This window comes from Trachurus trachurus, assembly GCF_905171665.1.
Source record: "Trachurus trachurus genome assembly, chromosome: 21".
Taxonomy (NCBI): domain Eukaryota; kingdom Metazoa; phylum Chordata; class Actinopteri; order Carangiformes; family Carangidae; genus Trachurus; species Trachurus trachurus.
Window position 1 is genome coordinate 13,730,270 of NC_139899.1, and position 59,630 is coordinate 13,789,899.

Consider the following 59,630-nt stretch of genomic DNA (forward strand, 5'->3'; position numbering starts at 1 on the left):
TGCTCACTCAGGCCCACAGCTCAGCTTTACTGCCAGTCACTGAGTGAAACATCTATTTCTGACACAGAGAGCTGCTGCTCCACGAGGGCACAGAGGCAGCACTCTCTTTAATCTGGGACATCGATCAAACACATTTAATATGCATTGACGTGCGTTAGAATAAAGGAAGGTAGAGGACAAAACAAACGCAACTTTGTCGTCGAGTTTGTCCCTACAATCAGTAGCCTACAATGAACGACACTAACCATTGTAGTTTGTTGGTAGAATGTCCTTCAGGAGAAAAACAGCGGGTGGTGGAAGTTTCCTGTAGCCTCTCACAGCGGCCGTCAATGTGGTCCGGGTGAGTAAGTAATGCCAGGTGGGCGAGGAGCTGTCACGCTATATTCAACTGCAAACCACTCCCACCTGTCTCTCTGACGGGGACGCGCATTGTGAGCGCGCAGACTGGCGTTGCAGGGTTGATTGTGATTGCAACACAGTAGCTATTTCATGTTTGTGTGGCTTTATTTTCTGGCAAAGTGCCAGTGTTTGTTATTAGCGTTTAGGCTACCTACTCAAGTAAACACAGCTCTAGCACTGTAGAGTAATGGCGAAAGTCTGTTTTAGGGTAGGTTAGTCTGTGTGATGTGTAGCAGAAGGAACTATCAGTTACAATGTAGTTTAATTTAATTTAAGGAGCGTTGTCCCCTCTGCTATAACAGAGCTAAACAGATCATTGAGTCGCTAAATGTGTGTTTTGTCTATATGTGGGTATAGCTATAGCCTACTCTGTATGTTGCATCTTGAGGAGTTTCCTGCAAAGGACAAATATCTGAATCTGAATCTTATCAGCTGCATTAGGCCCACTCTAGACTGAGTGAAGAAAATGATTTGATATTTGTATTTAAAATGATATTTGTTGTGATATCCGATGAGAGTGCATTTCTAATGACGTACTGAGAATGCTCAGAAGATCTATGTGTGGCGCAGTTGGTTGGGCGGGTGCCCCATATGTAGAGGCTACAGTCCTGCATCCACCTTTTCTGCATGTCATTCCCCCTCTGCCTCCCTGTTTCCTGTCTCTCTCAACTGTGCTATAAAATAAAGACATAAAAAGCACAATAATATACTTAAAAAATAAATTAAATTAAAATAAATGATACATGTCTTGTGTAAAATTGATCCAATATTCCTAAAGGGACGGGAAGGTGGAGAAACCTACATGACAGAATTCCAAGAAGTAGCCTAATTCAGAGTGCACTGTCTGGATCTTTCTACCTGTTTCACTGGACAGGCTGTCACTGACACTTAATGAACACTAGAGGTGGTAGTTGCTTCACCACAAGGAAGTAAAACAGGCTGAGAGTGATGTAGGCTATCATGTCTCCATGCCAGTAACAGCCTGAGGGCCTGATGACTCAAAACTAACGACCTATTTGAACCCCGACAGAATTGACATCTGATTATCTGATGATAAGGCCTATTTGGAATTTGTCATCATGCCATCATAGAGCTATGCTCTGGCTCTGAGTCACCAGTGCACTATGTATTTATATCAATATTATTTGTCTGATATTGTAAATATTTGGGTTTGTTCCTGTCTTGCTTGTTTGTTGAATGTTCTTTGCCATTTTCACTTCAGGTGGGTGTCCCTATGGTTACTGTAATAATGTCAACCTTGTGTTTAACATCATAACACTATTGGGTAACACTTTCTATGAGGCCCCTCCTTATAACGCATTATGATGCGATCATAATGCAGTTATAATGAGGTTATAATGATTTATAACTAGTGTTATAATGACTTATACATGTTCATGATGTGTTATAATAACAATTATAAGCAGATTATAATGTTTTATAAGGGCTCAAGCATCATAATGTATCATGAAGTGTAACTATTCTCTCATGAAGCATTATAATCACAGTTATTATACATTATAACATTATAATAATTTATTATAAGTGTTATGTCAAATAATGGCTGTATGAGATGGTATAATGCTTAAACAGTGATTATAAACCATTATAAGCGGTCAGTGGATGTGCTACGTAAAGTGAGGACACTCTGGTGGGTTATAGAAAGTCATGATACATTATAAGTTGTTTATAAGCTGTCATTGGATGCTTTAAGTAAAGTGAGGACACTCTGGTGGGTTATAGAAAGTCATGATACATTATTAGCTAGTTAAAAATTCAATACAAGTGGTACGTTGCCTAAGGTCCATGTCCCTCTGGCACCCTTCTTTTTTTTTTTTAAAGGCCCCATGCTGTGCACTTTTCTCTGGGTTTATTTACCTGCTGATATCCCTAACAAAATGTATCATTGGTTTTGAATACCTGTGATCTGCTTAATATCGTTTATATTGCCCCTTTCTGTTGCCTCTTTCTGGAGTTCTAACAGGCACAGGTCATTTGGCCAATCAGAAGAGAGAATGAGAACCTCTCCTCTGATTGGCTGACTGTTTTAGAGTGGCATGTGGTCGGGGCCAATCACAGGCAAGTAACTGAAACCTAAGCTGCATTCATACAAATTGAAAAAAAACAACTGGTCACGGTGGGCGGAGTTACCTTGTGTGTGACATCACAGAAAGGAGGAAGTGCTATCTGCTTGTCTCAAAGAGAATGTTCCTACAAATGGGCGGTGTGTGTTTCTCCGTTTATGACCAGTTTGATGCTTGGGACAGTATATACGTGGCCCAGAGACCTCCCCAAGCACGAAAAAATAACCAAAATCACATTTTTCATGCCATGGGGCCTTTAAGATTAAAAGTTGTCTGTAGTTAAAATTTAACAGATGTTATATTAGTAGGGAGGTTAAGCGGCTTTTGACTTCAAGTCATGATGCAAAGGTCCCCTTTGGCATGGAAGTACCTTGGGGTCATACAAATAAATCTATCCAAAGACACAAGTGAGATCACACTTTGTATCCGAAATAAACACGTTTTTAAAATGCCTTTTTTAAATTGAGAAAACGCATGTTAAAAGCACATTCCATTTAGAATGTCCATTGCAATATTTCAGGATTGTTTCTCAATTTGAATGATGAACAGGGATCTAATGCCTTTCAATCTATCCACCTTTTTCCGAACGTCAAAAACGTAGCCTGTTTTGCCGGTTTTGCTCTTCCGGTGGAATGTTATGTTTACGTTTCCATGGTTTCGGTAGTCGCGGTAAATGCATGGATTTTTTTTTTTTTCCCCCCAATGAAAATCTGTAAAACGCATGGATCATCACACCAGCTTTTAACAGTGGATATCACACAAATTGACATCTGTGTTAAAAGCCAGCGTTAATAGATCCATGCGTTTACCGCAACTATGACAACGCCTGAAAACCATGGAAACGTAAACGTACAATTCCACCAAACCGGCAAAACTGACTTCCGGTTTTGCCCATAGATGACGTCGGAAACTTGTGGATAGGGTGGACTGACATAGGCCTAAAGTCCAGTCAAGACATTCCATTATGGCTAATTTGAAATAAGAAATAAAGATACTGTAACATCATGAGATAGATAAGATGAGCATTAACAAGCATTCGCAAAAGTAAAAAATCTACCAAAATAATGTAGCTTAGTTTATCAACATTACTCTAAGAGAGGATCTTAGCCAGCTATACTGTGCAGGTGAAATAAGTCAGTCCTAATCATATGCTTTATGTGAGAGCTGCGAACCTAAACTTCCCTATATGTATGTAAAAGCTGAACATTGCTTATTAAATCCGCTCTACACTAAAATTTGTTAGTTTACTTTAGGAGCACAATGTAAAATGTATTCAGTATCAAGTTATATAAGCCTTAAATAATGTAGAGGGTCCAATGTGACCCATTTTTACATTTGAGAACAGTAAAAACATTTTTCCTTTGACCTTAAGTTGACTTCTAATATGACCCAGAATGGGTCATACATGTAAATTCAACTTTTTGAAATCAACATACACAAGCAGTAACTTGTTATAGGTAGGCCTATATTTTGACCAACACAATATTTGGCTAATTGGTCTTTCCTGTGATATGAATTACATCTTATTATTTAACTATTTGTAGGCTATATTTGTTGCACTCCGTCTGATGTTCAACAAATCAGTATCAGTATAGTTTTATTAATGTTTTTACATTAATAAAACCCAATATCCTGTCACACAAGCAGCTCCATGTTGTCTCAGAAGCTGTAGATCTCATCCAGGAGCTGAAGGCATCAGGGGATCTGCATGAGTTTATATGGACATTCTAAATGGAATGTGCTTTTAACATGCGTTTTCTCAATTAAAAAAAGGCATTTTAAAAACGTGTTTGTTTCGGATACAAAGTGTGATCTCACTTTAGTCTTAGGATAGATTTATTTGTATGACCCTAAGGTACTTCCATGCCAAAGGGGACCTTTGCATCATGACTTGAAGTCAAAGGCCTATTTTGTTGGCTTAACCTCCCTACTATATCCCCACTTTCTGTTTTTGACCAGGCACTTAATAATTCTGTTTTCTTGTTGACCCTATAAGGAATCTTGAAGTGCTCTGGTTTAAGGGTGGGGCGGGGTCTATGGTTTTCTTTAAACATCTCACCACTTAAACATGTGGCTGACTGACAATATTTTGTTACAAAATTTGATCTTTTTTTGACCAAGTTTACAGTTGTGAAAAATAAAACTATTTAATTTTAAACAATGGGTTGTCTGTTTTTCTGCACAGTGGCTATCCACCACTTTCCGGAGAACGACGCTGGGTGTCGCCATGACACTCCATTCATTACATTTTAGAACAAGCCAACATTAGACTGAGCTGGGGTGACTTTAGCTTGCTACCATCACTTTGTTAGCGCTAATGAGCTAAAGTGATTCCAAACAAGCTAGTTTTACTCTAAACAAGCTATCATTAGCATAGCAGTAAAAGCTTCTTCTAAAGGGATGTCAATACAACAGATAGCAGATGTGGAAGTTGGTATGAAATTTCACAATTGATAAAACAAAAGCTGCTGCTAACACAGTAAGCTAATACACATGAACAAACCTACCATCACTTTGTTAGCGTTAACGAGCTAAAGTGATTCCAAACAAGCTAGTTTTACTCTAAACAAGCTAGCATTAGCATCAACAAGCCAACTTGTGTTAGCCTAAACTGGCTAGAGTTAGCCTACACAAGCTAATGTTATTCTGAACAAGCTGATGTTAGCAGAGTAAGCTAGCTTTAGCTTAAACAAGCCAACATTAGACTGAGCTGGGGTGACTTAAGCTCGTTAATGCAAACAACGTGATGGTAGCAAGCTAAAGTTATTCCAGACAAGCTAGTTTTACTCTAAACAAGCTAGCATTAGCATAGCAGTAAAAGCTTCTTCTAAAGGGATGTCAATACACCAGATAGCCTATGTGGAAGTTGGTATGAAATTTCACAACTGATAAAACAAAAGCTGCTGCTAACACACATGCACAAACCTACCATCACTCCGTTAGCGTTAACGAGCTAAAGTTATTCCAAACAAGCTAGTTTTACTCTAAACAAGCTAGCATTAGCATCAACAAGCCAACTCGTGTTAGCCTAAACTGGCTAGAGTTAGCCTACACAAGCTAATGTTATTCTGAACAAGCTGATGTTAGCCAAGTAAGATAGCTTTAGCTTAAACAAGCCAACATAAGACTGAGCTGGGGTGACTTTAGCTTGCTACCATCACTTTGTTAGCGCTAATGAGCTAAAGTGATTCCAAACAAGCTAGTTTTACTCTAAACAAGCTATCATTAGCATAGCAGTAAAAGCTTCTTCTAAAGGGATGTCAATACAACAGATAGCAGATGTGGAAGTTGGTATGAAATTTCACAACTGATAAAACAAAAGCTGCTGCTAACACAGTAAGCTAATACACATGAACAAACCTACCACACTTTGTTAGCGTTAACGAGCTAAAGTGATTCCAAACAAGCTAGTTTTACTCTAAACAAGCTAGCATTAGCATCAACAAGCCAACTTGTGTTAGCCTAAACTGGCTAGAGTTAGCCTACACAAGCTAATGTTATTCTGAACAAGCTGATGTTAGCAGAGTAAGCTAGCTTTAGCTTAAACAAGCCAACATTAGACTGAGCTGGGGTGACTTTAGCTTGCTACCATCACGTTGTTAGCATTAACGAGCTTAAGTTATTCCAGACAAGCTAGTTTTACTCTAAACAAGCTAGCATTAGCATAGCAGTAAAAGCTTCTTCTAAAGGGATGTCAATACACCAGATAGCCTATGTGGAAGTTGGTATGAAATTTCACAACTGATAAAACAAAAGCTGCTGCTAACACACATGCACAAACCTACCATCACTCCGTTAGCGTTAACGAGCTAAAGTTATTCCAAACAAGCTAGTTTTACTCTAAACAAGCTAGCATTAGCATCAACAAGCCAACTCGTGTTAGCCTAAACTGGCTAGAGTTAGCCTACACAAGCTAATGTTATTCTGAACAAGCTGATGTTAGCCAAGTAAGCTAGCTTTAGCTTAAACAAGCCAACATTAGACTGAGCTGGGGTGACTTTAGCTTGCTACCATCACTTTGTTAGCGCTAATGAGCTAAAGTGATTCCAAACAAGCTAGTTTTACTCTAAACAAGCTATCATTAGCATAGCAGTAAAAGCTTCTTCTAAAGGGATGTCAATACACCAGATAGCAGATGTGGAAGTTGGTATGAAATTCCACAATTGATCAAACAAAAGCTGCTGCTAACACAGTAAGCTAATACACATGAACAAACCTACCATCACTTTGTTAGCGTTAACGAGCTAAAGTGATTCCAAACAAGCTAGTTTTACTCTAAACAAGCTAGCATTAGCATCAACAAGCCAACTTGTGTTAGCCTAAACTGGCTAGAGTTAGCCTACACAAGCTAATGTTATTCTGAACAAGCTGATGTTAGCAGAGTAAGCTAGCTTTAGCTTAAACAAGCCAACATTAGACTGAGCTGGGGTGACTTAAGCTCGTTAATGCTAACAACGTGATGGTAGCAAGCTAAAGTTATTCCAGACAAGCTAGTTTTACTCTAAACAAGCTAGCATTAGCATAGCAGTAAAAGCTTCTTCTAAAGGGATGTCAATACACCAGATAGCCTATGTGGAAGTTGGTATGAAATTTCACAACTGATAAAACAAAAGCTGCTGCTAACACACATGCACAAACCTACCATCACTCCGTTAGCGTTAACGAGCTAAAGTTATTCCAAACAAGCTAGTTTTACTCTAAACAAGCTAGCATTAGCATCAACAAGCCAACTCGTGTTAGCCTAAACTGGCTAGAGTTAGCCTACACAAGCTAATGTTATTCTGAACAAGCTGATGTTAGCAGAGTAAGCTAGCTTTAGCTTAAACAAGCCAACATTAGACTGAGCTGGGGTGACTTTAGCTTGCTACCATCACGTTGTTAGCATTAACGAGCTTAAGTTATTCCAGACAAGCTAGTTTTACTCTAAACAAGCTAGCATTAGCATAGCAGTAAAAGCTTCTTCTAAAGGGATGTCAATACACCAGATAGCCTATGTGGAAGTTGGTATGAAATTTCACAACTGATAAAACAAAAGCTGCTGCTAACACACATGCACAAACCTACCATCACTCCGTTAGCGTTAACGAGCTAAAGTTATTCCAAACAAGCTAGTTTTACTCTAAACAAGCTAGCATTAGCATAGCAGTAAAAGCTTCTTCTAAAGGGATGTCAATACACCAGATAGCCTATGTGGAAGTTGGTATGAAATTTCACAACTGATAAAACAAAAGCTGCTGCTAACACACATGCACAAACCTACCATCACTCCGTTAGCGTTAACGAGCTAAAGTTATTCCAAACAAGCTAGTTTTACTCTAAACAAGCTAGCATTAGCATCAACAAGCCAACTCGTGTTAGCCTAAACTGGCTAGAGTTAGCCTACACAAGCTAATGTTATTCTGAACAAGCTGATGTTAGCAGAGTAAGCTAGCTTTAGCTTAAACAAGCCAACATTAGACTGAGCTGGGGTGACTTTAGCTTGCTACCATCACTTTGTTAGCGCTAATGAGCTAAAGTGATTCCAAACAAGCTAGTTTTACTCTAAACAAGCTATTATTAGCATCAACAAGCCAACTTGTGTTAGCCTAAACTGGCTAGAGTTAGCCTACACAAGCTAATGTTATTCTGAACAAGCTGATGTTAGCAGAGTAAGCTAGCTTTAGCTTAAACAAGCCAACATTAGACTGAGCTGGGGTGACTTTAGCTTGCTACCATCACGTTGTTAGCATTAACGAGCTTAAGTTATTCCAGACAAGCTAGTTTTACTCTAAACAAGCTAGCATTAGCATAGCAGTAAAAGCTTCTTCTAAAGGGATATCAATACACCAGATAGCCTATGTGGAAGTTGGTATGAAATTTCACAACTGATAAAACAAAAGCTGCTGCTAACACACATGCACAAACCTACCATCACTCCATTAGCGTTAACGAGCTAAAGTTATTCCAAACAAGCTAGTTTTACTCTAAACAAGCTAGCATTAGCATCAACAAGCCAACTCGTGTTAGCCTAAACTGGCTAGAGTTAGCCTACACAAGCTAATGTTATTCTGAACAAGCTGATGTTAGCAGAGTAAGCTAGCTTTAGCTTAAACAAGCCAACATTAGACTGAGCTGGGGTGACTTTAGCTTGCTACCATCACTTTGTTAGCGCTAATGAGCTAAAGTGATTCCAAACAAGCTAGTTTTACTCTAAACAAGCTAGCATTAGCATAGCAGTAAAAGCTTCTTCTAAAGGGATGTCAATACACCAGATAGCCTATGTGGAAGTTGGTATGAAATTTCACAACTGATAAAACAAAAGCTGCTGCTAACACACATGCACAAACCTACCATCACTCCGTTAGCGTTAACGAGCTAAAGTTATTCCAAACAAGCTAGTTTTACTCTAAACAAGCTAGCATTAGCATCAACAAGCCAACTCGTGTTAGCCTAAACTGGCTAGAGTTAGCCTAATGTTATTCTGAACAAGCTGATGTTAGCCAAGTAAGATAGCTTTAGCTTAACGTTAGCTGGGCTAACCGTTAGCCGTTAGCATTGTCTTAAATAACTCAATAAACAGCCCATGAAAAAAATATTTTCCAGCGGATATCTTTGTTACAACATGACTGAGCTAACTGGAGTAGTTTCATGTTGTGTCCGACAACGGGAGGGTTTTAACAGCTGACGTTCTGATGTTAGTTTGCTGCTGCCGTTAGCTGTCAGCAGCAGCAAAGCTAACAGCTACGATAGCCATGACTAGTTGCAGAGGCGTGCACACAGAAGCGGTGGTGTTTGTTCGGTAATTCGTTTTGTAGACTTGACAAAACATCAGATTAGTCAGGGCGGTTTTGGCAGCCCGGAGCCCCCACATTTGGTGCCTACACCGTTGGCTAACGCTACCAGTTAGCCGCTCGCTAGAATGCTACTACCGCCCTCTAGAGCAGGCACGTGCACACATAGGGCCCAAAAGGTGCTTGAGCCCCTGCCCTTTTTGCCTCGTATTAAAAAGTGCCCTTTTTTTTAATGTTTTTTTTTTTTTTCAATAAATGCATTCCTGTTGTGCATGAGGATGTAAACAACCGCGCTGTAAAAATGCCACGGTTATCTACCGTACGCATTTCCTTGTAATACACACGGTAGTTGGTGTGTGTGTTGTCCGCTGCTGCTCTGCTCTGTCCCTCACTGAGGGGCGGGGGGTTGGGCTGCCCCGCGGTGCGCGCTCCCTCACATGCACGTCCAGAGAGAGAGAGAGAGAGGTAGAAGCTGCTGCCTCATCGATAACTCTGTGTGTGCCGCATGTAGATGAGACGTGACAGTGGAGTATAAATCCACCAACATAACTTCCTTGTCGGTTCTGACAAGTCGCCTTCCACTTATTCAACGAGCTTAATATGAGTCATATTTCATAAAAGCGCCCATTTGTGTTTGTTTAGCTAACTGCTTGTTAAGAGTTAAGCCCCACCCCGTCCTCTGTCTAACATCACCTGAATGCAGTGAACAACAACAGCAACAGGAGGAATCACTCACTCAGCTTGATTTCACTGACTATTTGAATTTGTTTCCAGATATTGAGTTACTGCTAATTGTGACTTTGCTGTTGTAAATATTGCTGCTGTTCTGAAATATGCACAGTAGCAGTCACAGTAGTCATTTCTTGGTTTTGTGTGTGTAGCCTGTAGGTAGCCTACTTCTATTTTGCACTCACATGATTTTTTTTTCTGCAAGCCATGTTAATGTGCACCCAATACCATATTAGCCTTAGCCTACCAGTTCAGAGGTCATGACTGAAATTGGTCCAGCGTGTTGACTGCAGTCCTGAAGGCGTGCAGGCTTTCTCTACCAACTAAATAGTAACTGTAATTTATTTTTATTTATTTATTTTGATATTAAAGCCCGAAAAAATTGTACATACTGCCCTTTTCTGATTTTGAGCCCCTGCCCCACTATAGTTATGTGCACGGGCTGCTCTAGAGGGTGCCAGAGGGACATGGACCTTAGGCAAAGTATGACCACTTGTATTGATTTTTTAACTAGCTAATAATGTATCATGACTTTCTATAACCCACCAGAGTGTCCTCACTTTACTTAAAGCATCCAATGACAGCTTATAAACAACTTATAATGTATCATGACTTTCTATAACCCACCAGAGTGTCCTCACTTTACGTAACACATCCACTGACCGCTTATAATGGTTTATAATCACTGTTTAAGCATTATACCATCTCATACAGCCATTATTTGACATAACACTTATAATAAATTATTATAATGTTATAATGTATAATAACTGTGATTATAATGCGTTCATGAGAGAATAGTTATAATACTTTATGATACATTATGATGCTTAAGCCCTTATAAAACATTATAAAAAAACATTATAATCTACTTATAATTGTTATTATAACACATCATGAACATGTATAAGTCATTATAACACTAGTTATAAATCATTATAACCTCCTTATAACTGCATTATGATCGCATCATAATGCGTTATAAGGAGGGGCCTCATAGAAAGTGTTACCCACTATTGTGCATGATTTTCCTCAAGGAAAGGCTGAAGAAATGTGTGGTATGGACAGTGTGCATAAAGGTCCCGAAATGCACTTATTGATTTAAGCTGTCATGGACATACTGGGAATGTGGCTCCTAGTCTGTCATTTGGTGAGGGTCAACAAACATTAGGACTGGGCCAGTGTTTTCGGGTAGTCAGTGCGTCCTCCCAATAACTTATTTATAAGTTCAGATGATTCATAAGATTTTGGCACTCTTAAAACACTTATCATGAAATCATGGCAATTTATATCTAAATGGTCAAAGCTTCTCCTCACTGTGACACAATGATATTTTGCAAAACCACTTTTGGCCTGTATCTAAGGGTGAAGGAAATATGGTTGTTCCATTTTGCCATATGCAGCTAATTAGCTGAGTTTAGCTAACCAGCTCTTATACAATACAGGTATTCCGGTTTACTCTTGCAATTTCTTTCTTTCTTTCTTTCTTTCTTTCTTTCTTTCTTTCTTTCTTTCTTTCTTTCTTTCTTTCTTTCTTTCTTTCTTTCTTTTTGTCAGAACTACCATTATTAATGACTCTATAGTGAGAGAACTTAATTGTAGGGCAGTGGAGATCTATACCCTCAGACAATGGAAGTGGGTCAGAGCTTTTTGACTCAGACAACACCTATGAGGGCAAAACACATTGAGACAAGACAACAGCAAATAAGGTGTGTGTGTTCCCCATTGACCTCTCAGCATGAACCAAACCTATACACTTGGTAAAAAACAGGTGTTCATATTTGCTATATTTTGTTTGTTTGGGGGCGGGTGGGTTACAGTTTAAAAAACAAAAACAAACAATCTAACTTTATATTATAATAATCCAGTTGTTTCTTTAAAGTAATTGATATCAAGATAAGTACTAGTGTAAAGCACCAATATGAATACCAAATTTGCCACAGCATTGCATTTTGGGTGTACACAATACTGCTTTGTGTCACTGCGTTAATAGATGCTGACTTTCTTTCTCTTTTTTTTCTTTTTTTTTTTTTTACAGATGAGTCTCACAGCCTCAGGAGGGAAACCAGCCATATAATGAATAGCTGTGTAGTTGACACTGTGGTATCACTCTTACCTTCTAGGCTACCACATATTTTTCATATTCACCAAGTATGGTTTCCAAGGAGGGAGAGTGTTGTCTTAATGCTGACTTGGTCATTAATTCTCACTTTCCCATATGGTTTGGACTGCAGTGTTACTGCAGTGTTTATGTGCTGTTCTTGAAAGTGGTTTGACTTGTTTTAAATATCACAGAGCCCTGAACGTTCTGCCTTTGAGCTGTGGCATTGTATTAACAGTTTAGGTTATTCCTGCCAACTACCGTAGGCAGATACAACACTGATATCCAAATGAATGGCATGTTGACCAGAACTGTAAACATATGAACTATACAATCTATTGGACATGAATGGCTTTGTGCTGTAGGCTTAGAGATCTGAATGGAACGACAAGGAATTAGATGGATATATTGTGCCTTTTGAACTCTCTCTATGAACTGATTATGTGGCTGCCTCTGATGTCACATAGTCAAACCACTCCAGCAAGCAGTTGCGGTTTAATCCATTCAGTCAGCTGACACCTAATGAGGCAATTCACATGTATTCAGTTTCTCTCCTCTCCCAAAGGAACTGAGACCGAGTTCATATAAACTGTGTGGGAAAATGGCAAGCTTGACATACAATGCATTTCATTTGAACAAAAATTAGTTTGACATAGGTGCTATTGGGATTCAGAACGGATGTTACATTATGTATATTCCATATACAATAAATTCTCAGGCAATCATACATTCATATTAAAAATGTCATATGACCATATAAAAATGACAAGTAAGCTACATGACAGTACGACATTGGAAAAATCAATAACTGTATTGTTTTCACCATACCTCAATTCCACATTTTCCAAATTAATACACAGTTCTTTGACGTACTGTGTGGCATACTAAGGCACAGTCAAAACTACTGTTATCCTCATACCATAGATAACCATTGACCCTACATTAAATTACCTTCCCCTCATGCACAGTTCTGCTTCTGCTTTCTGTAATTTGAGGTGCACGTACACATGGGTAGAAAACAGTCACAGACTCACACAATGACAAGGGTGGTGACCTCCTTTTGCATTGTGTATATGTCTGTCAAGCGGATGGTCTTATCCTAGTCTCATCAGGAGGTTCTCTGATTACAGCACGGATCAAATCACTGTTCACCTTAACCTGCAGGTATATAAGCGCTGAGTAACACCGCTGCCTTTAGTGCTACATCTTCTTACCGATACCTCGACATTGGAGAAGAGAGAAAACATGGTAAGATACGATTTACTCCGGGGAAATTTATTAATTCTGTGAGATGTTCGGCATTTGGTCAAAACTGGTGATTTTTTAAAATAAAGTGGAAAATATTGTCGGTTAACACAAAATTACATCTGCATCATAACCAGTAGAGTAGAGGAGGATATATCAAGTAAGCGGTTAACTGATGCCTCAGGAAACAAAACAGTATTATTCATTCTCTGCAGCGTGAATGTATCTCCATTCATGTGGGCCAAGCTGGGGCTCAGATTGGAAATGCATGCTGGGAGCTGTACTGCCTGGAACATGGGATCCAGCCAGATGGACAGATGCCCTCTGACAAGACTACTGGAGGAGGAGATGACTCGTTCAACACCTTCTTCAGTGAGACGGGGGCAGGGAAGCATGTCCCCAGAGCAATCTTTGTTGACCTGGAACCTACTGTCATTGGTAAAGAGCTGATGATTGTATTACAAATCAATGATTGTATAGTGACTGAATATTGGGTTGGGGTTATTGAACTCTTATCTGAACAAATGTGCAGTTCCTTACTTTAACAACGGCTCCGATACAAGACATTAACCTAAAGGTAAAATGTGCATACATATTCACATTTTGACATAAAACACAAATACTGTATTATCATTACAATAATTTTTATTATTAAAAATTTAACCAATTCATGAAAATTTCTTCTCCATCCAATAGCATAGGGAATAAAGATTCTCCATGCCGTTGTAGAAACATTCATTACAAAGCAGTTGCATTTCAACTTTAGGTTTACCCCTTCAATGCATCTGTTGGTATATGGTTTTGTCATCCAGATGAGGTGCGTACAGGAACCTACCGTCAGCTGTTCCATCCTGAGCAGCTGATTACAGGAAAAGAGGACGCTGCCAACAACTACGCCCGTGGACACTACACAATTGGCAAAGAGATCATTGATCTGGTTCTGGACAGGACTCGTAAACTGGTGAGATTACAAGAGAGTGCTTGTTTGTTTGTCTTCTCTAAAGTTGTTGTTTTTTTGTTTTTTTTTGCTTGAATTAAATATAAACTGACTCTAACTTTCCTGATCTATTGCATTCACAGGCTGATCAGTGCACTGGCCTCCAGGGTTTCCTTATCTTTCACAGCTTTGGTGGAGGCACTGGTTCAGGTTTCACCTCTCTGCTAATGGAGAGACTCTCTGTTGATTATGGTAAAAAGTCCAAGCTTGAGTTTGCCATCTACCCGGCTCCCCAGGTTTCCACAGCAGTTGTGGAGCCTTACAACTCCATCCTGACCACCCACACCACCCTGGAGCACTCTGACTGTGCCTTCATGGTAGACAATGAGGCCATATACGACATCTGCCGCAGAAACCTTGACATTGAGAGGCCGACCTACACTAACTTGAACAGGCTCATTGGCCAGATTGTGTCTTCAATCACAGCCTCACTTCGCTTTGATGGAGCCCTGAATGTCGACCTGACAGAGTTCCAGACCAACTTGGTGCCCTACCCTCGTATCCACTTCCCTCTGGCCACCTATGCCCCAGTCATCTCTGCTGAGAAAGCCTACCATGAACAGCTGTCTGTTGCTGATATTACCAACACCTGCTTTGAGCCAGCCAATCAGATGGTGAAGTGTGATCCACGTCATGGTAAATACATGGCCTGCTGTCTGCTGTATCGTGGTGATGTGGTGCCCAAAGATGTCAACTCTGCCATCGCAGCTATTAAGACCAAGCGTACCATCCAGTTTGTGGACTGGTGCCCCACAGGCTTCAAGGTTGGCATCAACTATCAGCCTCCCACTGTGGTTCCTGGTGGAGACTTGGCCAAGGTGCAGAGGGCTGTGTGTATGCTGAGCAACACCACGGCCATCGCTGAGGCCTGGGCCCGTCTTGACCACAAGTTTGACCTGATGTACGCCAAGAGGGCTTTTGTCCACTGGTATGTTGGGGAGGGCATGGAAGAGGGAGAGTTCTCAGAGGCCAGAGAAGATATGGCTGCCCTGGAGAAGGATTATGAAGAAGTTGGCACAGACAGCCTGGGAGAGGAGGATGAAGGAGAAGAATATTGAGGCCTGGACTTGAGCCAAAGTAGATTAATCCTTTTTTTCCCTCTTTTCTTTTTCTTTTTTACAATAGGGCATAGAAGTTTTGTATATGTCATTTCATCAATAAAAGAAAAAGAAAAAAGTGTTGTTTCAGATGATGGCACATTTTCAAATCTCTAATAATATTATCCAATCAAAAAATCCGAGCCACCCAATCCCAAAAACTAATCCTAAATATTAGATGACCATCCCAGAAAATAAATTGCATGAAATCAGTTATGGTAATTTACAAAAAAAAATAAAAATAAAAAGAACATGGTATAACATATCTTGCTTTGGGCCTTTGAAGGTCTTTTCTTTCTGCAGTATCAGCCTAAGAAACTTAGACCAAACCCTCTCTTTTGTGCACCTCCCCCCACTATCCTCTCCCATGTGGAATGTAAGTTATGAAAGGGCTCCTATGTCAGTTTCTATATGCCATTCAGCTGTGACTCTGTGAGAGCGAGAGAGAGAGAAAATAACTGACTAAGTCACTGACTAGCGTTGTTTGTGTAGCTCATGCTCAGACAGCGGCCTGCAGGAACAATAGGATCCCAGTTATGTATGAATCACAGCTACGTGATCCTATGAGGCCTGCTGAATAAATGTACCAAAGATAATCAAAAAACTTGGCTCATTGTTTCTCAGATGTTTTTGTTTGTTTGATGAAACTTTTATATTACTAGTTTCTTGGTTAATAATCAGTTTCTTCTGCACTTTCTCAATTACCTAATTTAAATCAAAACTCTACATATTTCAATATCATTTTGTCATATTAACACTAACTGTAAGGATCCTGCTTTCCATTTTCCTTTCTCACTATAAAAGCACATATCCCTTGCATTTCACGATCAACAATAAAGAACTTCATATCATGTCATATCATATCGTGTGTGATTATTCTTTTGATTATTTCTTTCTTTTTTTTTATCAGGGAGAAACATAGTCATTCCAGCACCATTACACACATACAGAGCTAAAACAAAAACATGTATTTGGACAATTGTGCTAACATATTCTCCAAGCTATTACTCTCCCTTTCATTTTACAATGTATAAAATAGGAACATTTGAACAAAGGAAGTCACATTTACTCATTTTTCCATCAAGATTAATAGACTGGTACTTCAAGCTATGTAATCTTTTGATGATTTCATACCATACATACAGTCTGTTTCATACAGACACAGGGTGTACTATGTGTGTGTGGGTGCAGATGCATGCATAAAATAAAAATAATCTCATCTTCTAGTTTACTGTGCGTTGAAAAAGTTAAGCGTCCCGTCTTTCATGTGTCCCCCTGTTTAGTTAAGCTGTTTCCTGTTTTATTTTGAAATCCAGTGTCCTGTTTGCCTGCATGCTCCCTATTACTCACCTGTGTCTGACTGCACCACCAGTGTCTTGTTTCCTTGTTATATTTAACTGCAGTGTTCTCTCCTTGTCTTGGATTGTCTGTTGTGCTGCGTCTCAATGTCCTGAGTTCATCCTCTGAGTTTTTCCCTGCATGTTCCTCTCCACACCCTGAAATAAAGCTTTGCATGCTAATAAACTACCTCTGAAGTTCAATACCTCACCACAAACGATTACGGTCTCACTCACATGCAAATTGAGAAAATAGTGCACTAGTGCGAGAAAATCACAGAGTGCTCTTTTTCCCCCACATATAAGCACATAAACTCTAACTGAAAAACAAAACTGTTGAATATAATGGTGGATAACATGACATAAAGTAAAAGGGACTTCCCTCTCTCTTTTCTTTTTTTAAACTGCTGTTCCCTCCCGCAAATTAGCTATGCAGCTGCTTACTGTGGTTTCCTGCCTGCCCCCTCCACATCCTTGCCTATATAAACCCTGACTCTCCCTCTCCTCCTCACTTCTGCCTTGTGTCTGAATCCTCAACGTCGGTCGTAGGACAAGCAGACAAAATGGTGAGTAACTGCTGATGACGTATAGGTTAGAAATTTCCAGTCTTTCTTTCCTTCATCCTGCCTTTGTCTATGTTTCCTAGCATCCGATGGATTACACAGTGAGGCCTCTTTAATTCTCACAGGGACTCTGCTGTGGAGTTGAAGGTTACTGATACAAAAGCAGCTCTATCCTATTATGTGATAGTAGTTCTGAGCTGGATTTATAATGGAATTGAGCAGTCTCGGCCAGATAACAGGCACTTTGAGTTAGTCTGCTGTCACATGTTCATACTTGTTTGCTATGTCACAGCTAGTCATAAAACAGGAAACAAAGGGAGGAAAGGGGTACAGTACGTGGAGACATAATAGTATGCTTGTTGAGAAATTGGAGTTTTCATTGCTAAGGAGTGACCGGGGTAATCGTGGCAGTGGGGGGATGGATAAAGGGAAGAAAGAGAAAAGAGGAGTGGTCTGGCCCAGACAGTATAAGTTAGTTGGCAGCCATTTTGCAGCTGTTAGGAGTTTTTGGTTTGGGAGAGATATGGAGAGGGATAGAGGGATAGAGAGAGAGAGAGGAAGGGAGGGTGGGACGGGGAGAGAGAGAGAGAGAGAGACAGGGGGAGAGACATCCCAGACTGTTACACAGCACTATGCAGCTGGGCAGGATGGGGGAGGAGAGAGGCACAAAAGGGGAGGGAGTCAGGAAAGGGAGGAGGTACAGGATGAAGAAGTGGGGCGAGGTTTTCCTATCTTCTTGAGGCAAGCCCTTCCTGTCTGCCACATAATGCTTACTTTGCCGTCTCATTTAAAAAAAGAAAAAAAATAACTCATAAAATGGACTTAGGCCTTCAAACTACATTGAATATGTCCTATCAACGTGTATTAGATTTTTATGCAGCAGTCCGTAAGTGCAGACTGTGGTCATTCAATAGTTGCTCTCATTTAAATGCTGACTTCTTTGTCCACTCTGAGTGACAGAGGCCTTTAACGTTCTGCTCTGGCCAACACTCCTCTCAAGTTTCTTTGCCAACTCAGCTGCTTTGTCTAAACTGATACCAGACACCCTCCCACTGTAACAATTGTCACAGAACAAGACATTAAAATAGCCACCATAAAGCAGCATATAGTAATCATGAATAACATGAACCCACTAAACTGAACAATATGAGCCAACCTGGAATACACTGCCGCCTTCTGGCCAACTGTGTTATTCAATCCATTTACACTTATTTTTATGTATTCTTTGTTGGAAAAACAAAGTTCTTCTATGTAAAATATGTACAGTAACACATGTGCTGGGCAGTAAATATACCGTGTGTCTGTAAACACCTTCTTTAACCAATCTCCCACCCTTCATTTATTCAGCGCGAGTGTATTTCTATGCATGTCGGCCAAGCCGGCGCCCAGATGGGCAATGCATGCTGGGAGCTGTACTGCCTGGAACATGGGATCCAGCCAGATGGACAGATGCCCTCTGACAAGACTATTGGAGGAGGAGATGACTCGTTCAACACCTTCTTCAGTGAGACGGGGGCAGGGAAGCATGTCCCCAGAGCAATCTTTGTTGACCTGGAACCTACTGTCATCGGTCAGTAGTCCATATTATTTTCCATAATTCATCTTGTTCATTTCATCTTGTTTGATTTTAACTTGTGCACATAAAACATTGCATCATTATCATAATGGTGCTCTGCTTTTAGAGTGCAATGATACAGCTTAAATGCTTGCAAAGTGTGGGGCTGATGGTATACATTTGATCTTACACTTTTCTTTTAATTATAGATGAGGTGCGTACAGGAACCTACCGTCAGCTGTTCCACCCCGAGCAGCTGATTACAGGAAAAGAGGACGCTGCCAACAACTACGCCCGTGGACACTACACAATTGGCAAGGAGATCATTGATCTGGTTCTGGACAGGACTCGTAAACTGGTGAGAGCCTTGTGAAGTGGTGACCTTTCCATTTCTGATTTCATATTTTAAGGATTGTTAAATCAGAGTTTGATTTTGATTAACCAAACCAAATTTTCCTTTCAGGCTGACCAGTGCACGGGCCTCCAGGGTTTCCTAATCTTCCACAGCTTTGGTGGAGGCACTGGCTCAGGTTTCACCTCCCTGTTAATGGAGAGACTCTCTGTTGATTATGGAAAGAAATCAAAACTTGAGTTTGCCGTCTACCCAGCTCCCCAGGTTTCCACAGCAGTTGTGGAGCCTTACAACTCCATCCTGACCACCCACACCACCCTGGAGCACTCTGACTGTGCCTTCATGGTAGACAATGAGGCCATATACGACATCTGCCGCAGAAACCTTGACATTGAGAGGCCGACCTACACTAACCTGAACAGGCTCATTGGCCAGATTGTGTCTTCAATCACAGCCTCACTTCGCTTTGATGGAGCCCTGAATGTCGACCTGACAGAGTTCCAGACCAACTTGGTGCCCTACCCTCGTATCCACTTCCCTCTGGCCACCTATGCCCCAGTCATCTCTGCGGAGAAAGCCTACCATGAGCAGCTGTCAGTTGCTGACATCACTAATGCCTGCTTTGAGCCAGCCAATCAGATGGTGAAGTGTGATCCACGTCATGGTAAATACATGGCCTGCTGTCTGCTGTATCGTGGTGATGTGGTGCCCAAAGATGTCAACTCTGCCATCGCAGCTATTAAGACCAAGCGTACCATCCAGTTTGTGGACTGGTGCCCCACAGGCTTCAAGGTTGGCATCAACTATCAGCCTCCCACTGTGGTTCCTGGTGGAGACTTGGCCAAGGTGCAGAGGGCTGTGTGTATGCTGAGCAACACCACGGCTATCGCTGAGGCCTGGGCCCGTCTTGACCACAAGTTTGACCTTATGTACGCCAAGAGGGCTTTTGTCCACTGGTATGTTGGGGAGGGCATGGAAGAGGGAGAGTTCTCAGAGGCCAGAGAAGATATGGCTGCCCTGGAGAAGGATTATGAAGAAGTTGGCACTGACAGCCTGGGAGAGGAGGATGAAGAGGGAGAGGAGTATTGAAGCGTCAAGCATCATCACACATTCCAAATGTTATCATGAACGTAACACATTCCCAGCAACATTCTGATAACCTGTGGTGGTGATATGTCAGTATTATCAATAAAGTTCCCATGAAACACTTTGCACAAGCTCGTAATCATTCATCAAGCTCTCTATAGATTATCTGTATAAAGGACAAAATACTAAGGTAAAATTAAACCACTTGCAAAGGAAATTCCAGTTTCTTTGTGTCTTGCCAATCCCCTGCCTCTTTGTGCCCTGTCATGACTAAGTCAGAAAACACTCAAAGGGCTAGGCTGGTCTCACTGCTGCAGTTACTTTCTCGGCCACCAGATGGAAGTAATGTGAACACTTAGTAAAGTTGTGGCAGTTGATTAGTCCTCACATTTTAGAATTCGGTCAGTTAAACATTCACAAATAATACACTTAGGCTACATAATGAACTTTTCAAGTGATCCTGATCAGCGATATCTCTTGAGTGAAACGGTAGGCCTAAATATATGACTGAATAGGCGAAGGATTCACATAACCAAAAATAAAGTTTGATTTAAAATGCTCTAAAACATGTAGGCTATTCAGATTCTTCCAGGAGTGCTTAAACATAAAGTATAGGCTACAAACACAAAAGTTCTAATTTAACAGAAAATTGTACCTATAAGAAAAGTTCCATTACAGTAGGCTAAATGAATTCAGTCCAACAATGTAGATTGATCTTTTGAAACAGCTGAGAAATATCGGTGATTATTATTTGTTCTACATCGAGCTTGAATGGTTGGCTATTTGCATACTCAGGTTTTATAGCGCGCGTGTGTGTGTATTTGTCTGTATTATTATCACAGAGCAACAGGCAGACACACGGGGGGAGGAGGGCGGGTCTGATGACGCTACCAAACACAGGCATTTTCTAGACGCTCTATTTTCTTCTGTCAGTTGACACAGTGACGTAGCGCGTGCAGCTTAGACCAGCACGCGCGGCTAACGGGTCGGTCTATCCGCTTGTTTTTGCCCGGTGGTGGGGCCAGTCTGGGTTAGACCGGAGGGACAACGGCTCCGTACCGTGGGTCTGAATCGGCAGAGAGGACAGGCAGGCAGACTGAGCAGAGGAGGGCGTGAGGCTGTCACGAAGAGAGGGGGAGCGCATACCAGAGGCACCGTCACCATAACTAATTCATTGTTGGTCCAAACCCAGTGGACAGTGGACACACGGCTGAACTCACTAATTAGGCCGAAGGACTCAGAGGTAGGTCTGGCACACCGCAGCTTCATGGCTAGTCGTTATTAAGTTGTTGTCTCTACATCAAGGAGCATGTGTAGCAGCTGCACTTCACTGTAACGTTACATGTCCAAGTTTACATGAAAGGGAACATTATGACACCGAAATAACAAATAACAGCAACGGTACCTTTAATGTTGAATAGCTACAGTAGCAGCTGTGTGCATCTGCCCGTGTATGTAAGTTTGTGTAGGCCCACAGTCATGTCAGCAGCAGTTGTCAGATGCCACAACGCTAGAAATAAACATAGTAATAATACATGTGTGAGCGCATGGCTGGTCCCGAGGGAGCACAGAAAGTTAAGTTTAGTTATTTCACCTCAGTTTGGAAACTCCCCCTCCAACCCCAAAACTGTAACTTAGCAGTCCACTAATAAGATTGGTATGGGGTTAGGGTTAGCATGGTGACTCGGACAGTGTCTATAATGGAACCACTGACTGTACTGAGGGCTCATCATTTCAAGGGCGCTTGATGGTTTCACTTTGAAGGGTTTATGCTAAAATATATTCATTAATGAATTTATTTGTTATTATCAACAGCATTTTGATAGGACCGTCACCTTATTGATAACTAAATCAGTACCTGATTTAGTATGCAGGAAAATCACTTTTTCTGCTGTAGTGCAACTTATCACTGACCTTTTTATTGAATGCATGTCAAATGAACAGGAAACATGTTGTTATCTAAAACATTTCGCAAATCATTATCACAAATTCAGTCCAAACTGTTTATTTTATGGTGTTGTCTAATTATAATAGCCCACAGCATGTGTTGCATTCAGTTGTTTGTTTAGTAATGTCCACTGTTGGCCCACACCTCTGTGCTAATTATTTTTAAGTTATGGCCATAGATGTGAGACTTAGATTCGAGTATTGTTTCTAGCCTAACTCAAAATGGCTCTCAACAATTCATTACTCACAGCTTGTGGGATGCATGATGACTCATGGCTTTTATAACTCATGTATTACTGAAGCAGGGGAACAGCAGATCAATCAATTAAAGACAGAATTTATTGTTGTCTTGAATGAGTCCAAAACTTTGGTTGACATGTGTGTTCCCCTTGGTAAGTAAGCAACCAAGTAACCTCATCATACAGTAGATGTTGCAGAGACACAGAGACCAAAGATTAGCTCAATACTCAGTATGCTGAAAAATTACAGGATGTAACTGAACAACATGTAGCCTAATAATGGTGAAAGTTGTCCTGTACTAACAGATGCAGCAACGCTACAGACAAAAACAGACCAAACAGAAAAGGTTTATGATGTTTAAATTTCCATACCTGCATTTGTCATCACTTTATTGTACTAGATCTGAAGCAACTATGTTTACAGTATACTTTGTCTGCTCAACTTGCTGCGTTTGGCCATTAGTCTGCAAATTTAAGCACAGAGCTATGTCTCTATTTTTTGTGCACTTACCGAGGTTTTCCAAACTTTTCATAATCAGAGACATTGCTTGGATCAATGCAGATTGTGCATGTTGAATCAGATTTGATCATATTCCTTACTCTTAAAGCAGAAGTAAGGGATCCGGTCGTTTTCGCTAATGCTGCGTTCCAGGCAGGCTTTTGAAACCGTAAATTACAGCTTCAAGTCACAACTTACGACTTTGTAGCGTTCCAGGCAACCCACTCGTGTTTTTCCGACCTGTTTTACCGGTGAAAGTCACTATAACGGCCACTCGTAACTTCTGACCCGTGAACTCGTACCAGATCGAACTGGTACGACTTCACAGGTCGGAAAAACACGAGTTACGAGTTTCCTTGAACACACCATAACAGTCCTCGTCCCTACGTCACCACATTCACGGCGTCCCTTGGCTGCACACAGCCCTGCATGCTGTTCTCTCTCCTCATTGGATAAAAACTGTAGGATACGATAAATGTTTTCTCCTCGGCTCAGAGCAGAGCAGAGTGACTGACAGACCCGTGTTTCGGTCCAAACACTCTATGTAAGTGATTGCTGTTGGAAGATATAACTATTTAAGACTTATATTAACACAAATATATCACTTACTTCTGCTTTAAAACCTCATGTATCTTCATTTCAGACAGGTGAGGAGTGACAGGTGTTGACATGGTGGATTACTATAACATCCTGGGAGTGTCCAAAACAGCCTCTCAGGATGACATCAAGAAGGCGTGAGTACCTGAGACTCTCTATGCCAGGAATAAACAATATGGCATCATGATTTTACTTAAGTAGAAATTTTTGCATAGAGATCGTGTTGTGTTAGTGGATGTGTTTGTATATATTTATTTACTTGTGTATGAGTCAGTGTTTGTGTTGTGTCTTTAGGTACAGGAAACTGGCTCTGAAATGGCATCCTGACAAAAACCCAGATAACAAGGAGGAGGCAGAGAGAAAATTTAAAGAACTTGCTGAAGCTTATGAAGTCCTGTCTGACAGTAAGTCGTAACAGTTTCTGTGTATGTGTGTGTGTGTGTGTGTGTGCGTGTGTGTGATCATTATCCATGCTGTGAGTCATGAATCTCAATACTTAACATTATATAAATATACAATTATAACACATTAGTGTAAATTCAGTAGTAGTAATTTCTAATTGTATAGGTGTAATGGAACTTTGTAGGAGAAAAAGAGAGAGATGTTTTGATGACATTTGATTCCATCATTAAACTGTACTCTTTTCCTTTTTCACAGAGAGTAAGCGTGATGCATATGACAGATATGGAAATGACAGAATGAGACACACAGGTACATAAAACTTCTGCTATTGAGACCCGGTTGCACTTATAATTGTTATAGTTTGGAAAATCATACAACTAAGGAACACATGAATTGAGTTTTAATAGAAGAATATCTCAGCCAAAGTAATATCCATAAACTGTAGTACTGTACACTGTTGCCGTGCAAATTTACATTTTGGGAATTATGATGTTTCAGCATTAATCTAACCTAATGAGATGGGCGGGCACAGCAAGTCCATTGTGGGTTTAATTTTTGGAATGGCCACTGAGAGATCACCCTTCACGTTTAGACATGATCTGTACATGTCTAAATGTGATGAGGAAAATGTATTTGCATGGTTTTATTTTAAATTTAAATTACTACTTTTCATCTTTTGTAAAATTATTGTTAAAACATATTTATTCAGTTTTATTTGATTCCTGGAAATCATCTTGCGATTCCACCCTCGGCTCCTTGCGACCCCCCCTTTGGGAAGCCCTGCCATAGGCTAAAGTTTAGGACTGTCGATGTGTTTTTGTAATTCTCTTCTTTGTTGTCCCCTCGCCCACATGACACTGGTGACTTCACTTCCCAGGTTCCTCCAGCTCTGACTTCTCACCAGACCTCTCAGGATTCACCTTCACATTCCGCAGCCCAGATGAGGTGTTCAGAGAGTTTTTTGGTGGCCAGGATCCCTTTGCTAATTTCTTTGGTAAGTTATCAAGATCATACTGTACTGTGTGTGTGGGGTTCTGTTAGCATTTTTATAACAATGTTTTTTGGATGGTTAAACTTCTATTCAGTGAGGAAATTGAATGTGTGTTGGTTGGTGGGGTGATATATTACGGTAAAATGAAGAATATAATCAAACGACTGTTTTTAGTTCCAGTGAATTAGACTCAGGACAACTTTTAAATCCTACTTTGAAAATCACCACTTATTATCCATTCAGTTGTGGTCCAATAATTGGTCCAATGTCCTTAAAAGAGAAGATCCCAGTGCTTGATTAAAGTTTAACCTTTAAAAAAGTAAAGTAACAGACATATTTATGTCTCTTTCTCTCATTCAGATGACTTCTCATCATTTGGAGGCTCATCCTCACGCCTGGGTCCCAGTCGATTTTTCTCCTTCCCTTCAACTAAAGGTGAACAGCCACTTATTGTATGAAGAAGCTGCCAGAACACCTCAAACAAAGTAACAGTCAGCAATTTCAGTAACAGTCAGAAACATGTATTGAATTCCATGGTAACATAGTAATGATACCAGTGTTTCATGCTGAATTATCAGGTAGGTTAATAATTTCTGCAGTGATTTAATGGGAGTAGCACTACTTAAGCACAGACCTGGGTACTGTAAACCAAATTGAATCAAGCTTTTACATTGTCCTTTCTGTTCTTCTGTTTCATGATCTGCTCATCCAGTTGACTTTACTTCCTTCTCCACCTTGGGAGGCCTGGATGGAATGGAGAGCATGGGTGGAGGCAACTTCAAATCAATTTCTACCTCCACTCGTATCGTAAATGGAAAACGCACCACTACCAAGAAGTATGTAATGTCTTTCCTAAAAATAAAACAGAAAAAAAACTAACTGGGTTAACTGTATCTAAAGTGAAATATTTAGAGAAAAACATCTGAAACCTGCCAGTGTCACTCTCATTCCAGCTAGACAAACATTGAGACAAACATAGTAACATTAGTTACTGCTCTATAGTTACAGATTTGGAAAACACTATAAACACTCACTATATTTGTAGCTCGTAACCATGCAGAGGGTATGAAGGAATTTTGCATGCAGATGTTATATAACTGTAAAACCCCCGTCTACAAAGTTTAGCGGTTTGCTTAACTATTTCCTCTCTCGTCTTGTCATTTTATGTCACAAATGTCATTTTAATACTTTGCTTTATTTTTTATTTTTTTCATTTAATTGCAACAGGATATTTAGTAATTTATTTGATTGACTCAATTCTATTTTTACAAACTACAAACTGTGCCTGAATACTGTACCTGTGATTTTAGTATGGTACCTACAAACATAAAACGTTAGCTTTAGACTCCAGGCAATTGTATTGAGGATTCAAAGTCGTGAAAATAATCCAGAAGCCTATGTAAAAATCACAATGGCTTTTTGTGGAGGGAACCAGGGTGATGCAAACCATTTATCTGCATTTTGTCTTCTTCACAGGATAAAGGAGAATGGGCAGGAAAGAACAGAAATAGAGGAGGATGGGGTGTTAAAAAGTGTCCTCATTAATGGTAAGAACACACACACTGAATTTTGTGATTGATAAAAGTAAAGACAAAAAACTAGTGTTTTCAGGAGTAATATTATAAATTAATTTCATTTTGTAACTATTGTTGCCACTGTTCGTTATGTATGTGTGTGCATAATGTTACTTCATGTTGCTTGTGCAATGTGCACATACACACCTTTTGTTATTATTGTGTGGTGTTTCAGGTGTGGAAGATGAAATGGCCCTTGCTTTAGAGCTAAGCCGACGAGAGGGACAGTCCCATCCCTCCCCAAAGAGGCCAGGAATCCAAAACAGACCACCTGCCAGCCCATTCTCTGCAGCCACACATCGATCATTTAGCTCCGCCCCATTTTACAACTATGGAGAGACTGCGGGAAGTAGCGATGATGATGAAGATGACGAAGACCTGCAGATGGCTTTGGCATGCAGCCTGTCAGAATTGGAAGCACAGCAGAGAGCAGCTGCTACTGACTTCATATCAGGTGCTGGGGGTGGGGGCCCTGCCATTAGTAGCAAAACGTTTAAGACAAAAAATGTTTATGTATCTAGTAACACAAAGGTTTTTACTAATGAGAAATCTGATGAGGGGCAGTTTAAAATGGGCTCGGAGCTCGGAGATAAGAGGGAAAAGACAGGAAAGGGAACAAGTGAGCCAGGCTTCTCTCCTGAGTCACCCACAAGCTCCACCACTTCGCCACTAAGCCAGAGCAGTGAGGAAGAGCTTGAACCTGCAATAAAGAATAGTGATGCCAGGGAAAAAAAGAAAAAGAAGTGTGGGTGTACTGTGTGCTGAAGCGGTGTGCATGTATATTTGCAATGCCTTATTATTCTTTATACTTACCTCAGTGTTCTGCTTACAGCTGGACTCTAATGTGATTGCCAGACACTTCATTTGAAGCAGTGGCTCAGCCAATGACTATTACTGAGGATTACATGTAGTCTTAACACCGCTGAAGGAGACAGTGAGTCAGCTTTGACAGGGTCTGTTGATTTTTGAAGGTTTTCTTTGTTGATAGCCGATCCAGACATTTCCATCTATTCTGCCACAATGAAGGCAAATAGTTTAAGTTTAACTTTATGCCTGTGAAGCAATACAGAGTGTTCATGAATGACTTGTGTAAATTTGCCAAATATTTCTACTGAGTTACTTACAGAAAAGAGTGACAATAAGTTAGAATTTAGATGTATCCAAGTTGCCAGCGATTTGATCAGATGCTCTCAAATCATTGTGTGTGTGTTTGTTTATATATATATATGCGTGTGTGTGTGTGTGTGTGTGTGTGTGTTTTTGACACCTTGCCATAGAACTTTCTCATTCAAGCCCTTTGGCAAAGGCAGTGTGTCAGAGCTGTGGCACTTTCAGTTCAGCCGGAAACAATAGATCAAAATCAAAAGTAGGCCACAGAACTTTCTCCTGTCACTGTCATCATGACAGAAAAACTTATTAAAGCCTATTCGGTGGTCAACTGACTAATGTAACTAATGCAAAGCATGAAATAGTGAAGCCAACCATACACTCACTTTCTTTGCAAATACAAATACATTGTAAATATAGCACAAAATACATGCTGCCCTGTCAGAACAGGCAACCCAGCTTTTCTATTTTTATGTGTAATGAGGATCTTATGTATCATTACAGCTGGGTACGTGTTGGCCTTAATGAACTTTTATGAGAAAGTCATCAGTATTTTTGATGAGACTGTAGACTGTAGTTTGACAAAACGTAATGGAGGCAAATCCCGATGTAGAATGTGTACAGCATTTTGATCTAATGTAACAGATGGTCATGCTTATGATATTTTATAGTTTGATTCCTTTGGTGCCTTCGCACATTTTTACTGTTGTTTACTGTACCTGCAATATCACTGTCTGTCTCTGCCAGAAAAACATATATTTTAAGCAAAGCAAATATAGTTCAGTAGATGAGGTGCCCCAAGGTTTTCTTTCAATACTCCCCCTCCAGTCAATATTTCCCCCCATAGACGAAGATGGGACAGTAAACCTTGCATAAGTGATTGAGTTTGTCAATTTTAGCTTAAACAAAACACTTTAGTCTAATTCATTGGCCTGATTACAAATGTGAGGTAGAAGAGATGCAGTAGCTACGTTTCCTAAAGTGCACCTGAGGAAAAAACTATACATCTACTCCAGTTGAGCTGTCCTGTGTGCAGAATTACTCAGGCTGTCATCCTCCAGGGCAGCTCCCTAAGCCTAGCTCCATACACCTGCACTGATTATCTCTAGGCTTCTGCCTGAGACAAAAATGCATGTTTAAATTATGAATTCAATCTGCCAATATAAAGGACATGTCTTAATAAATGAAAATAGGCAGAAAGTATGTGGGGAGACAGACCATGTTTTGACTTGTCAAGTGATATTACTGCAATTCATGGAGTTTCTGTAACAGGTCAGCTTAGCTGCTGCTGCGGTGGGTGTAGTGTCTCACTGGAGCAGCAGTGTGTTTCCTTGTTTTCCTCATTTGCACTGGATCTCGACATTTAAGTAGCATGGTGTGTAGTTTTAGGCAGAGGCCTGCCTGTAATTTGCACACTCTTAGACATGTAAACAAAGAGGAAAGAATAGACTTTCACATCTAGCTCGTCTGCCCAAAGTGTGTGTGTGTTTGAGAGAGAGAGTAAACTGAGCTGCTGAATGTTAAGTTACCATGGTGCTGCAGGATGAAACCTCAACGTGCCTGACTGTAATGAAATGAAAACAAATTGGCAATTTATTCTCATCACACTCACACACACGCACGCATATGCGCTCACATAGCACACACACAAATACAGAGCTATTTCAAATGTGATTGTTGCTGTATCAGTGAAGTCTGAAATTAACAGGAAGTCCTGTTGGTGCCAAACACTAAGGTATTAAAAATCTATACTACTATCAGTAAAATGTAGGAATAAATTGTGGTTGTTGTTTTTTTTTTCTTACTAATGGTCAAAGACATACCTGTCTTAATAAGTAATTTACTACAGGCAGTGTCCCGTTTATTTGGTTGTCATACATTTTTCATGAGTGTAAGAGCTATTTTATATTTTGCATGGGTTTTACTTGCATTTTTTTTAAGAGATAGCTATCATCACTGGCACAAAATGAGCACAGCATCAGCTTTAACAAATTCAAATAATTAGGGCTCCGAGTGTCCTCTCCAAACTGTTACTTTGTGTGGAGAGGGAATTGGAGAGAAAAAGGGAGATGACTTATCTTATACAACATATCAGCCTGTGTTATTTGTACGCAATTGAACTGCCAAGTGCTATTGTTCTTTTTTTATTTTCAGATTGTTAAAAGAGAAATAACAAATAAAAACTGAGCTTAAAGAGTTGGCATATTTGATTTTTTTCAGAATATAGCAGTAACAGTCATGTATATTTCTCCTCTTTTGCTCTAATTCCATGATTCACATCAACTATGCAGTATATCATGACTACAGAATGATAATACATTTACTTTACAATAAAGGTATGACGTCTATTCTAAATGACTCCTCCTGATTCCCTGGAGCAGATGCAGATGAGCCATTTTAAAATTATTGCGTGTCATTTAGAACATAATTTATTCTTCTTACGGTAGGTAACATTTTTATCATCCTGTATGGTATCTAAACCAACATGTCTCCACTTACACATTTGAGGACTGCCCATGTTTTCTTTCTTTCCTTGCTCTGTCTTTCTCTGATTTGCCCTGATCCATTCTGTGTTCTGGTTTCCATATCCAGTCAAACATACATTGGATTTAAGTTGGACTTTGTGGCTTTTGTCTTACACTTCCTGCTTCCTGTTTCAGACTCAGACTTCGAGGCCTTCACAAGCTAACCTGTTTGGCTCATGCTGCTCTGTGTCCTAGCGCTGACCTGAGGTAAAGAACCAGTGTAAATCTGAGGCACCCTGAAAATAGCCCCTTCGTACTCTCTTACCCCTTTAGGAGGTCAGTTTAGATGAAGTGAAGCCCATTTGCATTACTGATGAACTGTAACATGTATTTGTGCATCTATTTTTACAGGTCAAAGGTCAGTTCCCCATGATGCACTTATCTGTCTCTGCCCACCACCGCTCCTACATGTACCTGCTGAATGACACTTAAAAACAAGAGAAAAAAAAGCCCTGTATTTTATATGTACAGTATATGTCTGAATGTGTGTTCATTGCTCACTGAAGGGGCAAAAGACTGGAAACTTTGTATTTTTAACCCAAGGAAATAGTTCTAATTATCTCTGCATTAAATAATTATATTTTAATTAACTTTGTTCTGGGAAAGCAGATGCAATATATACAGTATGTAATTATTGTTAAAAGAGTAGAAAATTGCACTGGAAATCAATTATCCCTGGAAATGGAAAAGGATGCATAAGGCAAAGGAATGTTCTCTGAAATAAAGCACTTCTGATTACACTGAATTGGTCCGTAGCAGTTCATCTTCAAAAAACTAATATCAAACAACTGAGAATAAAATGTCCCAAATTCATTTGAGGTAAACAAAAAAATAAATTTCTACAATGTTTTCCACATGGGAGTCACAAGAGGTAAAACTCATACAGTAGGTTACTCCTAAGATGAAATGCTAGTCTGGCCTGTTTTGATATAAGATGGATGATATGTTTATTCAATATGATTGAATAAAACATATCAGACAAAAGTTAAATATATTATAGAAAACAACCTTTTTTGAGTGTACCATTTAATATTTGTCTTTATTAAATATACTGTAAAGAGTAAAATGAAAGAAAAGGCGCACTCAAGCCTTTTTTGTCAGTTTTTTGCTGCATCACATCACAAATTTATTAAGATCAAGTCAAAAATACATTTTTATAGATATTTTCTATCTGTCTGCTACATGAAATAAACACAATCATCAGGGTGAATTATTTACATTAATCACAAGGGTGTACACTGAGAAGGACAATAAAAGAACCCAAACAAAGTTACTTTGTATGTGTGTGTGGTTCAAAGTACAGCATCCCTTCCAAAACGACCCGTGCTTAAAGCAAACAATCATGTTGTCAAGGCAAAGACGCAACTCGCAAATAAAAACTTGCTGGAAATCGACACACACTAGACAGTAGCATACAGTATTCTGGTGAACACGCAACACCACACTCAGAGTTACATGGAAAGGAACTTGGAAAGATGTCTTAGAAGTTTGTGAAGGGTTTTGATATTAATTCAATCTATCTTCCCTGACCGTAGGACCACAATTGGATTCACAGCAGCACAGTGTATGAATGTCCTCACTCTGTAGTCCACCTCTAATGGCCACATGGTTGTCCAATTAGAAATTCAAGAGAGAAAAGACACTAATTTGTGCCTTAATGGTGAAAAAATGTTCCTCTGTTCATATTTACAACCTCATCACTTAATTCATAGTTCGGTTCCAAAAGTTTTAAAAACCCATAGAATGGGTGAATGGGTAAAATACTGCATGCTGAGAACAGGTGTGGTGTGGAGCAAATTCTTATTTACAGTGATGGCCAGACATACATGACTGGATTGCATAAAGCATGTCCTTCGGAGCGTGTATGTGTTTGTTGTTGTTAATTTTGTCAGCATGTTCTCAGTGTTTTGCTGCAGTTCACTGCGGCAGGGCTTTCAAGATGGCGTTCACTTCCTCTGCTACTGCGGTCAGCGCAAACTCAAACTGGTCCTGAGAAGGAAGGAAAGAAGGGAGGAAAAATTGAGAGAGGGGAATAGAGACAGGCAAATACTGAACGGACACTTCCACAAACACACACACTGATTGTTGGTACCTTTGTGCGAACCAAGCCGGGTCTCTGGTCTCTGATATGCTCTAGTGCGGCTGCGATGTCGATCTCCTTCACTCCTAAAGAAAACAACAGGGACAGAAAAAGCATCACTGTCATGGTTTTTGAGGTTTCCAACAACCTTTGGTGTGACAGAGCATAAAGACCCCTCACTTTAAATCCACTCAACGTTTTTAAAAAGAAAGCTACAAAAAAAAAACATCTAGAGTTTACATCAGCTACCAAATGCATTCTCTGGCAGTGCTTCTAAATGGCTTTCCTCAGCTCTATAATCTCTGAAAAAGTAAAACTCAGAAATGTCAGATGTCTAAAAAAAGAGACATAACAAAACAAGACGACAAAAGAAGAAACTTTTACTGTTTAATTCAAAAGATACATTTCTGCTAAATATCTCTTGAAAAGATTAATGTAAGAATAATTCATGCCATGACACTTTTTCAGCTCACTTGCTCCTCTACCAACACATACAGTAATATACCGTATGCTATAACTAATGTTTAATTATGAGCAGTCATTGTAGCTGCTGCTTCCACAGTTACACACAATAGGTAACGTGACTTTGACTTAGAGCCAAAAACACCAACCTTACAGTTTGATTTTGCTAATATCAGATAAACTAAATAAAATCAAAATGTTAAGGTTCTGAAAAATATCCTGTGTATACATCTGTAAAGAGTGTGTGTTTGAAGGTATAGCTCACCTTTGGCCATGCGGTTCAGCACCATGTCAATGAGGATGTATGTGCCAGTCCTGCTAGTACCATCACTGTGGGAGTGGCAGAGACATATGAGGAAACTGTCAAAGCACACGTGGCCTCCTACTGCTTAACCTCAAACCACTCTCTGAACATATATATAGTATGTTTTTCTGAAAATGCTGCTTTTTACCTGCAGTGAACGATGATTGGGCAGGAACGACCTCTGTAGCATTTATTCACCTTTCTGAAAAGCAAGGGAAACAAGGAAAAGTAGAGAGAAAAGCACGACTAAATGCACACAGCAAAGAATTTAAAGGTTTCTTGAACTACTTATTATAGGTTGTGGATAAATTGAAGTCGGAGGACGAGGAAGACGTATGTAAATGTCAGATGAAAATGATGAGATTAGGAAGGAGGGAAAGGACAGAACAAATAAAAACTGCAAGAGGCTGTGAAGGACAGTGAGATGAGAAAACTGGAAAGAAAATGTGAAGAGAATAGCCAGAGATTCACTGTCCCTCTTGCAGTAGCCAGTCACACCTGCCAATGCTCATTTTTGTGACTATGCAACTGGAGCCAGAGTACTAGCTGCAAACCACAAAAATGACACTGGGAGATGTTAAAATACAAACCTATCAACCTGCACACTAGGAGAGAGGGAGAGAGCACACTGAGATGATGGGTAAGGCATGAGATGAATAGTGTGGATGCCTTATTTGATTACACACAGAGCAAAATGAGGGGAAGGAAAGATGGGAAACAAGATGGAAGTAAGGTAAGGAGGACCATCATGCGGATTCAAACCCACTCATGTGACCACTGAGTCACCCACTGTATCCTAACTACCTGTTTAATCCAGTTTGTGTTTACCAGTTACTGAGTCGTCTGCTACTGGCTGAACTGATGTGCAGATGTGTGTGTGAGTGTGGGTGTGGATACGTGTGTGTGTGTGTGTGTGTGTGTGGCAGTGCAGTCTCTTACCTGCGGAAGTCGAGCAGGGGTCGTGTGGAGGTGGGGATGCCGTCAGCCGGCCAGCTCAGCAGGTGAAACTGCGTCAAGGTTCTGGTCTCCTGTGTCTGGACGTTCTTCAGGTAGAAGCTACGCACCAGGAAGTCCTTACACCAGATGTGCTCCGACACCAGGTTCACCTGAAAGGGGGGAGAGAGAGAGAGAGAGAGAGAGAGAGAGAGAGAGAGAGAGAGAGAGAGAGAGAGAGAGGAGGGAGAGTAGGGAGTGGCCGACAGAAAAAGGAGGTGGGCAAGAGGACAGAAAAAAAGTGACTCACAGATCCACCTACTGGATCACAAGACACACAAGATACGAAGCAACGTTGGTAATAATTAGGGTTGGTTTATTTTTACTATACATATTGGCTTAAACAAGAAAAAAATGTTGAGGCAACACATCTGTAAAGTAGCTCAAGTTTGCCACCAGGGGGAGACAAACCGGCCTGGTTGGCATTTGTATTTATTATTTCTATGCGTCAAGGTTAATTTTTTCCTCATTTCAGCCGTGCAGTGACACAGTATGTTGTATTCTTATTTATATTTATAAATTTCTCAGTATCATACATATGAAGCAGTTGTGGTTAACATGCCCCCCCATTTGAGACCAAGCTTCAATAGGGCTATTATCCTCCAACAATATTCATGCTACCATGACACTTGCTGATGCAAAATGTGCAAAGGCCTTGACATTTTGCAGACAAAAGCCAGACCACATGGCCAAATGATCATATCATGCGGACTTCACGTTCCTCGAAAGAATATACTCAGTAAAATCAAGGCCATATAAAAACATGTATACATGCGGGACTGTAAAAGTATGACATGTTGTCAGTGTTGTGTACTCTAATGCAGGAAATTGTTTGGTCAGTGCTATAATTAAAATTAAATGTTTTTTTGAGTCACAACATGAAATTAACCTCATAGATGTTGTAGAGTGATGAGCCCTCATCTGGCCAGTATCTCTCGCACTGCTTCTCTCCATCTTCCACCAGGGCTGTCATCATCACTATCACCGTGCAGCCGTTCTCCCAAACCATCTGAGACACACACATGGATATACCCATATAAAAAACACTATATATGACATACATGTTCCAATAACAAGAGTCAGCACAAAATATATCACATTATGTCATATTATTAATACATATACATACTCTGGATATACCTGCTTATGTTAAATATATATTTAACATATAAGTTAAGAAAAATCTAGGATTTTCTTTCTTTTTTTAAATCAGTTTTGATATCTATTTATATTTTAGGAAACTGACCGCAGACTTTTGGAGTCCACTATTTATAATGTCAACACATGACAGGCTTTGGGATGGATATACATTTACACAACATATGTCTGCAAAATCAGCAAATCTATATAATCATATGAGCAAGATATACATGTCAACATACAGAATTGTTACAATTTCTACGAGGTGAAATGTATAATTTCAACATAAGTGCTTTTACTTAACATATCTACAAGTTCACATACATATATGTTATTTATAGAAATTTGTATATTAAGGTTGCATGTGGGTAGACAAAGACAAAATTATACACACACACACACACATTCTACAGCTGCTACATTTCAGTAAATCTCCGTCCTGCAGGACTGAATGGCTTCAGAATAGAAAACAAACTCAGTAAACTGTGAGAACGTGAGAGAGCGAGGGAGGAAAAGAAAAGACTGTACTGACCTGCCAGAAATCAGCAACGGTGTGGGCCAGAGGTCCCTGTGTGGCAATATAAGCTGGTTGGCGAGGGTCATGATCAACCTGTTGATGAGAGAAACAGCAGAGTCTCTTACGGTTTTGTAGTGTATTAGATATGAAACAAACAAAAGAATGGCTTATTGTTTGTATCTTCATATTGGATGATAATTCACCATGTAGCAAACCACTAATGTTGGAAGAGGTTCTTACAATGATGCTCGCGTTGACGTAATCTTGTTTATTGGGGTTTACTTCGGTCTTCAGCTTCACTCGAGTGTGATCATCTGGAAAAGAAAACAGCTGTTGGTTCATCATTATGTTCTCTACTTTTCCCCCCTTGGTGTTTACAATGCAGTCCAACTCCATGAGAATGTGTGAAAACCACATGATACCAAACATGTTTGCATACAAATTATAACAGAGTTACTGATAAGTGAGAGATGTGTAACACATTGACGGATGAGTGATCAGAGAGACACATTGTTGAACTAACAGGGGAGGGACTCAGCGTGTCTGTTTTTCTCCATGTTGCTCGGGACTTGAGCCACAGCGACTGAGCTGGGTTCAGCCTGGTAAGAGCACAGAGCTTCCCACTCCTTCTGAAGGCGGTCCTTGTTGCGCAGGTGATCCTCCATATAAGCCTGTAGGTTAGATGGCGCATTAACAATCGCTCAACATAAACAAGGAGGATTTTCATTGCAAGAGAATCACTCACCAAGATCATGTGACCGGTAGAGATGTCCATGTTGGACTGGGCCGGCTCTTCGCTCCAGGACGGGGTGGAGCTGTGGGTGGAGGATGGACTGTGCTGGGGGCCGTCGCTGAACTGGGAGGAAACGCTGCTCACGCGAGACGTGTCTGTGCCCCGTCGACCGCCAGCACCTGTGGCTATGGCGGACCCCGCCATGCTGCTGCTCCCCCCACCCACACAGTCTTGGCGACACAGGGAGGATTTGGATGCCATGTGTTGCCGACAAAGCTCCTGAATTAACAGTAGGGAAGGAATCACCATCAACACTGATAAATAACTGAATAATTGGTAGCCTAAATGTCAATATTCATCCTGACTATACACTGCAAAAACTCAAAATCTTACCAAGAATATTTGTCTTATTTCTAGTCAAAATGTCATTTATAGTCAAAACAAATCTCATTATACTTAAAATAAGACTCATCACATTAAAAAGTAGCTTGTTTTGACACTTTTTACTTCTTTCAAGCATATTTTCACTTGAAATATGTAGAAAAATCTGATAGTGGAGCAAGTTTTTCTTTCTTATTACAAGCACAAAAAATTAGCTTTCATTGGCAAATCTTTCTACTTATTTCAAGTGAAAAATTAGTTCTTGAAAATATTTTGAGTTTTTGCAGTGTAACCCTAACCCAGTGGTTCACAACCTTTTTTGGTTTGTGACCCCGACCGTCAATCAAAATGCATTAGCTCAGATATTTTTATATGCTGCATTTTATTTGAAAGAAAAAGTATACAATGCAGTTGTTTACGATTGTGTGTGGTGTTTTTAATCACAATTTTAAAAAGAATAATAATTAGTTAAAAAATATATTTTTATCAACATTTTTTTTTATCAATTACTAGACATTTCAGGCGACCCCATGTGGGGTCCTGACCTCAAGGTTGAAAAACACTGCCCTAACCATAAGAATGAGAAAGTCCTTCACAACACTAACAAACGTGGAAAGCAGGCAGATGTTTAGCAAACAGTACGAACATGTACAGGTGTGTGGGATGTTGATGTTAAATAGTTTAAAATTTAATTATATAAAATGTCTTTAACAGTCTTGAGTGTCTTTATTGACCTCACCTGGTAGTCAAAGTGTGTTTCTGCTCCTCCCTCTGGCCCCAGACCAAGCTTGCCATTGGCCACTTGCTGAGCATAGTGTCTGAGACAAGCTACAGCCATGGCCAATACCAGCACACCTCCGACAACTGCCATGGAAACAAGGGTGATAACCGTCCCACTGGAGCCCTGGGGAACCCTGGTTACCTGGGGGCGACCCCGTGCATCTGTCCTCTGGGGGGAAAAAAAACAATAACAAAGAGTAGTGAACAAGACGTGGGGAGGGTGGGAGGAAGACGGAGACGACAAATAGCATCAAGCTGAGCCGCCCCCAGGGAAACTGCCCTCACCGCGGGAATATAAAGGTCATTCATTTCATCCCAACAAGAAATGTGTCCACAGGACGGCAGGGTGTGCTCACTGAGCAGATGAGGTCTGGAAGGGCAAGGTGATATGATGCAGGCAGACAGCACAGGTGGGTGGAGATCAGTGAACCAGCACGCAGGACAGAGCCAAACACTGATTGGTTCTAGGGAGTCATTACACCTCTTCCTCATGTTTTTTTTTTCTGCCCAATACAATTACACACCTTGTGTTCACTCTCTTTTCTCCTCGTGCACGTACACACAGACACACGCACACACACACTATCATCACACTCCAGTTCCCTCCACAGACAATTGAGGTAAACAAAATAACAAAATAACCAAAGAGGTGTAACCACAGTGGATTTCGATCTGTCAGATTACCACAAAAGAGAGTATTTTTATTTGTTCTAGAGCAACACAATTGTTGTAATTAAAATTACATAAACCATAGGAAATTAGAAATAACTTTGACCTTTTAATTTATCACCAAATATCACACCTTCAACAACTTCTTCCATGAACTGGAACAACTGTACAAACTTGACAAATCAGGATGTCAGAAATATTGATTTTAAAGATTTACATTTTCTTATTAATTGGAAAGCAGCAAAATTGTCTGTTATCCTTTTTTTCTTCTATTCTTTTCAGTTACAATATACTGTATGTCTTTTACATGCTTGTTTGTATCCTTTTCTTGGCTTTTTATTCAATATTTCAGTCTTTTCCATTCTCACGTCAGTCTCTGATAATACTGATAATACCTGGCTGTGATATATAATCTTTGGCATTTCTATTATGCAACCATTTTGTTATTTTTTAAATAATAAATTAATCAAAAAAGGCATTTCTAAAAAATAATAAATAAATAAAAATCATAACTGACAACATTACATTACATTAACACCACACACACATGCGCCATTAATGTATTGCCAGGATGATTATAAATTAATGCAAGCGATGTGTGTGTGTGTGTGTGTGAATGTGTTCTCCTAATATTCATTGCAAATGGGCATTTTGTTATTAATCCATTACACACGAAATGTCAGATGCAGGCAATGAGTCATAGGCCTGGTTGGTCTGTATAAGAGGAAATAATGAGGTTAATGACACCTGTGACTGTTGCCATAGCATCTGGGATCAGAAAGCCACAGCAGAGGGGAAGGGGTTGTGGGAGATGGAGCTCCATGGCAACAAGTGAAATGCTGGTTGTCAGGAGAGGCGTCGCCTTACTGATTTGCTCTGGCCACTTGCCCTCCAGGTGGCATGCAACACTCAGTGTGCACAACATGGAAAACCAGCTCTATAGGTGAGACAGCTGTGGCCAGTCCTCTAACATCAGTGCACCTGCGCTTTGTGTCAATTTTCTTTCTTTCTTTCTTTCTTTCTTTCTTTCTTTCTTTCTTTCTTTCTTTCTTTCTTTCTTTCTTTCTTTCTTTCTTTCTTTCTTTCTTTCACAAATTAAACCAAGTTACCTGAAGTTACCAATCGATAGGTGGGAGACTACACTGTGAAGACAAGAGTGTGAGTCTCCATTTGGCATCACCAAGTCTGATCATATGATATAAATCCTGAGATGAATGATTAAAGTGGAAATGGTAAAGAATAAAGAGCAATCGTTATATCTCTGTTGCCTTGACAGCTGCACCAAAGGCTGCTGATAAGATCAGCTACAAGGGACATTTTCCACAGAGCCTGTGTAGACTAAGTGTGTGTGTGTGTGTGTGTGTGTGTGTGTGTGTGTGTGTGTGTGTGTGTGTGTGTGTGTGTGTGTGTGTGTGTGTGTGCGTGTGGCCTGTACCTCTCCCACGCCAGTCTGTACAATCTTCAGGCCTGTCTGAGCCTCCAGAAAGTTCTTTTCAGATACTGCTGGGTCAAAAAAAACAAACATTTTGTTGTTTGAGGTGAGGAAAAGCAAAGGCTTTGGTGGAATTTGAGTAAGTGATGGAATAATGTGCCCACATACTGTACTTTTCACTTCATGTTTGAGTGTTATGTGTGGGTAGGTCGGTGGGAATGTGTGTGCGTGTGTATATATGCATGTGTGTTTTGAGCCTCACCAGCTTTAGCAGCCACCTCTGCAGCCGTCATGTTGTGCTCATTCTGGCGGATACGGAACGTCAGTGCAGGGCCTACCACACTGGAAACATAGACACACACACATTTGATATTTGAAAAATGTTACACAAAACACTAAATATAGTATACACAGTGACCCATAACAACGGTGGTGTTACCTGATGTTGATGAAGCTACTGGTTGTCAGGTGGATCTTATCAGCCAGCAGCTCCAACAGCTTCACACCATCATACAGACTCAAAAGGCTGGGAAAGAAAAGTAAATATCATCGTCCTCCATGTACTATGATTTATATACGTATACTGTATGTAGTGATTCACAAGTTAAAGCAGTTCACAACAAACAGGAAAGGTGACAGCTTCATTTGTTTGAGTTCTCACCTCTGGTTGGTGACAATGTACCCGTACTCCTCCTTAGCCCCGACACCTTCAACCAGTGGTGGGTCCTGCTCTTTCAAGCCTGGTCCAGCCTCTTCAGGAGCGGTCTGAGGAGGCTGGGTGGCCGGGGAGGGAGGGGCAGCACTCTTGGCTGGAGAAGTAGCTGGGACTGAGGCAGAGGAGGGAGCAGGAGGGGCATCAGGGGGGCCGGGAACAGGAACAGGCTTCTGCGGCTTATTGGACACACTGTCTGCCTTTAACAGCTGCATCTGTGGAGGGAACGAGGACTTATTAGTATAAAAAAGTGCACGATTATGATTGGTAGCCACTGCTAAGGATACATGCTGATGTGACGTACCTTGAGGGCGACAACATCTTTCCCAACAGGATCTGTATCAAGACAGACAAACTGCTGTTGTTAGACTAATACTACATTAAAACACGATTCAGCTTTTATGAGCAGCCTGGGGACAGTACCTGTTTTGTCTTCTTTGGCCTGCAGCAGCTGCAGTATGAGGGCTAATTTGTAGAGCTGCTCTTGGCTGAGCTCTCTGGGGTCAACTCCTAATCTCTGCAAGACTTCTGACATCCTCTGGAGCAAGTCATCTAACACAGGACAAAACAGTTGTCACTGTCAAGTTAAGAAACTATCCAGATATTGTGTAAATTTGGTGTTTGGCTTGTTTTACATTGCATCTCTATCTTTAGGGCATTATGGGAATTACCATTACTCACCATTGTTTTCAGACTGTGTGCTGAAGTCCTGAGGAACCTTCTCTTTTTGCGACACATGCTGTCTAGCTGGACCGAGTCTCTCCTCTAGGGTGTAGCCTTCCACATAGTCCATCGGTATGTCCACTTCCAAGTCCTCATAGTAGGGCAGTCCTGGTCAACATGTAACATGTTTTGGTGGTGAGTAGAATTATTTGTTTGTTATGTTCTGTATGATGTGTGTTATGGGTTTTATTTAGGATATTTGAAAATCCTTTACCTGCGGGAGCCATGGAAGCAGCTCCTCGGTGGCGATATGAGGGCTGAGCAGATGCCAGGTATAAAGACATGGCTTCCTGTAGCAGCTGTCTGTCGCGTTCTCGCTCTCGCTCTCGCTCTCGCTCTCGCTCTCGCTGAATGGCCTGGGACCTCGAAGGGGGACGGGCATAGCCTGCCCCTAAGAGAGATCTTTCCACTTCGTCTTGGTACCTATGCTGTGATTGGGAACCGTATTACACTGTTGCTTGTCATCTGAAATCTGAACTGGGAAGTGCTATTGCGAGCTTTGACTGTTGTGTTTGAATTTATACAGCAGTTAAAAAAAAAAAAGACACACACCTGCTTTTGTGGAATCATGATGTGTGCATTTGTATACCTGGTGGTATGTGTATGGGTCCATGGATGCTGTCTGCATTCGCAGCTGGGACTGAGGAGGTTCAACTATCATGTAGTCCACATAGTTGCCAGCAGGAGGTGTGGAAGCCGACTTAGAGCCGTGGTGAAGGGGGGCGTGTTGTTTAGACCTGGTAACCAGGAAAGAGACAGAGACAAGATTGGGAAGGATACAGAGGAGTCGAAAGGGCTGTGGAATAAAAGGAAGTAATTGGAGATCACTTACTGGGGTGGGTGAGAAGAGGAGGAAGAGGAGTTTGGCTTAGAGGGATGGGTGGTATGGGGAACTCTTTTCAGCTCCTTTGATAAGATATACTGGGTGATGTCATCCTGCCATGAAAGCCCTGCACACGCACGCACACACGCACACACACATCAATTAAAGAAAGCCACAGAGGGAGGGAGTGAATGTGCGAGACTGTGGTGGAGACAGATGGAGAAAGGAGAAAGAGTCTCTAAAATCTATAGGCTACTGTTTCTGCATGCAGTTTCAAATATGTGTTGTGTTGAAGTACTTGTATGATTGTATGGCCTCTAGTTAACATGACCAAATATCTGCAAAAATAATATTTTCTCATCATCACCAGCTGCACTTAGTGTGTTTTTGCTAGTCAGGAAATGCTAGCATCCTGATCTTAGTTTAATGTTTGAAAATTATTATATTATAATAACTGTCATGTCCAACCTCACCTTGTAGCATAAGCTGTTTGAGGACTTCCTGCATCCTCTTGAGAACAGGAACTGACACCTGGTACCGGACCTGGTCCTGCTTAGAGCTGATACACCGACCAAACAGCCCATCTGGAATAAACACACATGCAATTGCACAGCTGTTAACATTTTAGACCTTTATTCTGCCAGGACAGTCTCTTGATGGGAACATGTCGCAGGAAGAAAAAAGCATAAAAAAGCCTTATAAGTCCACTTTTTTTTGTTTTTTTGCATGCTGCCCCTCCTGTCATACTGTCCTGACTTATACTGGGACACTTGAAATAAACATGATTTATGTAACACCTGAGCTTTTCCGGTCAGAAATGTCTGCTTGTAAACAGGGCTCTTAGGAGCTGCGGTGCAGAACAGCAAATACACAGCAGCATTTAACAGTATGGACCAACAAACAAAAACAATATTACAGTGTATTTTAACTGACCTCTGAAACTGTATACAATCTGCCACATATTGCTCAGAGACGATACCCTTGAGGTTTTCGTAATAACCTGTAATTCCTTTGGTAGCCCACGCAACACAAGCCCACAGCAGTGAGTCATAGTTTTGAAGTTCACTCTGCACACTTTCCTGTGCCTGTCATAGTCCTTTGGTCGAGGTTGTCAGTGAATGAGCTGTTGAAAATTTTAAATAGTTTCCCTTTTGAAAGTGGCTTGCCTGCAGGGCAGCCTCATGGCAACAGAAGCAATATCAACATTTTAGCACCTGTTCTCTTTCATAATCGTCCATGAATAATTTTTTTTTAACAGTTCATGAATACATATTCTAGCTCTTTACTTTACTGCATTGTGGTGCAGAAGTGGACACCCACTCTAAATCATAAATGAATGATTATCATAGAATAATTAGTTTGGGCATAAGCCTCAGTGAAAACTGGCAGGAAGCAGGGGATTAATCTGTTCATATGCTGGAGAGCTGCTGATCCACTCTGTGCTCTGCTGCATCTGCATCCGACACAACAGCTCCAGGAGGGGAGAACCACCCATCACAGACTGTAGGAATAACCTACAGTCTGCGATGGGTGGTATTAGATACGTGAAAAGTGAAGTTTCTAACTTTACTAGAGTGTGAAAATTTCCGGTGTCAGGTTTTAACCATCAACTCACAGGGAGTTGAAGCTAAAGAAAGACTGTGTGGCTGCTAGGTGAAAAGAATAGAACTGAAGCAAAGCAGACTATGTATTATCTGGCGCAATGATGAGTCACCACAGTCTTTCTCATACAACACAACCAGGTACAGTGAGAAAGTGAATTGTTACACTGAGATTAAAGAGACACAGAGGATCAATGTGTATTAATAGACACAAATTCTATATGAAACCTATATGGCTTACTGGGTGTATTGAAGAAGTACAGAACCATGATTTTATATTATTTCTATTTCGCATAAGTACCCTCCCTCTAGATGGACAAATGGACAGCAAATGTCTGAGTGGTACAAGTATAATACCACGGGCACACAGAAATCTTGAGATGCTGAAAGAGTCCATTCATACTTCCCCTGATCACATTACAAATATACTGACATGATACAAGATATTGTGAGCCATGTACTGCTCTGGTGAAACAGAATAGCCCTGTAATTCCTTGTGGTGACAGCAGCGAGACGAGGGACGTGAGGAGGAGGAATAGAAGATGAATCGAGAGAACACAGGAAGCTGCATGGTTTGATTGGATTGGGACTATTTCTGGAGCTGGAGTTATTTCTGTGGATGCCATTTTGTGCCGTATTTAATGTTGGAAAAAAGGAATCTATTAAATCAAAGATAAATGTGAAGTTTGGCTCAAATTTTGATGATTTAAAATAGTCATGGAATCACTCTAGGGATAAAATAGATGGTTTTAATGAAATTGATTTCCACTAGTTCTGAATTTAATTTCTTTGCCTTGATAAAACTGCGCTCAGCATTTGATTCAAACTACAATTCGTCCTCCATGCAGCCGATAGTTCAGTCAGAGATTTCAGTGAGTTACGCAAGTAAGTGCACTCAAGCCTCTAACCTCCAGCTGAAGTGAGGAGCAGGATACAGAGGTCTGGTGTGCTCGCCTTTTAAACTCTGCATGACCAGATTTTAATATAAATATTTCAAACTTGCAGTCTTCAATCCTGACAGATGCTGACTCAGGTCAGAGTCCCAAGTAGCAACATGGGTGATATGATCAGGGTGCTACATCTGTGAACACAGAACTCAAGTGACAATGTATGACCTTGCTCTGGTTACTACATGCCACAGATTGTAACAATCTGTGTAGACCCACGGAGAAGATGCCTGCAGAAATACAAACATGACCTTAGGAACAAATGTGGAGCTGTCTGTTCTTGGACTATGTTCCACCTGAAGCTGGAAGAGGACATAGTCAAACTAGCAAAGACTTGGAGAGTCTAGAAAATTACACAAACAAAACACAACATAACAAAACCTGTATCTCTGACTGAGCTTGTTGAGTTTTATTAAACAATAGAGCACTGGAATACATCACAACACATATCAAATAACAAATAAGTTCACACATTTAAAAACTGAAAAATGTGTAAGTTACCGTTGGAGGCAATTATGTTTCCTCTGTTAAGTATCACAGGAGTCTGAATATTTTCTGTTGATTTTACGTTGTTTTTGCAAACACCCTCTTGACCACCTGATCTAAATTCATCACAGCAGCTGTGTGTTCTGTTTAAGGTGTTAGTCACTGTAAGACATGTTGAGACTGTGCTGCCTTTGCACCTGTGCTGATATTTTTCTCCAAAAAGCTAAAAAAAGAAAACCATGGTTCATTTTGAGTTTTCTGGAGGAGCGACAGTGCTGAAGCGACAGACGGACCAAAATCTCATTACAACCAATCCCACTAAAGATCTTTGAGTCATTATGGAAATTTTGTTTCTCTCGTGATCCACCCTCAGACACACAGATGTGGTTAAATCAGGCCCTGTATCTATCTACCCCCAAAGCTTTAACTACACCAATCCATTTTGTATTCAGTCAAGCCCGTGTGTGTGTGTGTGTGTGTGTGTGTGTGCGCGCATAAGTGCAATTTCCACAGAGAAGTGCGTAAGTGTGTGTCAGTGACTCATCACTGTATTAGCACAACAACTGTGGGGGTGTCGACCTCACGGTGATGTCAGTGTTGCCATGGAGACAGTGGAGCTGGGGAGGGGCTTAGATAAAGATGAGGAAAGGAAAAGGGGGGCAGGTGACGGAGAGAGATAGACACATGGGGCTGAGAGAGGAAAAATCCTTGACTTGTGCTTGTATATTTTTATAGGCAGCCTTTGTGCCAGCATGCTTCCAGTGTGTGTCCAGCTGCAGGGTTAATATTTAACATTCTGTGTAGGTACAGGAGGGATTAAGACAGCAGTCTCCCTGAAAGTTTGATGTTCAAAGTTCAAAATATAAGTTATGTCTGATTATATATGATGTGTGTATGTTTGAGTGTGTGTGTGTGTGTGTGTGTGTGTCTCACCATCTGAGCAGAACTGATCCCTTTCACACAGTTTCCTCTCAAACAGGCAACCTGAGGGACAAAGACAAAGAGACCGTAAGCAGGTAGTTGGAGTAAAAAAAAAAAATGTTTCATGACAATTTCCATGGCAACGACTGCTTCAACTCACATTTATAGGACTGAAATGAGAACACAACAGGTGAGCGTGACCCTCACTTACTCATATAATTACATTCAAATGCACTGCATTGTAGTGACCAAAATGCCCAACTCACCAACAACCTAATGCAACGATTATGAAAAAAAGATCTATGACACAGAGATATTTAATTCATAGTCAGATTATGATTTGGCAGCAGAGGACCCAAATATAATGTGGTTTGGTCTTATGTTTCATTCATGATTATTTATATAATTTAGTATGTATTAATTTCTTTGTGTTTCCCTTCCACTATCTCTTATTTTAGGTTGGTGAGTAAGACCTTGGGAGGTAGGCAATGTGGGAAGGAGCAGGTGATTAGTGACAGATAGGAACCTACAGTTACACAGAAGAATATAAATGGGTATCTCTGTCATGACATTTCACATCTCTCCTCTAATTTCTAGAGTCCATGTTCCACAGCATGTAATAAATAAAAAGCAAGCGAATGGCAGGTGTTATTAAATCTGTATGTGAGTGGACATGGAAAGATATGGGCAGTACGTGGCAGGTTTACTGAGCCATGGATTGAATGTTTACTTGAGCACAAACTTGGACAGAGAACAAAGACTGGGAACTACTTTCTCTAAATGAAGTGACGCACTACCTAGCAGCGCCTTCTGTGACTCACCTCTTCTTTCTTTGAGAATAAACACACACACACACACACACACAGTGTATCTTCCACTGAAATTTTAAATCTGATTCTATCCATATAATAGGTTTACTTTCCTACAGGGAGAGGGTTTTGATTTTAACTCATGTACAGTTGTTTGTACAAATTATATTCTGTCTGTGTCTCTGTTTCAAACATACACACACACACACAGAAAGGAAATACCTGTGTAAATGCATTTACTGTCTTGGTGGCACTGAATATTTCTATATACTCACCCTGCAAGAGACCTACTGTCACTGATCTGTGGAGGGTTGCGTGAACGTTCACATGAAACACACAGATATCATTGTACTGGTGCACAGCCATGACACGTCTGAGTAATTGAGTCCCACAGGGGTTTGCAGAGGGACTAAGATACACATCACAAAAACATTGTGCCTAAATGTCAGCCTTTTCAACACTGACTGATTCTCCAGGAAAGGGCATCTGGTCGTGTTGAGCCACTGATCAACAATGAACCAGGTCACAAAGCTGCTCCAACAAATTCATTCCAGTTGGTTTTCTGGGGTTTTAAAACTCGCTGGATCTTATTGCAATTGTCTGTCCACTCTGGTTTGTTAAATGCTAGACACTGAAGAGGACATTAACTCTACAAGTCTGTGTGTGAATGTGAATGTAGATGCCCACACTTCTTTTCAGAATAGCAAAAAGACTCTAAACACCGGCCAGTCAGAAAAAAGGCCTGTTACCATCCTTCCGCTGGCCAAACAGTTGGTTTGTTAGCAACAGAAACAGCAAGAACAATAATAATGTATTTTGTATACAAACAGTTACATTTAGATTCACTCATTTGACGGCCACTGTCATCCAAAGCAATGGTATCCTAGCACGGTTAGACACAAAGCTTGAGTGAGTCCATACTATGGCAAGTTAAATTTGCCATAGCAACAGGTTATCAGTCCCTGAGGGAAATGACTGGCTGCAGAGACGTCAGCTCACACACGAGCATCGCAGGAGTGTGTCAAAATGGACAGCCAATCACACAAACAGATGGATCGATGCATGTCTGAATGGAATTAATTGATGAATGGACAAAGGGAAACAATAGTGGCTTCTCTCCATGGTGCTGAAATGCAAAGCGCCTCTCTTTCTGCTCTGTCTTGTCCCAAGCTTTTGTCCTTTCTTAGTTTTTAATGGCAAATTGTAAACACAAAGTAGTTGCTTCGGGGTAGTTTCTTTTGGATTAATACACATCAGAATCAGAATTATATTTATTTGCCAAGTATGTACAAGCATACTGGTTTATCATCACTTACTTGTACACACAGAAAGACATGTAGAATGAGGATAGTAGCAAATGTGAGCAATAACACAATACAACAGAGAACACACATGAGTACGAATATAATTAAGTAAAGTGGCAGGTGGATTAAGGTGATCAGTTGGTAGTGCGAATAAACAATGAGGTAGTGCAATGAGATAAAAATTTACAGCAGGGTTTTATTGCAATATCTACAGTAAGCAGGATACGGCAGTGACAGTGGGACATGAAATTATTTAATGATGAAGACGTGGGTGGTATGATATCAGATGGTTATTGGTGACATATGACAGCGGAGTGATGGCCTGTGGGAAGAAACTACACATTATAGTTCTGCAGTCTCCTGCTACTGCATGAATCTCTATTAACTGTAACCAGCTGCTTCTGTGCTGAATTTTCTTGTGTGTGCAGTTGTATGGCTATGGCCGGTGCGTGTGCAATAGTCTATCATATGTAGTTATTATGTGCGAATGTTTATGACCGGTACATGTGCAATAACGGAGGTATAGTTACTATGTGTGAATGTTTATGGCCGGTACGTGTGCAATAATGCAGTCAGGGTGCAATCATGTAAGCATGTTCGGTCTGGTGAAAGTAAATCTAGGCCGAGCATGTGTAATTATATCTTTTATATTTCAATTAATCATGTCAATCGCAACTGTATATATATATATATATATATAATAATAATTCAACGAACCATGTCAATCACAACTGTATATATTTTTTTAATTCAACAAATCATGTCAATCACAACTGTGATATATATTTTAATATTTAAATGAATCATGTCAATCGCAACTGTATAGATTATATGTAGCCTACTGTATTTTTATATTTCAATTAATCATGTCAATCGCAACTGTATAGATTTTTTTTTTTTTTTTTTTTACAATTCAAAGAATCATGTCCAACCCTCCTGTAACTATGTAAATTATTACTAGTAACTTATTCTGTTATCTACTGGTCCTCTGTCTTTATGGACTTTTTATGTTAATTGTTGTATTGTTTTGAGGACTACGGATGTAATTTAGCACCAGTGCTAAATCCGGTGTATTTACAGTGGGTACTCTTGCACTCACTGTCCATTAATATGCACTGTCCCGACTAAATAAACAAATAAAGTAAAGTAAATCACATTCGGGTGATAAATTCGGGTTACAAATGAAATGACTGAACATATCCAGAGGTGGAGGGGAGATTCAGGGGTGGCTTGCCTTCTGTTTGAACAAAACCACACTTGCATGTTTACATCTGAAGGAGGGATCAGCATTTGGCCTTTCTCAGTCTGAATCACTGACTGCATTCACTTTACAAATCTCTACCTACTCACGTCAGACAGGCTGGCTTTTTTGATATGTGGGTGTAACAATTCACTTCTTGCATCACTGCATCAATTAAAAAATGATACCACTTCAATGCATCAATCTACTCAAAGACACATTTCAGTCACTCCATCTACAGCAATAATCAATGGGAGGTAATTATTGCGGAACCTGCTACTGCTGCCATTGTCAATAACAGTCACATCAAAGCTATTGCTGCTAATGTCACAACTTCTACAGCTGAGAGAGAAATGTGAGATTAACACTGTTGAAGAAACAACAAACACATATTTAAAAATCCAACAACCTGTTGAACTAAACCTAATTTTTTAAACCCATTAGAGAAGAGTTGCATCTCAAAAACCGGTCTATGTCTGTGTCTCAAAACAGCTGTGTTCAGTGAAATCAATTTTGTTTAGTATAATAATTTAGTGCAGCATTAGTCTTTTACTTCATGTTGAAATAGTCTACAAATACATGATTATGCTGTTTACTTTTCATCTTTGTGTATACATGCTGTTCTGGGTGTATCCTCAACATCTGGATAGAAAAGACTCCAAATAATAATATGTATGTCAATAATAGCATAAGGATTTTTGTGGAGACATGATAGGGATTATAGATCCAAAGGAAACGTGATTTTACTTTCCCATTGAAATAACACACTCCCTATAGACCTAGTTGTCTCATCCCTTTCAGTCTCTGAATCCTCCATCTCTCCCCCACCTCTGTTTAATCTCATTAGATTATCATCGTCTACATTTCCCTCTATGGTGTAGCCTACCTGCCTCTGGGCAATAGTCTTCACAGTAGCCCTTGAATGGATGATAAAACGCTCCACTTACACGGCACATTTAGCTACACCTGGATTTAATCAAAACTGGGATAACGTCAGGAGGAGATCACCGTAAAGTCGCCAGCTACTTAAACACGACATTATCCTGCGGGGATTTAAACAGGAGCATCACCATCATCATCAATCATCGTGGTCGTCGTCGTCTTACCGTATTTGTCTGAGACCCCCGGTTGGCACAGCACGGTTACAAGGAGCAGAGCTCGCCATGGGCTGAGGTGTTGCATGATCCTCTCCAGCCTCACAGCAGCGCAGGGAGATGAGATGCAGAGAGAAAAGATGCGGAGTCCTTTCGCTTTGGTCCCTCTCCCACCACCTCCCTGCTCTAAATCCCCATAATGTTCAAAGAAACTGCTGCAGCCGCGGACTGTGTGACAGCTCACACTCAACCCCCCCACCGAAAAAGCCCATGTGACGACGGAGAAGAAATTATAAATAAATGGATGAAAGAAGTAATTCTTCACAGTGGGGGGTGGGGGCGGGGCCTAAAGGGGGGAAAGGGGAGAAGGGGGGGGCATGCGACGTAGTATCGGCTCACGACAACACGGGCTGCGGAAATAACGTAACAAGTCTGGAGAAACGGGAGGGGGGGAATGGGGGGGCTCGTGCTCACATGGATCTACATCAACCTGAAGCTACGTCATCACCAAATCATGTTTATATTCCACCCATTCACCAACGTCATGCATTCATTACTCCTATTAACGACGTGCCAAGTGTGTGTGTGTGTGTGTGTGTGTGTGTGTGTGTGTGTGTGTGTGTGTGTGTGTGTGTGTGTGTGTGTGTGTGTACACGCACAAGTTATCATCTTTTTGTGTTCAATTTCATGTCTAACAGTTGTTGAGGTATCTTAGATTAATTAGATGAACCCTGGCAACCTCATGTTTCCATGGTGATGAAAAGACCCAGGTCCAATAGCTGGCTGGAAGCTGAACTACAACATCCTTCTATAATTAACAAACATCTCCACAGTTTATTCCTGTTAACCATATTACTGTAGGCTATTACCTGTGCTTGCATTTCTCCTTATAAAATCATTGCTACTGTCCCTGTAGATATTTGTCTCTCGTGGCGTTGCAGACTGAGATAACACACACTGCTGTCAATTAGCTTAATTGATCTCTTCTGATTGGAAAGAGCCCGCACACAGGGAAGTGAATGTCACAGCACTGCATCTTGTTCAGCTGTCCTATTGCTCCCTCTTGTGTCTGTTCAAACCAACCCATGATCAGTGTTGGGAAACTCACTTTAGAGATGTAAGTGGTTTAAGATTACAATTTACTATGGGTTCAACTGCAATTTAAAAAACAAAACAAATAGGCCTACACAATTAATTTAATCAAAAATAACCAATTGGACATGTACAACAAACACATGTGAATTCACAATGTGTATCACCAACATTTTTATCTTTCTTTTTGCAATTCACATCTTTTCTCAGTAGAAGAAACAAATTACAATCAATACAATAAAATACAATATTATTTTTTATCATTTTAATACTACATATCATTCATTCATTCATTCATTTTCTATACCGCTTATCCTGCACTAGGGTCACGGATGACCTGGAGCCTATCTCAGCTGACTTCGGGCGAGAGGCGGGGTACACCCTGGACAGGTCGCCAGTCTATCGCAGGGCTAACATACAGACAACCACTCTCATTAACATCTATGGGCAATTTAGAGTCACCAATTAACCTGACCTGCATGTTTTTGGTCTATGGGAAGAAGCCAGAGTACCCAGAGAGAACCCATGCATGCACAGGGAGAACATGTAAACTCCACACAGAAGGGCCCCAGACGGCCAGCAGGTTCAAACCCAGAACCCTCTTGCTGTGAGGCCACAGTGCTAACCACTGCACCACCGTGCCATACATAATCTTGTTAACTAGTGGGCTACCAATGGGAAAAGCGTATATTTCTGACTTTGAATGCCACTGCAAGTTTCTTTCTCTGAATTTATTAGATTTCCTGGTGAAATTTATCTCACACTGTTTTCAGTGTAACTGAGATTTATGAGGATGCCCTTTCTGAACATGTGGTTACCATCACACTGCTTAGACAAATGACTCCAGCACAGTCTCTGCAGGCCTCCCACTATCACTGGTGCTTTTTGAGCTGCTTTTGAGCTGTTCAGACTTCTGCAACCACTTCAGGGGCTTAAATGATTTCTAGTTTTAACTGAGAAAATTATATGGAGGCAGAGCTGCTGTTATAGAGTCTCAGTTTGTTTCCTGCTCTGTCCAGCAGGGCTTTACAGTACTTTGCATGACCACTTGGCTCCTCACTTCCTCACACTCCTTTTTCTGATCACTCAGAGTGTAACTGAGACTGGTGATGGGCTTCTCTACTTTCATCACACTTTTCTGTATGAAGCCTCTCTTACTTCAGTTGCGCATGTTTCTATTACTCGAAGGCCCTTTGCTCAGTTTCCCCTCCTCTTCCCTCCTGTCTCTCCCTCTCCCCCAGTCCTCCTTAAGACTTTCTTTCTGCCTTTCAAACTCTCAGTTTCATGTCTTTTTTCCCTTTCCCCTCCCGCACCTCTGAAGCTCCTGTAGAGCAGCTCTTGCTATGCACTCCGTTTCTTTCCAACATTTCTTTTCTGAGCTCTTTCCCTCTCTCCTCAGGGGTCACTTTCCTGATGCTCTGAACAGTCCCTATTTCATCTACACATTGGCGTCTTTGCTCTGGCTGAATTTATTCAGCCTGCAGCATTTAGCGTGTGTGGTCAGTCAGGGCTCTACTTCTTTTCCATCTAGGACACTTCTCTATCAGAGGGGAACTGTGGCCCCAGACTCTGGCCTTCAACAGGACCATGGGGCCACATGCACAAGCAAAGCACTAAAAACAATAGCCAGAGCCCTATGTTACATGGATGGAAATCCAACATATTAAAGGTTTTTCAGAATGAAATTAATCTATTTCATAATTGGCTCATGTGCCTGGACACTGCCCAACATAAATTCAGAAATAAGAATTTTGTTCTTAATTTGCTTGCTAAAGGTTAAAAAAAGAAAAGAAATAGTCAACAATGAAGGCAAGGCACATTGAGACCAGCAGTCAACAACAACTAGCAAACTTGTTCCCATGAAGCAATCAACAAAGAAGGCACCCTGCTTCCTCGCGGGAGGTGAAAAAAATATGTAGGCTAGAGTTTATTTTCATCTATTTTCAAAAACATCCTCAACCAACTACTGCAGTGATCTAATCAAATTTTACCGCGGTTATCGCGAGACCTCCCCCTCTGCCAGAGACATGGCACATGGATAGACTGTATCGTGGATCTAATATAATACGGATTGGCAGATGAAAACAAACCAAACAAACCCAGTACAGTAGATTCACTCAGCTGTGAACAGTCATTAGATTATTTCAACGTTTCTGTCAAACAGAGAAAACCCTACTTACAGTCTGTCAGGATGAGCCTTTCTCCTGGGAGCGGATGTTGTTGTGGTTTTGTCGTTAGCCTGACGTTAGCTAGGCGGGCTAACACACTGTGGTCAACTTTATGTCTGGAGCATAGACTGTATATAAAAGAGGTCTGGAGCCCTTTGAGGGATGATGAGCTGAAGACGATGGATGCTATTGGTTTGGCGTCCTCGATGTTAAAGCTAACGTACATTTCCGATGGGTTGACCGCGGCGATGTCGATGCAGAGATACATTGCCTGCTGGTGGGTCTAGGTGTCAGGAGTTGCAGAGAAGTTGGCAGCTGTTTATTGGAGGAGCTACCACTGCTGATAAAATTGAAATTGAAGGACAGGGCAATCCAGCCCTGATTAATCCACACTGTCGTCGGTGAAAGACAAGTGTAGGGGTCCAAACAGGTGAGGAGCGGAGCCCAGCAGCACACAACAGGTAGGCTGCGGTTAGTTAATGCAAGCTCTTACTTTGCTAGCTTACAACAAACATATTCAATAGCCTACGGTTTATAAACCGTCTTTGCTTACAAGCTATTACTAGCTTGCATTAACTAGTTTCCGGGGTATTTGATGCGGCAGAATTATTCCACCTACAATTTAACAAACTATGATTGGCTAAGACACTGTCAATGTCAAATTCATGTCCACATAATGCTACTGAAGGCCCTGCCAGCCAGTGAGTGTCACTCATAGACTGTAACACTGATGAACCCATACCAGAGCGATCAATCGCTCTGACCCATACCAAAGACGGTTATCTTTGCCCATACCATTAGAAAAAAAATCGTGATTGGTCCATTTGCTAGTTCCTTTACTTTTACGTTTGACTTTATGGTCAGGTAAGTTAGGCCTATGTGGCAGCAGCATACAGGTTCATTGGTTTCTGTATAGTATAATCAGAGTCCGTATCCAATAGAAAGTCTCTGTTATAATGGGGATAGTGAGCAAGACTGTGGTGATATCTGCAGGTACTGTATCACTTCTACCAGCACCTTATAAGTATTTATATTTAAGCAATATATCACGACAGGCCGTGGTATATGCTCATTATACCACGGCTAAGGGGCGTTGTTCGGCCCGACGCGAAGCGGAGGGACGACAACCCCCTTGGAGTGGTATAATGAGCATATACCACGGACTGGAGTGATATATTGCTTTTATAAAACGGTTACGAATAAAGGCAATATAAAAGAGGGATACGCAATCAATTTCATGTAGTTTTATTCAACCAGAAATACATATTATCCAATAAAATAGCCTCACTGTGAAAAAAATAGTCCCACCTCTCCGGACGTTAGCTCCAAGTTAGCTCTGCATCTCGTCTTTTCCTCCGCTTTTTTTCAGGTTAAAGTCACTGCTCAATCCACTCTACCGTTGTTAACCCTCCCCGGAGGTGAAACTTCACCTTAAACATGTCAATTCAACTACTTTAGTCCGTTTTTTAACATCGTAAAAACATCTCTGTCTTTTGCTACGGACTGCAACAGTCCGTTGTCATGGATACATGACAACAACTTCCATTCATATCAGTCATACGTGCCTGACGCGGAGTGATAGCTTACGCTGTGATAAGGCTTTAGAATAGTAGCCGTGGTATACCACGGCTAACAACCAATCAGATCGCCGGATTTCACCTTTCCGTTTTATAATTGTAAATATATCTATTGCATGTTGCCACAGATATTAATTTACTTTTTAATTTGAGTGGACTAACATTAATGAAATGTCCATACTGATCCTCTCTCATTGCATACTGTAAATGCCTGACCATGTGGTGGAATTAGCATAGCTTACATTGCTGGGTATTTATATTCTGAATATAAAGTTGTGTGTTATCCTTATTGTACTGGTTGAAGTGTGGGGCAACCATGGATGTATTAGGGGGCAACAGGATTTTACTGAAACTGGAAGTGGCCTTTCTATCTGGTGTGACTCATGAATCACATGGTTTGATGTGAAGTCCACTGCTTTCTATTTCAGGCACATTGTGCAGTTGTTGGTTTTGATTTCATACCTCTCCTAAGATAGACCAAAAACTGGATCTGTGTAAAGCATGTCTATGAAGTTGTTCTGGTTGTTTCCTTGCATGCAACCAAAATATGCAAGCACAAATACTGGCTACGCTCGCACCCACGCACCCACGCACACACAGCTATCTCCCTTCTCTCTCTCTCTCTCTCTCTCTCTCTCTCTCTCTCTCTCTCTCTCTCTCTCTCTCCTTTACTCTCATCCTTCTGTCCTTGTGTCACTCTTGTGAAGCAGCTCAACTCATTGGCATGTGTGTATGCGTGTTTGGTTGGTTGCTGGGCAACATGTATGCAGCCGTCCTGAAGGATGAAACCAGCTGAACACCACTCACCTTCAGATCCTCTTTAAGTCATAAAAACATCATAGGATTTTCGCTGGCTCTCCCTACCTGTCACTGTCATACTACTGTTATTATCACATTCTGCAGCTGCATCATTAACGTGCTGTATTAGGCTACTTGCTGTTTGTTAACAGAAATGCACACAGATACATCTCTGCAGTGTCCAATGTTTAATGAAAACACAGATTTTCTGTGGTTAAAAAAGGCTTGTAAAGTGAGTTCCCATCATGCCATTTTCTTATCATGTCATCCACACTGCTTGGCTACAGTATGGCTGCCCCAGCATTCAACAGGCCACAGGCCCCCACCCAACTGCAAATACCCCACACTTAGCAACACGCGAGTGAATAAAGGTTGTAGAAATATCACTTTACACAAGAAATGTCGTGAAAATTTAATGTGTCACACTGAATAATGGTGCATGTAATTAGAGATATATTTTCAGCCTAGACCCATGGCAGTGACAATATCACATTTGGCAAGAGAGGACTGTAAATGGCTTTCAGATCAAATTAATGTGACAAAATTGTCACTTTATAAAGAATCCAGACACACAGAATCCATAGTGTATGACTTAATTTTATCTTACTTTTGCTAATCACAGCAGATATTTTTAAATTACAACATTGCATCCTATCCTTAAAATAGAATCATGACATGGCTGAATGGGGTTTGGCTGCTATGTACTGTTGGTATTCTTGTTTTTAGTGCATGCTTGTGTCTATCTGATATAGCTGTTTTCCCCGCCGTGCTAATTTAAGAATCTATAATTATAGGTTACTAGTCAGATATTGCTTGTGTGTTTGGGGTTGTTAGGCAACTCGTACTTGTAGCTCATTCTCTGTCTAGGGTTGATGATGTGGACTTCATGTGGGAAACTCCAGGATGATTGCTCCAGTAATGTCAGCAGATAACGCAGTCCAGGCACACCATGCTCATATCGTGTCAGTTCCCATCATCCCCGACAGTCAAAATCCCCCTCATCATTTCTAGACCATGAGTACACAGTCGGATAGGAGGTTGTAGGGAGCAGCAGTTTGAAGATGTGACTTTCGCTCTAAAAATCTTATCTGAACCCTTTAAAAGTGAAGTCAAATCCTGCTTTATAACATGAGTAATGGTAAAATATTAAACCACAGGCCTCATGTTTAAAGGGACTGTCTTTTGAAAAGTTTTTTTTCTGTCCATGTCTATTCAGGGATCTTTCCCTAACTACATGGCATTTTGGCAATAGAACAAGCACAGTCATGGTCAGGGAAGGAGGCTCAATGACAAATGTCTGACTGTCTGAAGTAAGGTTGATTATCATTAAAGGGGTAGTTAAACATTTTGGCAAATTGGCTCATTGCCATAATCCCTATAGATTTAGGAGTAGGTTCGTTACCTTTATTTGTTGGTGTAGTCTATTTTTAGAAAGGTGGAGTAGAGCCGCGAGCTGCTCAGCGCTACGCTACGGAGGCTAATGGGATTTCTTGGTTTCCTTCATCAAACTTATCAAATACACAATCCAACAACTCCAAAACGCTCTTGTGGACAAGTTGTGACCTGCATATTCACCACACTATGAGATAATAACGGAACGTTACGAGACTGAGTTGTTTTAGAGGTAAATGCAGAGACTGACGGGAATGTGCATCAGCTGTTTTGCATGAATTTACCTCAAAAACAACTCTGTCTCATAATGTTCCGTTATTATCTCATAGCGTGGTGAATGTGCAGGTCACAACTTGTCCACAAGAGCGTTTTGGAGTTGTCGGATTGTGAGTTTGATGGGGGAAACCCGGAAATACCATGAGCCTCCGTAGCGTAGCTCTGAGCAGCTCGCAGCTCGGCTCCGCGGTTCTGAAAATAACTTGCACCGTCAAATAAAGATAACGAACCTACTGCTATGACTATGGGCCAATTTGCCAAAATGTTGAACTATCCCTTTAAGGTAAAACAAAAGCTGACCAGTATGTATTTATTTATTATCATGCCATTCATAATTATTATTATTAAGTTACTTATATTGTTATCACCTTTGTGAGCAAAGGAGATAAGAAAGTGAAACTTAAGAATTTCTGTGTGCTGAGCTCAACAGCTTAATTTCATTATTATGTTATATTATTCAATATCCTGTTACAGTGCAGTATCTTTATGGACAAACAAGTTTTGACATTTGAAATGTGAACTCCAGACTGTGTGTAGGCAACATGGTGTGTTGAATAATGGCCTCTCTTTTGCTTGCTGTAAAGAGGATGGTGTAGTAGTTTGTGTAGCTCAGCAAAGTAAATCAAACTTGTTTCCATTTGATATTTGATAGTAGATTTCAATTGTCAGCAGTTATATTGATCCTATAGAGATCATTTTAATTTTACATTTTATTGAGAGTTGTCTTACTCTGTCTTCTGTCTTCAGTCCTCTGATCCTTTGGGAAATTGACTGGACAACAGAGTTCAAACACCAAAGTTAAAAATAGAGCTGACACCACTAGCAGCTGACACACACCCTGTTCTATGAAACGCAAATACACGCAGGACCACACATGATGAGTGACCCCTCCAGCTCCAACACATACACACACAGACGCTCACATACATGCAGTCTGTTAACAGTGTTTCAGATGGGATATGGGTCTGTGGATGTAAAACTCTGCACCAGAGCAGAGTCTACCTTTTACCCAAAACTTTAATATGATTTGATTTGATGCTTATGTGGAATATTGTGCTGTTTAGCATGATGATACAGGTGTGAGGCTTGATTCACATAATAACTCCCGCAATTTAGTCCTTTTTTTTTTTGCGCCTGTTATAGGCGGGGCAAATTTTCCTTTTTAATTTCTTATTGGTCCATGGAACCTTGTGACATCAGCAGTATAGCTCCACCCACACAGCTTTAACCTGAGAAGAGGTGTCATCAGCAGGTGTAATTGAAAACACCTGTGTGTGTGTGTTGGTTAAATGTTATGACTGTATTCTGTTCTCAGAGCAGTTTTTAGCTTCTGACACAACTACTGTAGAGTCATCATCACCATCATCATTAACATCATCATTACTAGCAGCGATATGTTTACATATATTAGGTCCTATGACACAGGGCAGGAGGAGATGCCTCACAAGTCTGGGCTTGCTTTCAACTGCAGCCCAGCATGTCTGACATGTTTGCCTGTTAAAGGCCACAGACTATTCATTCATGCTCATGCAGAAAATTGTTGTGTTTACCTACATTTACAAACCCTATATGTCTAGAACCTTAAGTCTGTCTGACCATTATTTTCTTTCCAAATGTGATTTTATTTTATTTTTGGCTAATATTTGTATTGTTTGACTAGGTTTAACTCTGAGGTGCTTAACTGGACGGTTTTTCCCCAGTAAGGTCCCATTATACTCTTTACGGTGGCTGCCCAGCATAAAAAAGCAGACATTGGACGTAAATAAAGTCAAACATGTAGCAAAAATATTGCTGTGTATGCAACATGCTATTACAGCTTTATAAAGTGATAATATGACATGAATTCTGTCCCCAAATTAACAAAGTCTGTCTCTTGTAGCATTTCAACATATTCACATGACCCATTTTACCGGTCCATGAATAGCGGATGTACACAGATTTGTACACTCACTCATGCTGTGAGTAAACGCAGTGGAGAGC

General features: G+C 40.7%; 5 protein-coding genes across 7 annotated transcripts in view; 3 read left to right on the forward strand and 2 right to left on the reverse strand.

The window, feature by feature from the left end:
* Positions 1-413, reverse strand: part of LOC311005142 (tubulin alpha chain) — a 5,731-nt gene extending 5,318 nt beyond the window's left edge. The window contains exon 1 of the mRNA XM_083997482.1: positions 246-413. Within this exon, the coding sequence (XP_083853608.1) occupies positions 246-248 (3 nt within the window). The 5' untranslated portion in view covers positions 249-413. The remainder of the gene's footprint in view (positions 1-245) is intronic.
* A 13,135-nt stretch (positions 414-13,548) lies between these two features.
* Positions 13,549-15,383, forward strand: LOC311004827 (tubulin alpha chain-like; the record flags this gene model as incomplete). Its single annotated transcript, XM_083996996.1, has 3 exons — positions 13,549-13,766; positions 14,141-14,289; positions 14,409-15,383. The coding sequence occupies exons 1-3, from the start codon at positions 13,646-13,648 to the stop codon at positions 15,381-15,383; spliced, it is 1,245 nt and encodes a 414-aa protein (XP_083853122.1). The 5' UTR covers positions 13,549-13,645.
* Positions 15,384-17,238: 1,855 nt separating this feature from the next.
* LOC311004826 (tubulin alpha chain) lies at positions 17,239-20,440 on the forward strand. The gene is made up of 4 exons (XM_083996995.1): positions 17,239-17,325; positions 18,670-18,892; positions 19,087-19,235; positions 19,341-20,440. Exons 1-4 carry the CDS (start codon positions 17,323-17,325, stop codon positions 20,316-20,318), a joined length of 1,353 nt encoding a protein of 450 aa, XP_083853121.1. The 5' UTR covers positions 17,239-17,322; the 3' UTR covers positions 20,319-20,440.
* Positions 20,441-21,259: 819 nt separating this feature from the next.
* On the forward strand, positions 21,260-30,918 carry dnajb2 (DnaJ heat shock protein family (Hsp40) member B2). Of its 2 annotated transcripts, XM_083997507.1 has the most exons (11): positions 21,260-21,558; positions 23,644-23,734; positions 23,892-24,001; positions 24,255-24,308; positions 24,877-24,993; positions 25,351-25,425; positions 25,703-25,826; positions 26,467-26,537; positions 26,740-27,018; positions 30,332-30,403; positions 30,548-30,918. In XM_083997507.1, exons 2-10 carry the CDS (start codon positions 23,670-23,672, stop codon positions 30,358-30,360), a joined length of 924 nt encoding a protein of 307 aa, XP_083853633.1. In that variant the 5' UTR covers positions 21,260-21,558; positions 23,644-23,669; the 3' UTR covers positions 30,361-30,403; positions 30,548-30,918. The 2 variants fall into 2 exon arrangements, with proteins under 2 accessions (XP_083853633.1, XP_083853632.1); XM_083997506.1 differs by lacking the exons at positions 30,332-30,403; positions 30,548-30,918 and having other exon boundaries at positions 26,740-30,129.
* A 423-nt stretch (positions 30,919-31,341) lies between these two features.
* ptprna (protein tyrosine phosphatase receptor type Na) lies at positions 31,342-50,513 on the reverse strand. 2 transcript variants are annotated; one of them, XM_083996534.1, is made up of 24 exons: positions 50,360-50,513; positions 45,913-45,963; positions 42,419-42,529; positions 41,955-42,072; positions 41,712-41,859; positions 41,337-41,550; positions 41,081-41,230; positions 40,823-40,951; positions 40,704-40,735; positions 40,349-40,614; positions 40,127-40,213; positions 39,950-40,029; positions 39,691-39,755; positions 37,546-37,755; positions 36,438-36,704; positions 36,216-36,363; positions 35,933-36,006; positions 35,708-35,785; positions 34,925-35,044; positions 33,982-34,148; positions 33,191-33,244; positions 33,004-33,068; positions 32,289-32,362; positions 31,342-32,185 (listed from the first exon to the last, which is right to left on the reverse strand). In XM_083996534.1, exons 1-24 carry the CDS (start codon positions 50,433-50,435, stop codon positions 32,114-32,116), a joined length of 2,856 nt encoding a protein of 951 aa, XP_083852660.1. In that variant the 5' UTR covers positions 50,436-50,513; the 3' UTR covers positions 31,342-32,113. The 2 variants fall into 2 exon arrangements, with proteins under 2 accessions (XP_083852660.1, XP_083852659.1); XM_083996533.1 differs by having other exon boundaries at positions 39,691-39,758.
* Between the last annotated feature and the right edge of the window lie 9,117 nt (positions 50,514-59,630).

What these genes read in the sequence shown, in the direction of transcription:
- LOC311004826 (XM_083996995.1), top strand. An exon ending in CCTGGAACCTACTGTCATCG is followed by an intron (nt 18,893 to 19,086) that starts GTCAGTAGTCCA and finishes TTTTAATTATAG; the next exon opens with ATGAGGTGCGTACAGGAACC. An exon ending in TGGACAGGACTCGTAAACTG is followed by an intron (nt 19,236 to 19,340) that starts GTGAGAGCCTTG and finishes TTTTCCTTTCAG; the next exon opens with GCTGACCAGTGCACGGGCCT.
- dnajb2 (XM_083997506.1), top strand. Translation starts at nt 23,670, where the DNA reads ATGGTGGATTACTATAACATCCTGGGAGTGTCCAAAACAGCCTCTCAG. An exon ending in TGACAGAATGAGACACACAG is followed by an intron (nt 24,309 to 24,876) that starts GTACATAAAACT and finishes TTCACTTCCCAG; the next exon opens with GTTCCTCCAGCTCTGACTTC. An exon ending in CTCCTTCCCTTCAACTAAAG is followed by an intron (nt 25,426 to 25,702) that starts GTGAACAGCCAC and finishes CTGCTCATCCAG; the next exon opens with TTGACTTTACTTCCTTCTCC.
- ptprna (XM_083996533.1), bottom strand. Translation starts at nt 50,435, where the DNA reads ATGCAACACCTCAGCCCATGGCGAGCTCTGCTCCTTGTAACCGTGCTG. An exon ending in TCCTCTTCTCACCCACCCCA is followed by an intron (nt 41,860 to 41,954) that starts GTAAGTGATCTC and finishes CCTGGTTACCAG; the next exon opens with GTCTAAACAACACGCCCCCC. An exon ending in TACAGACTGGCGTGGGAGAG is followed by an intron (nt 37,756 to 39,690) that starts GTACAGGCCACA and finishes TTTTCCCCCCAG; the next exon opens with AGGACAGATGCACGGGGTCG.